The sequence below is a fragment of the Pistacia vera genome, unplaced genomic scaffold, assembly GCF_008641045.1.
Source record: "Pistacia vera cultivar Batoury unplaced genomic scaffold, PisVer_v2 Contig650, whole genome shotgun sequence".
NCBI classification, from domain to species: domain Eukaryota; kingdom Viridiplantae; phylum Streptophyta; class Magnoliopsida; order Sapindales; family Anacardiaceae; genus Pistacia; species Pistacia vera.
Genome location: NW_022196502.1, coordinates 491,184 through 563,105, shown reverse-complemented (window position 1 = coordinate 563,105; position 71,922 = coordinate 491,184). Strand labels below are relative to the sequence as shown.

The window sequence follows — 71,922 nt, the reverse complement described above, 5'->3', positions numbered from 1 at the left end:
TCACAAAATTCAATCCAAAGATGTGAACTAAATAGTATAACAAAGGTATTTCAACAAGAAGGTCTGACAAGTCCCCCTAAAGTCATCTACCAAGTATATAATATAAAACGAGTTACTTATGCGAACAGATTATGAAGCCATGTAGCCCCCATATCAATTGTGGTAAATGTAATAAGGGGGGAAGAAATTCCACACGATGATTTATTATGCATTTGACTAATTGGGCACTGAAAGAAAAATTATGAACAAACATATTTTACTTTATGTTTACAATGTAGTTACATGAACATTTTTTGACTGATAAAAGTTACAGTTCAATAAACTTAAAGTCCTCAATAATATTGCTTCAGCAAAGGAAAATGATAATGAAAAGTACAATAACAAAAACAAGAAAACAAGTTCAGTTTTAAAACTGATAAATGCATTTAAACCAAAGTGTGATTATTTTATTACCAAATTAATTATTATCATAACAGTAAATCCCAAATTCTATACGTTTTTTATTTGGAGAAAGAATGTGAATGATAAATAATGTTCTGATTTGAATTAATTACATTTATTTCTCTGTCTCAGTTTTCAATTAAATTTTAGAAATTAAAAATGAAGTTATTAATTTCTAAGTTATAACAATTTCAAACATAGATTAATGATGTTTATTATTTAATACAACCATTCCAAACATAAACTTGTCATTCTAAATTCACCTATTTTAAACATTTTGGGGTAATAGTAGGAATAGCTTATCATTTGGGCTATTAATATCTTTAGGCCGGTAGTGCTTTATGTGATTCGGGCATCCAACTATCTAGCTTATCATTTGGGCTTAAATCTTCTAATAATTTTTATATATATCTAAAATAAATCACAAGGTTCTTTAATTTACATAAGCATGCTCACAAGTAATCGGGAACATCCATCTAAATTTTATATATATAATGAAGACCGTAATGGACGTCAGCTCAATCCGAATGAAATTATGCAGAAGCTTTACAGAATTATTATGAAACTATGCAACTAGAAATTGATCCCTATGATCGCAGCTATATACTCTACAACATAGGCCTTATCCACACAAGTAAAGGAGAACATACAAAAGCTTTAGAATATTATTTTTGGGCACTAGAACGAAACCCGTTCTTACTACAAGCTTTTAATAATATGGTTGTGTTCTGTCATTACGTGGGACTATCTCGACAATAGAGAGGAAAAAAGGGGAAGAAAGAGCAAACACACTAATAAATGCTAGAAAAAGAAAAAAAAAGGCTTTATACATATGCATTGTGGAAAAAATGATTTTTATCAGCTGTAGCAAAGGAAGCAACTTCATAGAAGTCGAATTATAAAGAAACAAATATGCCTAGATACTTTATTCTATGGATAAAGGATCTAATTGATAGAGGAAGCACCGTAAAGACCAATTCACAAGGTTTTGGGCCAATGCCTATCCGATCTATGATGCTAGCAATGAGCTTCCTAAAGTACAAATCTATTAACAAACAAATCACAGCTAAACCCAAGCTCGAGGCCCATAACTCAAGTGTTAAGGCATTGTTAAGGTGTAGACGTAATGCTCTAGATCCCAAATCATAGCCAACTATAGTTCTCTATGGCAAGACTGGGATTTGAAACCAATTAATCTTGATATAGGCCATAAATTCCATAAAACAGTATAGCAAACATTAGTTAAATTATCTTAAATTTCAAGGTCATTTCAAATATTTGACATGTAAAAATATTCAGGTGAACACAGAAACCCTTTTTCTAATGGTAATTGTTTTATGCTGCTCCCAATAGCCCCCCATTTGCTCTCTCGGCGTCACCATTCAAGTAAAACATAATCAACAACCATGCTCTAAATTTCCTATTTTCTGTCTCTATCCAGTTTCTCTCTTTTCAGCTTGTTAAAAACCCCTTCCTGACAATTCCATTTAACCATCCAAAATCCTTCCACAAAAGCCCAAAATCATAAAACTTATCGCCCCCTAACACTTATCCATTTATCCACGTGTTCAACTATCCTAATTTGAAACGTCAAGTTACAAGTCATAATTCAAAAACCATTAATCCCAATAAGCACGTTAAGATTCTGTTTTATTATCAACATTTACAATTCAATATCTACTAAGCTACCAAACACCTTCTTCTAAGCTCACGATCACCAAACATTAACACAAAAAAAAAAAAAAAAAAGGCGGTCAGTAATTAAGAACTAATAATCCAAATACACTTAACACTACATAAACAAAACCAAAAATAAATAAATAAATCACCAACAATTATCATGCTGACGCCAGCATCACATCATCATATTTACATGAGTATGTTGGATGACATTATTTGTTTCATAAATCATAACTGTTTGAAGAAAGAAACCACTTTGAAGACTATATGCTATTTTGAAGAAATAAAGAATTTAGTTAGTGTTCAAAAATTACAATTAAAGGACAAGGACTAACGGAGCTAGGCTGATAAAAATGAATTTCTGTACAAAAGTAACGGAAGTGCAAAGTCTGTTTGGTCCGTTAATCCACTTAAGTTGGGTAACGGAAGTGCTAGGGCTGATAAAAATGAATTTCTGTTAGACGTTGAGTTGAAGTGCTAAGATAGAATCAAAGAAACGAAACTACAAATCTATTAGCTAGGAGTTTTAGAAAGACATACTTAGAGAAAGAAGAGAATGCATATGAAGAGAGTTTTGAGGCCTAAAACTCTGGTAAAAAAAAAATGTCCCCAACATCCAGCTGAAGGCCTCCTGAGATTTCGGCTACCAACTAATCCGTCAACTTGCAACGCGTGTTTGAGTATCATAATGATTGAACTGAGTTGCTTGGTCAACGGAGAAGTTGTAGGTGTATGAATGAGCTTTCCAACAAGCTAATGAAGACCATAATATGATGTATATCGAGTAAGATATGATTTACATACCGAGAGATGTTCCACAATGACAATTACTTTTGATAGTTACGAGAAACAAACCTAATTTTTATCAAGTGTTTAAGCAATAAACTACCATAATTAAGAAAAGTGCAATGAATAGGCTAAGAGAAAGAAACTAATTAATACTTACCAAGAAACTTCTCATCCAAGATTCTTGGTATTTTCTCTTCTATTTGTAGTTTTCTTTGTTGAAGATTTAAAAAGAAGACCTATCTTCTTACCAAAGATGAGCAAAATTGGTGATTTTGGGCCACTGGAGACCCAAACCCGATAAGTTTTCCTAAAGGGATGTAGACTCAAAGATTGTTAGTGTAACGAGACAACCAGCGGAAAAATTGGCATTCAAGAAGATAAAACCTCTAATAACCCATAAAAAACTTGTTTTTCACTTCAAGTTAACTTCTCATAACCTATACTTCAAGATATTAACTTTTCTACCAACTTCTTATATTTCAATCTTAACGTGACCATTAGCCATCATCTCAAGCACCATTATGTAACCAAATACCTTAAAAATATTTCTCACGTTCACGTTCAAGAGATTAATTATGTACCCTAGTTTACACAAGTTGGTGATGCATCTTGTTAATGATACTAAATGAACTTGCATTTGAAGGGATGCATATGCAATAATTAAACCCTCAACTGGTTATAATTTTGTACAAGTGATTTTCATTTTTTATAAACCGAAATTTTCAACATATTTATCATTTCTATTTACAGACTTCAAATTTCAGTAACTTATAATTAATGTATCAAATGATTTCAATGTCATGATATTAAAATGAAATAAAAAAGAGGTCCGTGTTGGGTAAATTGAGAATTGCTTCCATGGAACCATTGGCCTCGTTTTTTAGCCTGCTTTAGTAATTTCTCCAAAAATGAAACTCACTCTTAACTAAAACTTTCTTCAGATTCATGAATGTTGAAGCTGATGAACAACTTAATTTTCTTGTTACTGCATTAACAACAATGTTCAATAAATTCTGACTCATAACTGCAAATTTTATCATAAACCACAATAATTAAAACTGTTGATCAAATAATTATCACCAGATATTTTTTTACAAGCACGGAAGGGGGAAAAAAAAATGAAACTTAAGTACCTTTCCTGCAAATCTCTTCGAGAGATTAATCACTTCTATTCAAGCACCAAGGAGAAGAAGCATGGTTTCTTTCATGCTTAGCAAATGCTTTCTCAAAGTTACCCATCTGTTTTCTTTCCACCAATTGATCCACATCATAGAAAATTGGAACCACTTTTTGTCCCAATGTGTTCTTACATCCAATAATCTTAACAAGGTTATCCAAGCACCAAGGAGAGAAGCATAGTTTCTTGAGAAAACAACAATTAAAATTCTCTATTTTTCAATTGCATCAAGGGGTTTTGATGAAACGAGTTTTCCTATCTCAAGTTCTTTGACTCCTTTATGAGTCAAAACAGAATAGAGATGATCAGTGAAATTCTGCTTTGACTCGTAAATGAGTCAAAGCACTCTAGATAGGAAAACCCCTTTCATCAGAACTCCTTGATGCAATTGAAAAACGTGTCCATTCCCTGCTCCAAATCGCGTGAAATCAGCTTGGAAGGTGGACAATGTGACGTAAAGCCTGATTTAGTCCTGACATTCACACCAACCCATGGATTTAATGATGATTACTTGCACTCATCTCACTATAAAAAGAGGAAGACCCCTTCATTAAGGGGATTCGGCTATTTTACACTCTGAACTAGCTTTCTCTCTCTCTCTCTCTCTTTTGTAACTTTGTATTTACTTTTCCCTAATCATTTGTAAGTCAGTCCGCTGTTGCGATCTAACCCACAATACTAATACAAATCAGTGGACGTAGGACTTGCTACCTTAGCATCCGAACCACTTTAAAAAGCTCTCATTGCATTTACTCTACATTCTATCCATAATCACGTGTATCTCTTGACCAATCAACGTTACGCATGTGTCGATTAGTTGGCGTCAAAAATCACGCATCAACAGTTTGGCGCTAGAAGGAGGGCCAGATTTAGTGTTCATCCTTCATTAGGAGAATCTCTAACCTACTGGTCCTATAGCAACAAATGGCCCGCCAATCTGAACCTGAGCAAGCCAACCAGCGCGTTGAGGGAGTTCCCCTAACCCAAGGGGATATCTCTTCCAGAATACTTCCAGCCCCACAAATTGCTGCGGTGGATATCCCAGCAGCTTCGCAGCTTGACCCCAACATCAAAAGCTACCTGAAGAGGTTCGACAATACTCTCCAGACGGTCAACCAAAGGCTGGACCGTCTGGACTAAGGCGTGCCATCTAGAACAGTTGGGGCGGTGCAACTGCCAAAAACGCCTGTAGGTCACGAGAAAGAGCGGCAAAGGGAAATAGCCCATGCCGCGAGCACTGCAGCGCGTAGACGTAAGGGTAAGCAAGTGGTAAAAAGCAAGCCTACGAGCTCCAAAGGGCCAGCGAACACAAGCCGTGCCCCGAGCAGGGTGCCGAAAAAGCTGAGACTCGGCAAAAAAATAAATCCCGAGCTATCCCATGCCACGTCGCAGGTGAACCCAAGCAAAAGTGCTGGGCGGGGCGATTCTTATCACCGCCAACAGAATGATCCTGATCGCTATCATGAGGGTGGTCCTTACACCTCGCGGGGCAGTTCGTACGACCGCGAGGGTCGTGAAAATACTCCATACCGTCCATCGCCTTCACACGCCTCTAGCCACCGTGTGTCGAGAGCGGTCGGAAGTGCAGGCCGAGGCGAAGAGGAGTCTGACCTCCTGACTCTCCTGAACTGTAATCGCGAGGGCCGGACTCTCATGGGTGAAAGCAATCCCCAACTGGCTCCGTTACCACAAATTGAGGAGCTGCAACGAGCTCTGGATAGGCTGAGAGAGCAGCAAAACGAGCAGGCCTAGGTCGCCTCTGCATCTCCCTTCTCTCCCAAAAATGTTAGCTGCTCCACTCCCACCAGGGTTCAGAATGCCTGACATGCGGCCGTTCGATAGGAACCATGACCCGCAAGATCATTTGTATGAGTTCAACGACCTGATGGAGCTCCACCAGGTTTTGGATCTTGCAAAATGTCGTTGTTTGGCCGTGACCCTAACTTCTCATGCCAAGAGGTGGTTAAGGTCACTCCCAGCGGGATCGATCAGTTCGTGGCCTCAAATGAGCATGACGTTCCTACGGCATTTCCAAGCAAATCGGAAGTTCTCGATGCCTTTGAGCTATCTCAGCAACATAAGGCAAGAAAGAGATGAATCCCTACAATCCTATATCGATCGTTTCCACAGGGAACTCAATAAGGTGGCTCATGCCCCCGAAGAGTCTATCCGAACACTCATAATAGCTGGAGTTCGCCCGCAAACCGACCTGTGGAAAAAATTATAGGCTGAGGACGATGTTTCCCTCACCAGATTCTATAACCTCGCGGAAAAGTATCTCCGTATAAAAAATTCATTGGCTGCACTACGTCGTCGCGATCACGACTCTTCAGGCAGTATGTTTGGTCAGGGAGAAAATAGAAGAGCTGATCGCAAATGAGACATTGACGATCAGCGAAAAGGGAAGAAACCCCGCTACGAGCACAAAAAGTCCTATGCTCCCGTTCCTCGTTACAAACGCGACATGCCCCAATATACTCCACTGAACGCCTCTATGTCTGCCATTCTTGATAAATCCGAAGAAGCCAGTCTGCTCGGAGAACCCGAACCCATGAAAACCCCCGCGACAGCAAGAAATAATAAAAAGTACTTTCGCTATCATCGGGATAATAGGCACCATACTGATGAGTGCCGAGCTCTGAAACAAGCAATCGAAGAGCTTATCAAGAAGGGGCACTTCAAGGAATACGTCGATGACTCTACTCCCTCAAAAGAGAAAGATCGGGGGGAGCCAAGTAAGAAGCGTCGCGATCAGAAATAGGTGCTCGGTCTCAACTTGATTTTCAGGGGACCGCACTTCGCTGGAAATTCACGAGGTGCCCAAGAAAGGTATGCTCGTGAAGCACATCACGACCCCATTAGAGTGATGAGTGCGGATCGGCGACCACAAAAGGTTCACCGGGAGGAGGAGATTTCCTTCTCCGAGCAGGATGCAGCCAAGTTACACCATCCCCACGACGACGCCCTTGTAATCACTCCCCTGATAAGGCGCTATAACACCCAGAGAATGTTAGTGGATAACGGGAGTGCTGTGAACATCCTATTCACATCCACCTTTGAAAGGATGAATCTGGACGAGGCTGACCTGAAGCCTACCTCGTTCCCGCTATACGGATTCACAGGAGACCATCTACTCCCCAAGGGAACAATCTCACTCCCAGTCATGCTGGGCGATCTTGACGAAGTGACCAAGATAATTGAATTCTTAGTGGTAGACTGCCCGTCAGCTTTCAATGGGATCCTTGGGCGACCTCTACTAAGACAATTCAAGGCGGTCACTTCAATTTACCATCTGAAGATGAAATTCCCCACCCCGATGGGGATCGGGGAAGTCAACGGGTCTCAACGCATATCGCGTGACTGCTATGTAAAAGCAGTCTAGATGGCGCACAAAGGAAAAGGCGTTCTGCGAAGTGCACCCCGCCAGGCCATGGCGATCAGCAGGATCGATCCATGACCTGGCCTGGCCGAGGACAACCTAGACCCTCGCATTCAAGACTACCCCTCCAGTGGGCCAGTTGAGGACCTGACTAAAGTGTTGGTTGACCAAAAAGAGCCGAGCAGAGTGTTAAGAGTCAGTAAAAATCTCAATCCCCAGCTCGCTAACGAACTGACAGGTTTCCTCAGGGAAAACGTCGATGTGTTTGCCTGGTCGCATGTAGATATGGTCGGGATCAGTCCGGATGTTATTTGCCATGCGTTAAACGTCGACAGCGAGGCCAAGCCAGTTCACCAAAAAAGAAGAGTAATGGATCCGGAGCGGTATGCTGCATTAAAATTAGAAGTGGAAAACCTCCTCCGAAATGGGTTCATCCGAGAGGCACTCTACCCGACCTGGGTTGCCAACCTGGTCCTAGTAAAGAAGCCAAACGAAAAGTGGGGGACCTGCATTGATTTTAGCGACCTCAACAAGGCCTGCCTGAAAGACAGCTTCCCTCTGCCAAAAATCGACCAACTCATGGATGCAACCTCGAGGTACGAGCTACTAAGTTTCATGGATGCATACTCGGGATACAATCAGATCCCTATGTATGGCCCAGACGAGGAGCATACGTCCTTCATTATAGACCGGGGGCTGTATTGTTACAAAGTTATGTCTTTCGGCCTCAAGAATGCTGACGCAACCTACTAGTGGCTGGTTAACCGAATGTTCTCCGACCAGATCGGAAGAACAATAGAGGTCTATGTGGACGACATGCTGGTCAAATCCTAGGTCGCCTCAGAACACATTTAACATCTCGCTGAGATGTTTGACATCCTCCGGCTCTACAGAATGAAGTTGAATCCTCTCAAGTGTTTATTCGGGGTATCATCAGGAAAGTTCCTAGGGTACATGGTTAATCAGCAAGGGATAGAAATAAACACCGAGAAGATTCAAGCTCTGCTCGATATGGAGAGCCCGACCAGCAAAAAACAAGTCATGAGCCTAAATGGGCGAATAGCAGCACTAAGTCGCTTCATATCGAGGCTAACAGATCGCTGTTTGCCGTTTTTCAATGTTCTGAAGGCCAATAAGAAATTCGAATAGACTCCCGAATGCAAACAGGTGTTCCAAAGTATAAAAAAACACCTCGGGAAGCCACCTCTCCTCTCTAAGCCTCTTCCGCAAGAGATTTTGCCCCTGTACCTGTCTGTCTCGTAGTCCGTGGTCAGTGCAGCCCTAGTTCGAGAAGAGGAAAAAGTTCAATGGCCTGTCTACTATGCGAGCAAACGCCTGTCGGATGCCGAGATGCAGTATCCTGAAATGGAATGATTAGCCTATGCTCTGCTGATCGCTTCCAGAAAGATGCGACCTTACTTCCACGCCCATACGATCCATGTAATGACTAACTACCCCCTCAGGTAGGTCCTCCAGAAGCCGGAAGCCTTGGGTAAACTGCTCAAATGGGTAATGGAATTAAGCCAGTTTGACCTGAAGTACAAGCCCAGGTCGACCATCAAAAGGCAAGTTGTCGCTGACTTCATTTCAGAATTCTCCTATCTCCCGAACAAGTCAGAGCAATAGCCCAGTGAATTCATCCAAGAGACCATTCAGAACCTATCGACCTGGAACCTCTATGTCGATAGATCATCGACCAGAAAAATGGCAGGAGCAGGTCTCCTCCTTTTGAGTCCCGAAGGGGCTCGCATTCACGGCATCCTGCGGTTTGGATTCAAGGCGACCAATAACGAAGCTGAGTATGAAGCTCTGCTCGCCGGATTACAGTTGGCCAGAGAAATGGGTGCAACCGCGATCAGCGTCCACAGCGACTCTATGTTGGTCGTCAACCAAATCCTAGGAGAATACCAAGCCAAGGAAGAGAACATGATCCGTTATCTAAAAGAAGCCAAGGCCGCGTTTGAGCCGTTCAAGCATTTCACGATCACCCAGATCCCCAGAGATAGCAACTCTGTGGCAGGCGCCTTGGCAAAGATAGCTTCATTGTTGGACTCAGAGGCACTTGATAGCATTCCTGTTCGGTTCATCGAGACCCCGAGCATCAGTTCAACCGAACAGGCTATGAGTGTAACGCAATCAAACTCTTGGATGACGCCCATTTACAGGTATCTCAAGGATAGGATCTTGCCCGACAACAAGGTTGAGGCACAGGTCCTGCGAACAAGATCTGCTCGCTACACACTCATCGGGGACCAGTTGTACAAGAGGGGATTCAGTGCCCCTCTCCTCCGATGTGTAACCAGTGAAGAGGTAGATTATATCATGAGAGAAATCCATGAAGGGATATGCGGTAATCACACCGCTGCATGATCTCTCGCGAACAAATTGTTCGCCAAAGGTATTATTGGCCCAAAATCCAAGAAGATTCCCACAATTTTGTCAAGAGGTGTGATAAGTATCAGCGGTTCACGAACATTCTGCGAGCCCCCTCTCACGAGCTAGTAACGATGTCTAGCCCATGGCCATTTTCCATGTGGGGGATCGACCTTATCGGACCCATGCCAGTCGGAAAAAGGGGAGTTAAGTATGACGTGGTCGCGGTAGACTACTTCACAAAATGGGTAGAAGCTGAACCGCTGGCCGCGATCACGATCAGAAAGCTGAAAGACTTCATTTTCAAGAACATAGTGTGCCGCTATGGAATTCCTCACACCCTCATTTCGGATAATGGAAAGCAATTTGATAATGAGGAGTTCAAGCACTTTTGCGATGAGCTGGGCATTCATAAAAAAATTGCCTCAATCGTCAGACCGCAAGCAAATGGTCAAGTTGAAGCTGTCAACAAGACCATCAAGCACACTCTAAAGGCTAAACTTGGGGCAGCCAAGGGAAATTGGGCCGACGATCTCCCCAAAGTCTTGTGGGCATACAAGACAACTCCAAGAACCTCCACCTCAGAAACGCCCTTTTCGCTAGCCTATGGCTGCAAAGCAATGATTCCTGTGGAGGTGGGAACTGGTTCTCTTCGGAGAGACTTGTACGATGAGATTGAAAACGAAGCACTTATGAGGGCAAGTCTGGATCTTGTGGAAGAGCACCGCGGCAAGGCTTCGCCAAGGATAGCAACCTACTGGCAACGTGCGAAGAGGTTCTTCGATTCAAAGGTCAAGCGAAGAGACTTCCAGGTCAGAGACCTTGTACTAAAAGAAGTTCTCCTCGGAACCAGGAAGCCAAGTGCAGGGGTACTAGGACCGAACTGGGAAGGTCCGTACCGGGTCGACAAGGTGATCAGACCGGGGACTTACCATCTCAAAATGCTGAACGGTTTCTGATAATCCGTGAATTATACAGTTTTCATTAGACCTTTTTGTCGGATTTCAGGTACTTTCTAGTGCATTTTGACCTGAATTGTTGCTTAATTCTCTACTTTTCGTGTTTCAGGTTAAAATGGACATTTTGAGCAAATAAGGACAAAATTTGATATTTTTGACTTAGAAATTAGCGGATCTCAGAAGATAGGAGAGTTCCGGAGCAGGATAAAGCACGATGAAGCTTGTTTCCAAGGGAGAGCACCGAGAATCGAAGAATCAAACGAAGAAGCAAGCAGAGTGGCAGTTCTGTAATTACAGAACTTTTCAAAAAGCTTCACCTCGGCGAAGGAATTGTCTTCGCCGCGGCGAAGTAAGCCAGGGACGAGCGTGTCTACTTCATTCTTCGCCGCGGCGACAGTCATTATTTTCAGTTTTGTTAAACGCACAGTTTCGTTTTGTGCGTGTTTTAGCTGGGTTATTTGGACGAAGTATAAAAGAAAAACTTAGCCTTTTGCCCAAGGTCTTCGTCTGTTTAGGGTTAGCTACTTTTATTTTTTTTCTTAGAAAAACTTTGAGCGATTTGGGTTGTTAAAGGGAGAAGATTCGACTCTGACTAAAGGATTCATCTTTTGGGGAGATTTCTTATCTTTTACCTCAGTTTCATTATGCTGAACTTGATTATTTCCGTTTTTCGTTTTTGTATTACTGATTTAGCTATGAACTAATCTTTTTTTTTGGGTTAGGGTTTTGATTGTAGTTTGGATTTTTAATGGGTTAAGTGTTTGATTGTTTTATTTTCATATGAATATGCTTTGGTTGTGTGTTTACTCTGATTTTTAATGCTGTATGTGATGAACATGATGAGATTGAGAAATGAATCATGTTAGGCTTCTTGGGTAATCACCATTATAGTATTGGATGCTAGAGATAGATTCAAGAATTAATGAAATCATTGTAGGATTCTTTTGCTTAATGAGTTTGGAATTGTTAATCTTCAATTTGTTGGGTGCGGAAGGTTAATAAGGATGAATAGGAAAACATAGCCCGAGAGGGTATGTTTAACACCTTAGTGAGTTCGATTTACAACCATTGCGTATGAATGTGAATGTAGTGTAATTTTTAGGTTTAACCCATAAAATCCAAATGAAGTCAAAACCCTACCCGCTGTTTCCTGCTGATATCTGTGTTCATATTGCTTTCTTTAATTAAGTTTTATCTAGTTTTAAAATTCATTGTATTTTTAATTAGAATTCTCCCACCAATCCAAAGAATTCAATTGCTTCACTTGATAACGTTAGGAAACTCAGTGCTTTGCTAACAATCCTCGTGGGAACGATACTCTACTCATCATTTTATTACTTGTGCAACTAGTATACTTGCTACATTTTGCATGTTGTAAGAAACACGAATCAAGTTTTTGGAGCCGTTGCCGGGGACTGTTTTAAGTTAACATTGAGTTTTCTTTAAGTTTAGCTAGATTGAAGTTTTAATTTTTGTTTTAATTTTCTTTAGAATGGTGATCTCACTTTCCTTCACTTGTGTTCGTTCAGTTTATGGCAAGAGCAAGACGTCAACCAGTGGTTCCTGTTGACCTTGAGCTGAGAGGACCGTGAGAAGACGTAACAAGAGAGAAGAAGAGGAGAATCTTCGCTGAGAATCTGAAGAATAGTTGTTGAAATAGCTGAACAAGAAAACGGACACTGAGGGAATTTTCAGTTCCCACAGTGAATGGAAGTGAGTCAGTATTACTAGACCTTAGTATAAGCAAACAACTTCGAGATCAAGCCGACAATCATCCAGATGATCCAGCAGTCGGTTAGATTCAACGGTGATTTGAGGAAGATCCGAATCAGCACATTGCAAATTTCTTGGAAATTGGTGACACCTTCGAGTCAAATGGAGTGTCGGATGATGATTAGGCTACGGTTATTCCCATTCTCATTGGGAGATAAAGCAAAGGGGTGGTTAATGGCATTACCACCGGGAACAATAACAACGTGAAGATCTAGCACAGAAATTCCTAACCAAGTTCTTTCCTCCAGCTAAATCAGCGAAATTGAGAAATGATATCACATCATTTCTACAAGATGTGCCGAGTCATTGTACGAGGCTGGGAGAGATACAAGGAGTTAATGAGGAAGTGTCCACACCATGGTTTCCAGTTTGGCTTCAAGTCCAAACATTCTACAATGGTTTGATGGGTAATGTGCAAACCATGGTGGATGCAGCTTCAGAGGGGCCTTGCAGATAAGACACTAGAGGAGGCTTATGAGTTGTTTGAGGTTTTGGCAAGCAACAACTATCAAAGACCAAATGAGGAGTTACAACAAGGAAATCTTCGGGTTTTCATGAGTTGATGCCTTCACAGCCATCTCAGCTCAACTCACTGCATTTCAAAAATAGTTGGGAACTATGCAGGTAAACTCTATACAAGCACCTTAACTAACATGTGAATTTTGTGCAGGAAACCATGTGAGTAGTGAGTGTCAATTGGGAACACATTTGCTTCGACTCTTCATCAACAGCAAGTGATTACTTGGCAGGAATCAGAGACAACCGACAACCCGTACTCCAACACACAACCCAGGGTGGAGAAATCATCCAATCTAGCTTGGAGAATCAAAACCAGCAAAATAACCATGGAACCAGAGGCAAGTTCCAAATAACTAACCAGGGGTGACAAATCAACCGGGAGATCAAAGAGTGACGAAGTTGGAGGACATTTTGGTAAATTCATGTAAGAGACCACAGGTTTCATGATGAGCGAGGATAAATTTTAGAAACCAAGGGCGTCCATTCGAAATCTTGAGGTACAGATGGCCAATTGGCCGAGAAGCTTAATGATAGACCGCAAGGTTCCTTACCAAGCAATACAGTAACTAACCCACGTGAGCAAGTAAATGCAATTTCGTTGAGAAGTGAGAGAGTTTTAGAAGAGGTGAGACCCAAGGAAAGAGAACTTCATCAAAGAAAAATGAAGATTCTGATGAAATTGATGAAGAAAGTGAAGCTAAAGAGAAACCACCCAGCCTAAGAAAAGAAGAACAGGAGCAGGAAGAGGGAAAAAGAAAAGAAGAGAAATTGCCATTCCCCGAGATTCCACCAGAGTTGGCGCATCACACACCACCCATACCCTTTCCTCAAAGACTCAGAAAAGAGAACTCGATAAGCAGTTTATTAATTTCTTGATGTTTTAAAAAAACTGCATATTAACATCCCTTTTGCAGAGCATTGCAACAGATGCCGAGCTACGCAAAATTTCTTAAAGAAATTTATACGAACAAAGGAAGTTAGAAGATGAGGAATGGTGATGCTCACGGAAGAGTGCAGTGCCATCCTCCAGAAAAATACTACCCCGAAACTCAAAGATCCAGGGAGTTTTATCCCTTGCACTATAGGATATAACCTTTGATCGAGTTCTATATGATTTAGGTGCTAGCATTAACCTTATGCCTTTTTCTGTGTTTAGGAAACTAGGAATTGGTGAAGTTAAGTCGACAACCATAAGTTTGCAACTTGCAGATCGATACATAAAGCATCTGAGGGCATTGTTGAGGATGGTTGATTAAGGTGGACAAGTTTATTTTTCCTGCGATTTCTTGTTTTGGATATGGAAGAAGACAAAGAGATTCCTCTTATCCTGGGACGACCATTCCTAGCCACCGGAAGAGCGTTATCGAAATTCAAGAAGGGAAGTTGATCATGAGGATGCAAGATGAAGAAATAACATTTAATGTCCTTGGTCAATGAAACTCCACCTGAACAAGATTATGTTTAAAAATCGATGTGGTAAATCTCAAGAGTTGAGCCCTGCCAACTAATAATTTAAGGTGGAAGTTAAGAACTGCATTATAAAACCGAATAATTCGAAAGTGAGACCATGACGGAAGAGGGTGCACAAAATTCCAAGACAAGCCCAATCGAGTTTGAGTACACATAAGAACAGTCTCTGGATAAAAAAGGGTGAAGTAAGCAAAGAAAACGGAAGGCAGTCAGAGAGAAGAGTCGAGCTACCAAAGTTATGACCAAGGGATGGAAATGGGTTGAAACTTGCAAAAACCACTGTGTGACAAAGATCATCAACAAATGAAGCTCCGGTACAAGGGAAATTTCCGGGATGTGATGTATTTGGACAGTCCGGTTGATTGAGAATTGAGAGAGTCGAGCTTTTGACTATAAACAAGCGCTTCTTGGGAGGCAACCCAAGTGTTTTTACTTTTTGTTTGTCATTTTGGTTGTTAACTTTGTTTAGTTTCATTATGAGTTTTTATGAAGTCTTATGTAATTGTTTTGGGTGTTTCAGGTGAAGTCTTTAGCCAAAGGAAAGTATGAAAAAGTTCCAGACTTCGCCGGGTGAAGAAGAATTCTTCGTCGCGGCGAAGAGACTTGAAAATTGGGTAAGCTCCTGGCCATTTTCGCCTCGGCGAAGGAAGTGAATTTTTTTTTTGGAAAATTGCTAAGGCATTTCGCCGTGGCAAGTAAGCCTTTTCCCCCGGGATACAACTGCGGGTAAGCTCGTTTGGCCTGAAAGTCTTCGCCGCGGCGAAACCTGCATCAGATGTAAAAATAAAACGACGCGTTTTGCGTGCTAGGGCTTCGTCTTTAAGTGAGAGAGGTAAAAGTAGAGCGAAAAGGAAGAGAAAAGGGTCTTGGTTCGTCATTTGAGAGGCAGCTCAAGGAGGAGAAGATTATTGAAGATTTGGTCTCAAATTAGAGAAGATTTCTCCATCTTTTGCTTGTTTTTCAATGATGAATCTTGATTCAGTTTGTTTTTGTTCTTTTATTTCGTTTTTGATTATGAACTGAGTTGTTTAGCAGGGTTTTGATGTAATCTTGATACAATGATTCAAATTTATATGAATTGATTTACTTTGAGTTTTAATTTCATGATTGAGTGTTTATCTCTTTGTTTGATGACTTTTGGATGCTTGATCACCATTCAAATGTGTGTTGTTCATAATGAGACTGAGAAGTGATTTGTGATTGTGCCTCTTGGGATAAATACTGTAGATTAAGCAAACGCTAGAGATAGGTTTAGCGATCTATGAAATCTATATAAAGTTCCATAAAGCTTAAAATCCTTTGAACTATTAATTTTCAATTTGTTGGGTGTGGAAGCTTAATAAGGATAAGTAGGGAAATGTAGCATGAGAATGTATGTTTTACAACTTAGGGAATTCGATTTTCAATCAAGGAATTAGAACCTGGGTAATAGATTCTATAATTTGGGTTAGCGTATTTAGGTGAATTCAACACCCTAGCATTTGTTTTAGCATTGTTTAATTATTTAAGTTGTTGGGTTTTGCATGTGTTTTTAGTTGTTAATTTTCCATCAATCCAATTTATTGTTTCTTCAATTAGGACTTAAACTAGGGAAATCGGTACTTAGTAACACTATCCTCGTGGGAATGATACTTTACTCATCACTCTATTATTTATGCGACTAGTGCACTTGCTATTCATTGCATGTTGTAGTTACAATGCATCAGTTTCAAAGTACCCCGAGCTTGGAATGCCGAGCACCTCCGGCCATACTATCAGTAATCCCGAACTCAACTCTTTCGTTATAAATTAGTTTTTGATTTTGATAGTTCCCTTATTGTAAAGTATTATTCTGTTCGCTTGCAACAGTTCGCATTTATTCTGTTCGCTTGTAACAATTCGCGTGAATAGCCTATGTAAAACTGAATTGTAAACTTAACTCATGTATGATAAAGCGAACAGCAATTGAAAGCAAAATGTATTTTCATTTATTTACAACAAAAATTGTTAAGACCCTATTAACTCCAATGGAGTCGGTTTCATTGCACTATGCCTAGTCGGTGGGGGGATCCTTCGAAGCAAGACCCAAACCCTCTGCCTGGTCGGATCCTCGGGCGGCTACTGCTGCTTGATCGTCTTCTCTCGCCAAGATCTGCAAGGTCTCTTACCACCCCTTTGGGAGGTCGGACATATCCAAATCTGGGTTCTTTGGTCGCAGTGTATAAATGGACCCGATCGCCTAGTCGATGGCCTTATCCTCGATCTCCTCTGACTAGATCCGCATTTCTTCGGTTAGGGAAGCAATTTTTCCCTGACTCTCCTAGAGTTCGGCCTCGAGAGCTAGCCTTTCCTTTTCGGAGGCCTCCCTTTCTTGTTCTGTTCGCTGAGCCCGTGTTAAGGACGTCTGGAGCTCCTGGTCCTTCTGTCCGACCTCCTTAGAGAGCCTAGCTGTTGTCCTCTGAAGCTCTTTTACTTCCTCCGCACGCCGTTCAAGCTCCGCCTTTTGCAAGTTAAATGTCTGCATAGCAGCCTCCTTTTGGTTCAAGTATCTGTTCGCTGCCTCAAACGATTGTGTTCTTTCCGCTTTGACGGTCTCCAGGCTCTGTTTGAGCTTCGCGATCTCCTCTTTCAGATCATTTGCCCCCTTCGCGGCCCCTAGTCGAGCTTTCTCCATGAATATCCTCATGGCGAGCAGAGCCTGCGAACAAGAAGTGAGTTAGAATGAAAGTGGCGGACACTCTTTAAGAACAGTTCGTTTACCTTGCTTAGATGCTGGAACGACGTGGTCATCAGGTCATCGCTCGTATCGGCAAACTCATCATATGACTCCGATAGCCCACACTCAAGCAGAGAGTAGACTATCGGCTGCAAGTATTCGGGCAGGTTCCCCAACGAATCCAGCACTGGTGTGTCCTTCGCCTTGTCGGCAGCAACCGTCTTGTCCGCGGGTTCCTTGCCCCGACCTCCTTCTAACATCCCGCCTCGACCTTAGTGGTTCTTCCTCAGATTCGGTCTTTGACTCATCGGCCTGAATCAGCTTCCTCTTCTTCGACCGTTGGGCCAGAGTCTTCCGTCTCGGGCGAGCAGGTGGTGGCTAAGCGACCTGTTCTGTTCTGGTTGTTTCCTGCTCAGGATGGGACTGGGAAGGCGCGACAGTTCACACCGGTTGTACCGCTGTGGGGCGAGCAGCTTCGGTCGCCCTTTCTTTCCTCGATCGAGGGAAATTGCATGGTGCTCGTCGGGGCTGTTCAGACTCTTTCGGAGGCATGGTCACTGCATGCAAGTACATTAGTAACTAAACAAAAATTACTCTACGACCAGAAGGGAATCAGTGTAACTTACATTCTCGGGACTCTAGAGACGCGTTGTCACTAAAAAAATCGTACTTCCACAAGTTCGCGGTCGTCACGAGCTTCCTCGCGTCCCGACTTTCTTTTGGGAGGACCCCAAAAGACACGAACCTGTCCGGGTCGGTGAGCAGGTCTTGGCTGGTCGTCTTGTTAACTGTAAAGGAATGCAGGTCATTAGAAAAAGGAGGTGTACAGTTAATGAATCTAGCGAAAATGGACCTACTTGGTTTCTGAAAGCGGCAGCAGCCGTCGTAGCAGAAGAAGAAGAACTTCGTCTCGTAGGCCCTCGCATTGCTGGGATAGCTATGTATCCCTTTAGCGATGGTAGATCGCCGAGACAAGTAATAGGAGTCTTTGTCCTTACTCCTTTTGAGGTAATACACGACGCCGAGCTCCACCGCTGTTAGCTCGTTCAAGCCGCTCTCACGGCACTCGATGTATATCGCAACAGCGATGACATACGCGTTTGGCGTTAACTGCATTGGTGCGATCCCGAAGTGATCCAGGATCGACCTAATAAAAGGGTGGAAAGGAATCATCCCCCCACCCTTGAAGATCTCTTCGGAGATCGCAACTAGGTTATCAGAAGGATGCCACGACGATCGGGTGGCGTTAAGGAGCACTTCCGCACGGATGCCGAACTGTCTCTTTATCCTCTCCAATTCTTCTTGGGTGAGAACCGAGAAGACCTCAAGAGATTCATCCACAGGAACATCCCGCGAAGACGAACCATCACCTTCTTCGGATCTGGACACTGAGAGTTCCATTCCGCAGTCTGCAACGCCGATGGATAGAAGGTCATTTTAGCCATCGTACGTTGCCCCGTACGGCGGCATTGAACAAAGTCCCTAAACCCTAATAGTAACTCGAGCCGCATTCACGGCTTGAACCCAATTCCGGCATCGCGTCTTTGATGAAACACTAGGAGACCCAAAGCCATTGCACCCCCAAAATAAAGAGAAAAAGAGAGACTTTACCTTTTGGGGCGTGTGACCGAGGACGGTTCTTGTTTCGGATATCGGAGAGATGCCAATCGGAAAAGAAGAACTTCCGGTTTGCAAAGATTTTTCGCTCGAGGCAAAAGGGGTTTTAGTGGCATAATCTAAAAAATTTGGGCTTTTATATGAACTATGAATCGACGGTTACCACCCTTCGGAATCGAAACGACACACTTCTCTCTCTCTGCATTAAATGCGCCCCACGTCGCATTCAATGTTGTGATGAGGGTTGTCGTTTCAAGTGTGTCGTGCAATTAATGCTCTGTCAAAACAACGCCGGGTCAGCACACAACGCATTTAATGCGCCTGGTAGACGCCTGACACGCGCAGAGCGCCTGTCAGAGTAGAAACGACCTCATTAAATCCCCATCTCTAAAGCAGTAAGGAACGCCCGATGAAGCTAGGTCGCTTGGGTGATGGTTGTCAGGTCGTTTGGGCGAGGTTTGTGCGAGGTCGTGTTCGCAAAAGGCCCTGTCCCGAGCTTCTTCCATTCAAGTTGAAATTATCAGAACCTCCAATCGCGGCATGACTTAGTTTCCAAGGTTCGATCCTCAAACCTTAAAAACTAGGGGACTTCTGTTATGCTTGGGAAATCACGTGATGGGGGGTGACCTTCTCCCGTCAGAACGGTAAGCACACGTCAGGCCTGTCAGACGCTATGAAGCTTCCACGTGTCCATTTCCTGCTCCCAATCGCGTGAAATCAGCTTGTAAGGTGGACAATGTGACGTAAACCCGGATTTAGTCTTGACATTCACACCAGCCCATGGATTTAATGATAATTACTTGTACTCATCTCACTATAAAAAGAGGAAGACCCCTTCATTAAGGGAATTCGACTATTTTACACTCTGAACTAGCTTTCTCTCTCTCTCTCTTGTAACTTTGTATTTACTTTTCCCTAATCATTTGTAAGTCAGTCAACTGTTGCGACCTGACCTAAAATACTAATACAAATCAGTGGGCGTAGGACTTGCTACCTTAGCATCTGAACCACTTTAAAAAGCTCTCATTGCATTTACTCTATATTCTATCTATAATCACGTGTGTCTCTCGACCAATCAACGTTACGTATGTGTTGATTAGTTAGTATAAAAAATTACGCATCAACAATAATAAATGTTAATTGATTATTTTGCAGCCCTGAAGCAAAATTTATCGACAGCGTTGTGAAGGAAATATCAAGTAAATTAATTGGTTCAACTTCGAAATTTATGAATCTCAACAAATTAGTAGCTGGAGTAAATTATTGTTTAGAGAAATCGATGATGGTGGCGGAGACAATCAGAGTTGGGAGGGGCCATTCCATAGTTGCCCACCACTTTTTTTTGTTTTTTTAAATCAAACCTTTCCATCAGTGGGATTTATAGGCCCCACAGAAGACTCTGATTGTACCTTTCCACGCAGATAGATGTTCATTACTTTATCTTATTATTGTATGTGTCATTGTTTTTGGTTGTAATTTGTAATTTTAAAAGCATAAATAAAAATTGAGATTGAGACTGCCAAGTGGAGAGAACGCACCAGTGTTCGAAACTCCTGTAAGGCACTATTGAATATGGAGTTCTATTTATAAGATCAGAGTCAGACCATCTCATGCTTAACTCATTAATACTAGTTTATTTTGATTCAATGTTGTGCCTATGTGAAAAACCTACTTATGGGTTTTTGTTATTTACACCTTTCACACACTTTATACCTAAATATAATTATATTCTTAAACAAATAATAAATTTATATATAAAATTATTCATCAATCTTATTATTTTCATAGTTTTATTATTTAAAAGCTAAACCCAAAAATAATATTTAAAATAAAGTTATTGATCAATAACTTTTTTATATACAAAAATAATAATCATAATATTATTACTTCAAAAAATTATATATAAAGTTATTGATCAATCTTATAGATATATATAAGATAAAATAAATAAATGAAAGCAGTAATCCAGTGTTTAGTCCAATTGAGAGGTTTCTAAGATGAATAAACATGATGTATGTTGTCCTTGAGAGGATTGCCTTAGATTGAGTTTCCTCCTTGGTGTAGTAGGAGTCCTCTTATGGTAGGGATTGACTTGATAAGGTAGTGGGATAAGATATCTCTCATTTTAGGATGTAATCCAATATATATTTAATCACCATCTTTCGGTTGATCTTAATCCCTTTTATATGATATATCCTAATTATAATAGTATATAATAATGTTTAGGGAATATATATTAAATTAGGGATACGCTGAGAATATTCCCAGGTGTTATATGTCCGTTTTACCCTTGCTAAATTTCGGCACCATAGGTCATTTTCACAATTGTGTTAGACAGTTAGAGTGCATTTTGGATTGCTTTAGCTTACGAATTAAACAACAAAAGTGTTTGGTTAACAATTCTTAAAATTGATTAAGTTTGAAGTTGATTATAAAACAATCAGTTTTATAAAAGGATTTTGAAACCTAGTAAGGGTAGCTTTCAAAAATCAGATTATTTCTAAAGCTGATTTTACATTATAAAATGTCAAATATACCCACCCATACATAATTATTTAAATTACAAAATAAACTTAAATCAATATTTAGTTCCTTTAATAAATCAATATTAAAATAGAAGTGGTTACTGGCACCATTGGTAGTGTCAACCGCCATTGACTAGCTATCAACGCTGGCTAAACCATTGTCATTGAAGCCACAATTGTTCCCAGTCCATCGGATTCTGATGCTTATTTGGTATGCAAGAGGTGGTGAAAGATTCAACTGCCTTTTGTGATCTAAATATGCATCGGAATCTAATGAAATCACCAGATTCTTATAGATTAGGAGTTATCAGTCCCATCAGGACTAGCTGTGGCTTCAATGCGCCACTATTGATCGTTATTGACCACCAATCAACGGTGGTTTGACCGATGTTGACTGGCAGTTGACCACATCTAACCACATCCAATATTTTAAATTATAATTAATTAATAATTTTTTAATATAAATCATTTTAATACATTTTTAAATACAAATTTAAAATTATAAAAATATTTTAAAAAATAAAATATCTTTTTTGGTTGGAGAAAAAATCAGTTATCCACCATATACAATAGTTTTGAATCAACTTACCCACAGAATTTAGTTTTTGGGGTAATTGTGGACTTTTCAATCTTACCCATAGAATTTTCAAAAAAAAAAATCAATCGCCCCCTAAAACCCTAAACCCGTCCAAATTTATTAAAATACCATGGGTAAGATAGTTTTTTCATTTCATCCTTTTTTGGCCTTTCTCTCCTCATTTTTTTTTTTCACTTGTTCTCCTTTCCCCCACTTTTATTTTTCCCCTCATTCTTCCCATTTTTTTCTTTCTCCCCTCTTTTCATTTTTCCTTCCCTCCGTGAGCATCCATTGATCTTCAAACAAAAACAATTTTTTTCTTTTATCTCTTTCCTTTAATTATTTTTCCTTCTTCCTCTTTCATTCATTTCCATTTTGAAACAAAATTCCTCTTTCACTAATTTTCTCTCTTCCCTGTCCTACTATTGGAGCAAATGGAGGAGGGCGATTAGCGATTTTGTGTAATTGGTTTATTATTATTTTTTTTCTGGAGATTGGTGGTGGAGGAGACTCTCTATGATTCAAGCAAACGGGGTTTAAGAGGAAGAAGGTGGGCTACGTCACGTGGCCCGCCAATGGTGATGACGTGGCCAAAACAAAACAATAAAGAGAGTCGGCAGGTACACAGAAATTACAAAACAAAAACCGCTGCGATTTGTTTTAGGTACATTCCAGAAGCCAACACCAAGAACCGAAAACATAAACCAAATCTAAAATCTCTTCTGGGTTTTGAAGATTCAATCACATGGTGAGTTTTTCTTTCTTTTTTTTTAGACTTGATCATTTCTTCCTTCTTGCGATTTTCATTAGGGTTATAACGCCGCCACTTTCTGATCCAATTAGTTCATGGTCTTTATTTTCTGGGTTTTTTTTTCTTTATTTTTTTCATACGATGTTGGATTTGATATGGGAAGTTTGTGTTTATTTGGCAAGTCGATGGAGAAGAGATGAATTTGTTTTTATTTTTTTAATGTAATTTGGTTCAGGTTTTGTTTTTGATTGATTATGGAGTTCTTTGTATTATGGGTTAGCTGCTAAAATTTGCTTCTGTTGTAGGATACGGCGAAGAAGAGCGTTGTGCTTGTCTTTACAGACGATCAAGCTTTTTGTGTGAGTTCGATTTTTAATGCAACGAGAGAGCTCAGGGATGAAGCAGAGGAATACTGTGATCCTCACATTATCACTGAAGCATCTTCAATAAGTACTGTTTCCAATCTTCTTTTGGGTTTCATTTTCATATTTTCATAGTGTTTTTAATTTGTTTCAATCCTTTTTGTATGCAATGTTTATTGTTCAATTTGTTCTTCTGTTTTGACAGGTCAGTTGCCAATGGAGTCCAACTCTCTTGACCTTGTTATATCTATTAGTACTTCACTTGAATTTCCTGATGATAGGATGCTTGGCGAAAGCTCGAGAGTTCTGAAACCCAGTGGAACAATCTTGCTTTACAAGAAATTTAAGTCTGAGGAAGGGAATGCCGTTAAGGTATATTTTGTGTACTTTGTTATTTCTTTGTAATTTGATTGTACCAATGTATCTTATCAGGGCTTTCATTGCAGGCATTCTCGGCTCTTGAGCGCAAGTTATTGTTAGCCGGATTTGTAAATGCAGTTCATTTTGACCTAAAATCAGTTGTAGCAGCTGTAAATGTTCACTCGTTTGGGGTGAGTTTCTATTGTCACCTGGTAATTTTGGTATCATTTTCATTCCGCGTCCCCTTTTGTAAGTGTTTGGTTTATAATCGTATAGACTTGAATTGAGTCCTTGCTGGTTAAAGATTAGGTCCGCAAGAAATGATTAAATTACATTGTTCATTGATTTTCTTTTTATAATGAGGCCTATGTTCAGATGTGGTGTATGCAAATCTTGAGCCTTAACTTTGGGGTGAATGCAATTCATTTTTCAGGGGTATTTATTTATTGCTGAAGTTTATGGTGGGGTTCTGAATTTGAATACAAAATTTCAGTAGTTTGTTGTTGCATTTATTGCTTTTTCTTACTCATGCTTTTCAAGCAGCATTATATGAGGATTTCAACTTTCAATTATGCTCTGGAAGTTGAAAATTATGGCATATTGTTGCATTTTGAGAACTTAGATTATTTTTTCAATTGTTCATTTTACAATACATTAGTTGAATTTTTATTACTTTGCTACTTCTAGCTGAAGGGTAAGAAGCCTTCCTGGGAAGTTGGGTCTTCCTTTGCTCTGAAGAAGGCACCTAAAAGTTTATTGAAAGTTCAATTGGATGATGACTCTGATTTGATCGATGAAGATTCTCTCTTAACCGAAGAGGATTTGAAGAAACCACAGTTACCACCTGGTATGATGGCTAGATACTTAACTTTTTGTTTTTGTGAACTTTCTTAATTTTCTGTACCATCCTCTTAACAAAGAAATTGTGCAGTTGGTGACTGTGAAGTTGGAAGCACAAGGAAAGCTTGCAAAAACTGCACTTGCGGAAGGGCTGAGGCTGAGGAGAAAGTAGAGAAGTTAGGTCTGACTATGGATCAGCTGGACAATCCTCAGTCAGCATGTGGAAGTGTATGCCATCTAAACTCTGGTTTGATAACTGATTGTCCTGGTTTCCCTTAAGAGTTGAAGTGTATATATATGCTATCAATGCAAGTGTCTTAAACTTCTGGAAAAGAAGAAGGAAGAAACCATGATACTAAACGAATTTTTGAAGTAGCCCTTACTTCTATGATGGCCTCAACATAATGAGTCTTGTAAGATATCCTTTATAGCATAAAAATTGATTACATGTTCCCAAATAAAGCAAGGCATTAGGCTTGTATGCTTTTCAGGGTCTTGGTGATAGTTTGTGCAAAAGGAGTTAGAAACACTAGTTACAATGTTATTTTTATCTGTACTGTTTTGCACAAGTTTAGTTTTATCCTACGGATATTTGTTATTATCTGTGTAAGCGTACCAAATTTCTGTTCATCTATCATTGTTTAGTAGCTTGTGTTTGATCAATTGATGTTATTTGACTAATTATACACTTTTCAGTGTGGATTAGGGGATGCTTTTCGATGCAGCACTTGCCCTTACAAGGGTCTTCCGCCATTCAAACTGGGAGAGAAGGTATGGAAAATATTTAAGTGCTCTGTTTTCTTCTCTTTTTCTCCTGCTTGTTTTATGAAATTGGAGTCAATGTATCAATGCAGGTTTCGCTCTCTAGCAACTTTCTCGCTGCAGACTTTTAAATACAAATTTGTAGGTGGTTTTTTGCATCTTGTGCTTGTGGGCTATGGATACATTAACAATAGGCACTGCCAATGTAAGTTAATAATTTCAAGTTTTCTGATTGTAGTACGTTCATTTTGCGTTGTAGCTTTCAACCATAAGACAACTAATCGAAGTAGATGATATATATTTTTTTTCTGGTACGCATCTTGTACTTTCGAAAACTAGCCAGTGCATATGGCTGATGAAACTACTTAATTTCCTGATTCTTGGTGAAAATGGATAAGCAATTACACACTTGTTGAAATGCTATTGCTTGTGCTGAATGTGTTTAGTGACTAGCATAGATTAAGTTTAATCAAACTTAGTGCCATTCATTGTATGAATGACATGGCAGCTTCTTGTTGAATTACTATTCAAATTTGAAAAGAATTTACATCCCAGTATACATATATATATGTATATAGTGTAGACACTTGTACAGATGGCTATTCGCGACATTTAAAAAGCTTAGTCGGTGGTTTGGTCTGCACTTAATTAAGTTTGGATGGTCCAATCCTTCTCTACATTTTTACTATGTACAGCAGCATTTTTGCTGCTGGTGTTAGCATATAGATAGCTATTCGCTTTCTGGCCATCTCACCCACGCCAACGATGTTGCTACATTGCGGCTTTTTTGCTGCTGGTGTTAGCATCAGCGGCTAGTTTGCCTTCCGGTCATCTCACCCTCGTTTGACAGTCAAGAATACTCACCATTGTACTACAACTGACTTGATGTCTTTAACTTTTAATTAATTTAAATTAAATGTAATTAGGTATTGTGTATGTATTAATTGAATAATTTAAATTAATCCAAATTAGACATAATTACATCGTTTTCTTCTAATACATTAGTTGAATTACTCAATTCTAACTTATATGCGAAAACATTACAAAAAAACATGAAAAAAAATCATTTTAAATTAACCCATATTAGGCCGTAATTGGACATTGTTTTCTTCTCCATGTATTAATTGAATTACTAAAGTCTAAATCATTTGCGAAAACATTATACAGAACACAGAAAAATAATCGTCTAAGTTGTTTTAATTGTAATAGGAAGATAACTAAGTTTTAAAATCTATTACAATACCACTCGATAATCTCTAACGTCAAATTTAATATTGATATGTAAATTTTTATTGTATCCTCTCAGCATAAATTTTTAGTTCCATCACTGTTATTGGTATTATGAAATTGTAAAATCTTAACCTAATTAACTATGTAATATTAAAAAATGATTATTAATACACAGCAATATCACTTGTCTCTCCTGCAACATTTATCCTAAGATTAATTAACAATCATTAACATTATAAAATACATAACTTGAAAAAAATATGCTTCATTTATTTTATTTTATTTCTTCTATTATACGTTTTAAATACATGTTAACCGATTCCCTTAAAATAAAAAAGAATTTGTAGAAGTAAGAACTCGATGGTTCATGAAAGACATAGAATTGATTTTTCATAGGGCCCTGAGAGATAAGGAAGTATCATTGGTCCCCAATGTCTTAATGAGAATCTGGTTTCAAGGGGGTTTTCTATACTTTCCAAAAACTTGAGAGCGAATGAATTTTCTTTCTTTCTTTAAAGGAGTAGAGAATAGAAACCCATATGACCAAAATGTCCAAATGAAAAACTCTTAAAGGCTTACACCAAGAGTATAAAAATAACAATAATATAAAAAAAGAAAAATTTACGAAGTGTTTCAATGAATATGTATGCATCAAGATGAATGAAAAGTTCCATTTTTATGTCCAATTTGGGGAGCTTTGTTATTAGCCTATGTCTTCACAAGAAGTTTAGGAATGATCAAATAACTTTACTATTGCAATATAAACATAGTAGTAATACAAACAATCATCGATCCACAACTCTTGAAGAGAGGTGAGATTTTGATAATTCCTAATGAGATAGATATTTCAGGTTGTTAAATCTAAACCCAATGATTCCAAATTTTCAGGTTAACAGTTCATGTTATCATGGATTCTTGCAGGCATAGGAGTTTTGAAAAAGTTTTATCCTGCTGCATGGAATATTGCAGTTATGAGTATGGTACTAGGATTTTTGAAATTTTTTTTTTCTTTTTTTTTGTATTTTTGCATTTATGAGTTTGGCACTAGGAGTTTTGAAAAGTTTTTATCCTACTGCATGGAATATTGCAGTTATATTGAAACCGTGGTAAAGAAAATAAGAAGAGTTTGTGAATGAGTAAGTATTATCTCGGTAAACATCCGTTGGATGGTGGAATTGAGATCATCATTCCAAATATATTATCTAGTAATCTAAATTTTATTTTTTAAAATTTTTTTTGGTGTGCTTAAATTTCCTTGAGTAAAGATCTCCAATTTTGGGCATTGACTAACAGATACTTGTTCCAAGAATGGGAATTTGAAGGCAGAAGTTGTTGAGCAAAAGCATGTGAGGCTTGATAAATAATGAAGCTTCATAGTTTTCAACTGGCGAAAAACAATCTCTTCTATCTAGTCAAATTCACTTACTATTACTTCTCTCAATAACTTGCGTTCTCTTATTCTTATTTTTGAGAGTTGGAAAAGAGATTTGACGCATGTAAATATTTTACCAATCCATTGCAATTCCGAACATCCAGACTTTGTTAGATTTGTGATTAAAGATGATGAGGATAAATGTGTCAAATGATGGCATCCAAGTAATTTCTAATATTTGGAGGAATTGATTCCAGTTGAGAATCTTCTTTCCTAGCAGCTGTTTCATTGGAATAACTAGAGTAAGGATTTCCAGACTGCATAACCTTTCAAGGAAACGAAAGAGAAAAGCAACTGACTCAGACAGCAGAAGGCGTTTTAATCCCAAGGTGGAATATTAGTCTAACGCTATTGACATTTAAACCCAATGATTCCGAATTGGGCATGGCCTGTAATTCAAAATGAATGAACAAGCAAAGAAGGTTTTATCGACTACAGTCTCCAACGACTGAATTGTAACTGACTCTTGTCTTTACATTAGCTGAATTTAATCATGCAAAACTAACAAAAGTCGTAGGGAACTAATACATCCTTTTTTCCTTTTATGGTCATTGCAAGAATTTTGAATATTGCAGACATACATTTGTATAATTTACTAAATTATAATCATACTTTTCTTGTATCAAAAACGGATATTTGATCAGTGAAAATATTAAGCTCATTGAGAGTTTCCAAAGATATAAGATCGGTCTAGCCACACACAGATTACATACAATGTAAACCTCATGCAAATGTACAAAGGAACACTACACTTTCTTATCTGCCAATGCCCTTTCAAACGATCCACAGATTTATAAGGGAGAAAATGATTGATCGTGGTGCTCGTTGGAGGTTGAACGCTCTAATACCATAAAAGATATAATATGAGATGAATTTGATTGATTATTTATAAGGATGTTATGGCTTTACATTTGCTAACTTCAACTTTGCTCAGACTGGAAATAAAACCATCTGGAAATATATATCTCAAGACAATTCGATCTTTAAGGGAGTATATCATTGCCTTCTGAATAAAAATGGAGCTCCATGTCCTATTAGAAGAAGAGCACCTGTCCAACAAATACAAGCGACTGGATTTTTAGAAAACATTGATAACTGCTCAATGGATAATGAATTTATGCCACTGTTAGAAGTGAAAACAGTTAAATTTTAACATAGAAAGTGAAAATTAGCTGCAGAAACAAGACTTTCAAAGAAAAAATATACCTCTGAAATCACTTCCTTCCTTCTAGTCTCCACATCAATAGCATGAAATATTAGCAAAAAACTACAAACAATGCCTACAGGCCTGCAAATCATAGCCTTTGAAAAAGGCTTCAACACTACCACTCAGAAAAATTTCATAAAGCTGTGCTGAAATCTTTTGCACCTGTAGGAATCCAGCTAAAATCTTCAACCACGTAACTTTTGAAGTTCAATTCTGCAAAATAACTCCAGAATTTCATCATTCGAGATCAAAGCATAGTCTTTGTGGCATTTACCAGGGTTGGTCTAAATCTTCTAATTAAGGCTTCCCCAGGCAGAAAGTATCATTCCCTTTCACATCCAAATCCTGCTCCAGCTCTGACTTAGAAGAGAAACCAACCATCCGGCAAACACATAACACCAACTGGAATTTAAAAAAAAAAAAATTCAAATTATAAAAATTAAATGTTTAATTCAAGGAGTGTTTAATAAAATTTTGATATATCAACACTGAGAATTCAAATTGTATACATAGTTTAGACTGTTCAGTTGGCTCAGCCCAAGTTATTAACAATTGAACACTTAATTTATTTTGTAAAAATCTTAATAGCCCGTTAGAATGAAGCAAGGTACTATACTAATTCAACCTCTTCATTCAATTTTAAGATCTAATAGAGTTCATTCTTCCTCCTCTGTATTCTTACATTATAGACTATTGTCTTTCAACTTAAACATACAATCAATAATACTAAAGGAATTTACATACATGACTAAACAAAGAAAGCAACCAACTAACAAGTTAAATTCTGTGTCAGCGATTGCCAACATTCTTATTTTCTGTTGCACCTGACTGACTCTATTCTTAAATTGTTGCCATAAATTTATGTGAATAGTAACATCTTAATTTTCTCAAATCTTTTTTTGATTGAGCAACGAATGTCTTAACAAAATTCCTTCTGATTCTACCACATTTCTTCTTGCTTCAATTTTTCTTAGACACTAACCTAACAAATTAAAATTACCCTAAATGTTTACTAAACTCATAAAAGTTACTGCAAACATAATTCTTCTAAGAAAAATCTTGCTTCGTAAATCAAGATTCAAACCTGCCTTTGAGCAATTGCTCATTAAATGTAGGAAGCTTGAATACTTTATTTCATTTTACCAAGCAGAGACTAGCTAATGTTTAATATCTTCAACAAGAATAAATATTTTATTACATGAAAATAGACATGAAACTCAAAGCTGGTAGTGCAAATAACAGATTCACAAACAGCATACTGCAAAGTTGTTTGACAACATACTTGAGAAATCGCCAAATCAGAATGCAAAAACAAATCCAAACAGTAAAGCAACTGGATGAAGGTACAGTCAAGGGGGCTCCACTACTCATCAAATTTCAGGACAGCACCAATGAAGACAGCAGAAACAAAGTCCTTCATCTTCGGGAAACAATATAAAAAGCTAGTCTTACCCCAGCTTGCATACCAAGAATGACCTCAATCTTCCTTTGAACTCCGCACATTCTATAATATCATAAACATGGCATATTGAAGTCAACAGAATAGAAGATACACTAGAAATTAACATACAATTTTTGGTTCATTATTAGGTTATTTACCGAATTAATTTGACTTTAATAAAATTATAAAAATAATTTTAATATTTATTTAATGAAAATAAAGTTAATAATGTATTATCCTCTTTCAGCAAAAGACACAAGAAATATTGAAGAATACAAGTCTTCTCAATCATTAATGGAATGGTGTTTATATTAGATGAATTACTTAAGTGTGCATATAAGCTCGTAATCAATCAAAACTGGAATAAAACTCATTTTATCCTGCGAAAATGAAAAAGTGGATCAGAAATTAAATTTCTGTCTCAATCATTTTTTGAACCCAAAAAACCTGGTCAAGCACACATCAAAATCAAAATCAAAATCAATGAATAAGCAAGTAGTGTTTAATGTCCACTCATCAACAAGTTCCATATGGTTATAAATAGTTCCAATAAACTTTTCATCTTTGCATTATAGCCTTTGAGCCAATCAAGTAATACCCAGAGTAGAAACCTAAAAACTTTTATTCTCAAGAAATTGTTTTGAACATGATATTGAATCAGTTCTTGGTTTATGAAATGCAAAATCTCATTTTTCATTTTCATTCCACGAAATAATTTTTCAAAATGAACTGGGTAAAAAAAGAATCCAAAAAGTATCTTGCATTTCAAACTTACCAATATTTACCTTGCGTATGCCAATTTATTAGGACAGTGTCTAGAGATTGCTCCAATTAAATTAAAAAGCTGCAGTTAAATTAAAAACATGAAGTTAAAACCAAACAAATTTCATACCATGCCAGGAACAAAAAAATTGATCGCACCAATCTTGGATCTCAGTAAGTTGGAAATTAAATAGTGATCATCAAAATATGATATATACCTTTATCACTTTGGAAAATATCCAGAGTCGAATGGTTCATGAGTAAGTTAACTCGCCAGTAAAATGCTCTTGAGTAAAGTAACATATGAGCAAAGGTAACTCTTGCTCAAGGAGTAGAGTATGACTATAGGATCAGAGTGTAAGTCTAGGAGCACAATCAAGTTACTTAGTCATGTAATGACCACGATAGTCCCGAAGGGAAAGTCATGAGTCGGTAGAGTACAAGTGTGTGCTCAGCAAATAAAATCTAGTGCATTAAAGAGAAAATCCTCGTTAGATCATGAATCAAGAAAAAAGAGGATATTTCCTAAATGAGCCTATATACATAATAGGATTCTGAAATATTTTTGGGATTCCTTACCTAATGAATACCGTGTCAAAGGGTACTGGCAATCTCCTCTTAAGACCATACTCAAAGCACAGTAGAGATGATATTACCAAGCTCTAATTGGCGGTTTACGATGGAAGCACATGTTCTCACCCTACACTGAAAAACTATCATCAACAATATATGCGTAAAATGAAATTACACATCCAAATTTCATGAGATATCTATATAGTCAGAAATGCAGATATAAATCTCAGCTGCTAATGAGTAGTTGGTTAGTAGAATTTGTCAAATTAGGCAGTATAGTTGAATTTGTCAAAGAAAAATAGAACAGAAGGGCATACTTTGCATCAATAAAGCCCCAAAGCAGCACATGAAGCTTCATCCTTGATGGAGCCAACCCAAAACCTTAACAGTAGCACAATCAACAAAAGCAAAACCATGGACAACTGAATCATTAGTCAACCTATAGTTCCCATGAAAACAAAATACAATGCAACACACTTAAAATACAATGAATTTTCTGGATACTAAATAACTAGGGTCGTTATGAGATTGACCTTATAAATCCTAGTGATTTATGTTTAAAAAATTGGTGAAAGGGAGTCAGTTATTAATTGGAGAATGAGACAAAAGCGAGAAAATTAATATCATAGAATAAGGGCAACCAAGCCAGCTAAAATCTCAGTATCTAGGCAAGTAGATCTTAGCTCCATTAAGCATTCAAAGGATTTAACTCCATTAACATTATTAAAGCTAAAATTAGATTTCATCAATGAGCATTTATAATTAGCTAATATATATTACACTATGACCTTAATAGTTAATATCACAAAATAAAAGTATTATTGACAAAAGTGAAACTCAACCAAATACTCTTGCCACAAAATAAAAAAAATTTGCCAACTCCTCATAAGCATTGAAAGCTAAACTACTCAAAGCTCAGAAGAAAAACTCAAGAGCAGAATACCCTTGCCAACCCCAAAATTTCTGATCAGTAAAATTAATCATCATTTCTCATTTTCATGGACTGCCTTGCAATTTGATAGGTAATAGGATAAAATTAACCATTTAGTTATTTATTTTACTTCTGTTATTATCCTCACCAGATTAATGACCATAACATAACATGTACTAGCTATGGTATAACTGATAATTGTATATGTTAAGATCACCTTGAGTTTCTTTAGGAAGCAACACGACACTAATGGATCACTTCAAAATCAACTCCCGCTAATGCAAATATACCTTGGGGCTCAGATCTGCTTAAATAACTTCAAAGCATCCCTTGTGTTCGACCACTGCTCCTGATGTATCCTCTCCTGCATAAACAGATGCAACACAGTAATACAAGATTCATCATAAAGAATAGAGCAAGTAAGAATGCCTATAATTTAGTAAGGAAAAAAAAAAAAAAAAAATATATATATATATATAGTTAAAAAAAAAAACAACCAATCAGTGTATACCTTTGTGCAGACATCACAATAGCAGGCAAGCTTTTGATATAAAGAAGACATTTTAATGTGGTGTATCATGTGTCACCACCAAAAACCATATCTTGTACTAATGCCAATATTTCTCTCCTGGAATTTTTAAGCTGGCATTTCGTGCAACATAGGTTCAAAGCAACCCAATAATAATACTGCCCCAAGTTTACATAATGCTTTCCACAGGGTCAAAAATTGAAGGCAGGATAGGTCAAAGAGCTTAATGTGTCTTTGTACAACTATATTATGCATCCATAAAAAGAAAAGTGAGTTGCACAACTCACATGAGCAAATTTACAGAGCACATTCACAAATAAAGATGTGACACATGGAAGAACACTGAAAGACTAATTCCTTATGAATCATTGAATCTAAGAATTGCATTATTCAAGAACAAGCAGCCAATATTTTTTTAGGAGTTTTTACTGTAATTTCCAGAACAATTATCTAAAGAAGCTATATAATATATCTAAGAATTCTGATCAACTTTGGGAAAAGCTTGCAGAATGTGTCAAAGTTTAATTTTCGGATAAATTGAGAAAAAGCTATACATGGACAGTATAATATCTATTTTTCTCTAAGTGAACTAAGAAGGAAAATTAACCTAATCATAAATTCTTATTTACAACCTCTTGGTAGCAAATAAATTAGGAGAAAGTACAACTACAATTATGATCAAAATTACCTGTCTCCTTCACGTGTAACTTTTGTAGAAGAAAAGCCATTATCGAGTATTGGTGAACCACTCAAAAACTTTTCATGCTCAGAAATGGGATGACATGGTAAAGAGCTAGTTTGCCCTGAATTCCCTCTCTCACTCCTTCCAGTTTCTTGGTCTTAAAAGAAACTGACCTAGGACTACTTGAACCCTCATCATCCTCACCAATATCAAAACAACCTCTACATCAATAAAGGGAAAAAAGTATTACAGGACGAAATGCTATCTTTTTTTCTAATTTGCATTAATATTACACAAATGCATAAAAATTGTAATGATTACATGAACTTTCTTAAGAGAAAGCGCATTAATGAGTATTAGTGAACCACTCAAAAACTTTTTACCCTCAGAAATGGCATGACGTGGTAAAGAGATAGTTTTCCCTGAATTCTCACAGTCACTCCTTCCCTTTCTTGTCCAAGGCCCCTGGTAAGTCTTTGTAAAAAACTGATGCTCAATATTTAGTTGGGCAGTAACCTTCCAACTAGGACTAGTTGTACCCTCATCATCCTCAGCAATATCAAAACTACTCTGCATGAATAATGGGAAAAAATAATTACAGGTTTTTCTCATTTGCAATTTTAGTTCACAAATACATAACAATAGTAATGATAAGAAAATAAGAAAAATGAATAGGAGAATAAAAGTTTATTGAGTCAGCATTTGTTTTTCCATTCCACTCAATTCACAAACAATTTCATACTGAAAACTTCTGGAAAATACATTCCACTACCCTGCAAGACAGTTAATGATATTGATGAAGTTGTTAGCAACTGAAGATGAGAGGAAAATTATTAATCATTACTTCAACGCTTGCAAGTTGCAATGGTTTGATAGGAAATGAAGCAGGCGAACTCTCCAAATCGTGAATGTTGAAGCCATCCTTAAATAAACAAAAGTAAAAAGAGGAAATCTGAAGAAACTGAAAGCTTAAAAAAAAAAAAAAAAAAAAAAATCTAAAAAATACTTTAGCTCATACCTCCTGACTTGGAACAGCACTAGAATGGTTACCCCTCTCTGGGAATAGGCTTCCAGCTGGGACCCCAACACAATCATAGCTGTCTCGTTGCCTCCCTCTCCCATTAATCTTGTGCATTTGTTGTATACTGTCATCCTGAATATGCAGGCAACACAGTGCTTTTGATATAGTCCAAAGCAAGAATGCAAGTTTTAGACCAATGAAATAGTAAGGAAATAAATCAAACTGATAACATTAATTTGGTTATCAAACTTTATCAAGGAAAATAAAATAAAGTAAAAGTAGGCGCCCATGTCTTACACTAGAATTGAAAAATAACATAAACGCTGTATTCAGAGCCTTATTCTATACAAATAGATCTGCCTACTTTTGTTATAAATAAAATGAAATCGGAGATCCATTCTGTGTTGGAGTACAAAGAAATAATTTGTTTTATTAAATAAATTCAATTCATGTCTTGTTTATATGAATCTAAATATCTAATTAAGAAATCTTCCATGTAGCATTATTTTGACAAAAAAAAAAATGCATCTCTTTCAAACATTTTATCAAACAACTCTGCAGCATCACTTAACTTCATCAATCAAAAACATCTACAGGTCTTTTATACAAAAATATCAAACATCAAACTGAAGCTTCAGTTTAAAAATAATTATCAAAGTCACAACTAAGCGAAGCTTCAGTTCTAAAACACAAATATCAAATCACAATTATACAAAGCATTTACTCTTAAAATATAGTTTAAAAGTAGAGCAGAATGATTTTGCTTACCTGCCGCTCGTGACGGAGAGTGCTAGAATCAATGCCGCCGATGACGGTGGCTCTGTGGCTTGTGACATCATTTGCTAGAAACACCAGTGCCGCTTGAGCTGGCTTCCGTTGACTGTAACAATGGAGACTTGAACAAGATGAAAAGTGGCCGCTTTTAGAGTGACAAAGATACATGGTTGGTTTTATTTAATTTAACACATATTTATTAAAGGGAATTGGATTTAATTATAATAAATTTACTATCATACAGATAAATATTTATAAAATCTCTTAATTAATATATTTATATATTATTGTTCAAACTTTTTAGTCTATATATACAAACCTATTTAGTCTAATTATACACAAAATATGGAATAGTATTATAAATTATACAATCATATCTAATCTGCTTCAATTCAGTAGTAGTAAAGACATGTATATTGATATTAATAGCAAAGGTGGTAAAGAAGATAAAAGAAGATTTTGTAGTAAATACCATATCTGTAAACATTTGCTGAATGTTGGACTCGAGCCAAACATATTTTCTATTCATTTGCTGAATGGTGGAATTGAGATCCTCCGTCCAAACATGTTCTCCATTCATTTCCAGTGTTGGTTGCACCCTATTTAACTTTGGTGTGCTTAAATTTCCTTGAGTAAAGATCTTCAATTTTGGGCATGCAATCGCAATTACTTGTTCCAGGCATGAGAATTTAAAGGCATAATTTTCTGAGCAGAAGCATGTGAGGCTTGCTAAACAACGAAGCTCCAAAGTTTTCAACCGGCAAAAAATGATCTCTTCTTCTGTCTTGTCAATTTTATTTGCTATTATCTCTGTCAGTAATTCGCATTCTCTAATACTCATTTCTGTGAGTTCAACAAGACTTTTGACAGTTGAGCATATAAATATGTTTACTAATCCATTGCAATCGTATACATCCAGAGTTGTAAGATTTGTGAAAGATATTGAGGATGTCCATAAATGTGTCAAATCATGACATCTCCATATGATCAGGTCTCTAAGATATGGAAGAAATGGATCCACTTCAGAATCTTCTTTCGTTGTGTCACTTTCATATAGGAATAGCTCCTTGGACGTACTATCATAGAGACTAAGGATTTCCAAACTGTATAACCTTTTGAAGAAGCCATAGAAAAATGGAATTGATTCATCATCTAACTCAGCCAGCAAAAGTTCTTTTAGTTTGCAGAACCCCTTATATGGAACATGGTTGTGGCTTATTAGTCTAACGCAATCGACATTTAAACCCAATGATTCCAAATTGGGCATGACCTGTAATTCAAAATGGATAAACAAGCAAGAAGGTTTTAATGACCAAATGGTAAACATAGATAATAAGATTTTTACATATGGTATTAGTGTCATATTATTGACCAACAAGAAGTCAATTCCATTGATTAACTTTTTAAGAAAACGATAAGCAAGCAAAATCATGTGATCAAATTTTTTTGTTAAAAAAAAAAAAAAAAAAAAAAACTAATTGTATTATATTGATGTAAAACGGAAATGTAATAGGGAGAAGGAAGAAACAAATTTGGAAAAAGAAACTTGTAATCAGTATAAAATCAATAATATCTAACAGATGAAACAAGACCAACCAATTAGTTTACTGCCATTCGGTTTCAGAAGGAAAAAAACTTCACTCGATGACTTATATATATCACCTCAATTGTAAGATGTCTATTAAAGGAATATGGAAATAATTATCAGCAAGGCCACAGAATTTGTATCGTGAACATGTCATATTAATCTAAGTGATTGTGTTACATTTTATAAAAATAGTATAGATAAATTCGTACCTTTTCAGACAAAGCAAGGGAAGGTTGAGTCTCTTCATCTGTATTTTGAACCGTAAGATATTCTGAAGCAAATTTTTCAATCTTTTCACAATCATTCACCACCAACTGTTTTAGCATTGGCCACTCTATTGTATGCAAACCCAAGTAGAAATGTTTTGAGTTCTAGTAACTGATTAAGTATGAGGAAGGTTAATTGGGGAAACAAAAATCTAGGGGTCCCATCTACTTCCTCCATGGTAACAATTTCCTCCAGCCCACATAACTCTATCTGAAACTCTTTAAGTTGCATGAGATCGGTAGCTATGGAAACTAGAAACAAACTTTTCATCTTCCAACAGTTTTCAACAGTTAATGTTTCTAGATTGTGAAAAGTAAGAAGTCCTTGACAATTATTAGCTGGAACAATAGTCATTATTTTTTCGCAAAATTTGACTGTCACGTGTTTTAGTTTGCAAAATGAATTTGCATGGGGTTGGTTGTGCCATATCAGCTGCAAATTATCCAAATGTAACAATAGTATCGCCTCCAAATTTGGAAAAGCAACCTGCAACAAGCATTTGGGGGTAAGCTTCCGAAATTATATTGATAATAATAATAATTTTAATGAGGTGACTAGGCAAACCAAAATATAACTAAAGTATTTTGTCTTCTTAGAAACCACGTAGCTAAATTAAAAGTGTATTACCGTCAGCCATGCAAAACAAGCAAATTTTTAATAATTGTAGATAATGATAATAACATAGATAGCTACAAAGGATAATAAAATTAAAAAGGAAATATAATCTAGAAGAAAAAAAATGCATGCATTGAAGTTTCAAACATACAAACCTTTTCACTGAAAAGGGGCGCAACATGGTCAGATTGGTGCTTCGTATAAGTGAAAACAAATGTCTCAATCTGTAGACACTCGACTACTATAATAGCTTTCAAGGCAGGACATTCCAAAGTCTTCATTCCTGAATAGAAGCTTGTTAAGTTAGGCAATGACTCAAGAATAATGGAGTTCAATTGGGGTATCATAATTTTCTCAATGTCTGCTTCCTTTTCTTCTTCTTTCAAGATGATTTCTTCCATTAAAGCACAGTTTTTAACTTCTATTTCTTGAAGTTGAACAAGACCCAAAATGATAGACGGAGTAAATATACGTCTCAAGTTACAACAATTGTGAACTTTACAGGATTTCAGGTTCTTGAAGTCCAAAACTTCTTGATGACTTTCCTTCAATGTATGTCCATCAGCATTTAGTTGTCCTTGCGTATCAATCACCTCTTTTAGTGAATCACAACTTCTTATTTCCAATGTTTCAAGATTTTTAAGTTGCACAACACATTGAATGGAATAGCAATTGATGTGTCCAAAGCACATGTCCAAAACCAAAAACTTTAAACTGTAGAATGAGCTGGCAGGAACTTTTGTGTTCCAAAATCTTTCTTCTAATGTAGGGAATTCAGAGAGTTTTAGATGTTCAAAGTTGCGGAAACCAACCTATAAAACACAAAATATTTGGTTAAAATCTGTTACAAGTGGCCAAAACAATTAAAAAAAAAAAAGGAATTTCAAGCATAGCAATATTAATTCACATCCATGGGGAGTTGCTGATCATTAATACAAATTTCATATTCTTAACAAAAGGTTTCATCCTTGTACTATTGTTCTTTGTTATAAAACACTGCCTATGGGTAATTCTAAGATGAGTTTTAAGGACAAATAATGCCAAGGACAAGAGAAGACAATTCTTTTGTCATATTAATGTCTTTTTTTAACAAAACAAAAAAAGATAACACACTTTCCAATATAAAATAATGATGTTAATGTACCGAATAATTAAAATCGCCAAAAACTTGTACACAAAACATGTGGAACAATTTATCAATAATTTTCTACTCTTTAAAAGACATGAAAAATTATATCCACTTCTATATACACAATATGTTCAATTAGAATTATATAACAATAACAAATGCAAAAGGAACTTCACGGACAGGAAGAAAAGAAAAGATGCACTATTTATTTATATATAATATGCTGAAAATAATAACCGCATAAGGTAGAATGGTACAGAATTAAAAAAAAAAAAAAAAAAAAATCTTATCTTCACAATTTTTCGCGAGAAAAAAACAACATATATGGTTTTGTTTCTTAGTTTTTATTTTCTAATTTGGTTAGGTTTTATATATATTGTTTAGCTATAAGTAGTCTAATACTTTTAACCTTACATTACAACCTTTGGACCCAATCAAGTAAGATCTAGAATAGAAAACTAGAAATTTTTATTCTCAAGAAATTGTGTTCTGAATACAATATTGAATCAGTTGTTGGATTATGAAATATGAAATCTCATTCGTTAAAAATAATTTTTCGATATCAACTTGGTATATATATGATTTGAGATATATGGAGTCCTACAGTTAAATTTTTTTTTATTACAGTAGTTGTGGAGGCTTGGATCATGGATTGTTACAAGAACAGGAGTTTGAGAAATTAACAGCCTTGTTATCTAAGTAATAACTCTCGCACTCATGATTTTGGCACTGTCGTTGCATTCTTACTCATTTTTAAATTAAAAAAGTGACAATAAAAAATATTAGTGATGATTGGCATATATATACTCATATTAGTAGCAACAATGCAAAAGAAAATAAAAAGATTTGGAATGAGTAAGTACCATATTTGTAAACATCTTATGGATAGTGGAATTAAGGTCATTGTTCCACAAATATTCTTCGTCAATCTTCTTTGTTAGTTGTATCCTATTTAGTTTTGGTGTGTTTAAGCTTCCTTGAGAAAAGATCTTCAAATTCGGGCATTGACTCACAATTACTTGTTCTAAGCATGGGAATTCGAAAGCATAATTGGCCGAGTAGAAGCTTGTGCAGCTTCAGTAAACAATGAAGCTCCAGAATTTTCAATTGGCTGAAAACAATCTCCTTTTCCGTCGTCTCTACCTCGGTCACTATTACCTCTGCCATTAACTTGCATTCTCCTATTCTGATTGTTGTGAGATGGACAAGAGAGAGGGAGAGTGCTGGCGTTTGGAGGAGGGCTGGCGTTGGTATAAATAAAATAGAGAGGGAGAGTGCATGGGAAGAGAGAGGGGGAGGGAGAATTTATAGGTGAAGAAGAAGAAGGGTGGAGAGAGTTGTATAAGTAGTGCCGAAGAAGTTGCCAATGAGCCAGATAAAGAAGACCCAGCCTTTGAGTAGCAGATTTGTTGTGATGATAGCTGTGCAAGATGTCTGAAATTCTACCTCAATTTCCTTGAGCTTAATCGCGAACTTCCTACGAATTTGAGTGACAACCTCTTCAATCTCTCGCTCATAATCAGAATTCAACCAAAGCTTAGTTTCTTCATGGATCTTCATGGTTTTGTCTTTATCTCTGCATATTCTTTCCAATTTCTTCTGAAGAGGTTCATGATACAAGTGCTGAGTCAACTGGGATGTTACTGGGCTTCACTTGGTAAAGTACGATTACTATGTCCAAGAGGAACTGGTGCTGTGTTTGTGTCACGTTCATTAGTTCCCATTCCATCAGTAGGAGTTTGGTGTTGGTCAAATAAGCCATGAAACGTTTGTAAAAAATGCTTACAGACTCTAAACCCCGAAGGCAAGGACATCAGTAATAGTTGGAATGCAATTCATCTCAAATGGTACTACTTTTAGCCAGACTCTATGATATGTCTATTTACTCTCCAGGATACTCAACCTCCTCACTCAAGTGGGTAGAGCGAACATCCATATTTCTCCCAACTCAAGTTGGTCGAGCATTCACTAAACAGATAATTATAATGATATAAACAGAGCACGTCCAACCTCCAATTTTGACCCAAAATTTTAAAAAAAGAATTAGAGAGATATAATTCCACAAACTTGTTGAAAACTAAGGAAGTGAAGGCGTACATAGTTTTATATATATATATATATATATATTTATTTATTTTTGGGTTAAGCTATTATCACACAAATTTTTGACATAGATTTGTGATACAAATTCATGTTATTGATTCATGATGATCTAGTGGTTTAAAAATTGTTAGTTGGGATTAAAAAATAATTAACTCTAACTTTTCATTTAAATCGGTTGGATTATATTGAATCAAAGGTTATATATTTTGGCTCCAAATCTACGTCAAAATTTTGTGTTATTGCAATTATAACTTAAGGTCAAAGTGACATTTAGTGGTCAAAACAAGTCAACTTACTCATAGAGGGTGAAACGTTTATAGTCAAAACCAAGGGCACTAATTTTAGGGTGAGAAAATATATTTCGACCTTTGTTAAACGATTGAAACCGTTTTGGTAACCTATAAGCCCATGTCATATATGTTTTACACAATTATAAAAAGGGTTCCTCTGGTTTAATTATATATATTGCAAACATTTAGGGTGCATATTAAAAGCACACCCATGCCATATTTGGAGCCATACATTTAATTTTTCAAACATTCAGGGTGTATATTGAAGCAATAAATCGTAATTAAGTTATCTAATAATTAATGTAAATATAATTAGGGGCCATTAATAATCATAATTAACATTATTTATTATTAATTACTGTTGCTTATAATTCGTATACTGATCCTATTGATACAAATCAATCTAACGATCCGAGGTTCAAGTCAATTAAACTCCATTTTCCACATTCTAATTAAGTAAGAACTTACGTACTAATTGAATATAAATTTTAAAAAAAATTGCAATAATGTATTTTATCCAGAAGAAGTAATTTCCGGGGAGCCGATTTTGACTAATTCAATTGTTCATTATCAGTCAAATTTCCACACTGATTAGGAGATAAAAGTCTGGTCAATATTAGTCATGATGTTAGTCCAAACTCCAAACCAAGTCTTTATTTTCCAGAAATTGTCAATATTTTCCTGAAATTGTCTTTATTTTTGCGGAATCTCCGGTGATCCCTGTTTAATAAAATTGGAGAATGGGCTGAGGATAGGGTGGCCTAATTTTTTTGGGGATGGCCCTCAGCCTGTTGCCATCCCTATAAATTAGTGAAAATGTCAGCAGTGAATATAAATATTGCTATATTATGTTTGGTATAACAGTTAACTGAATAAAAGTACTTTACATAAATAACAAATTCAAATTTTACTAATGGCCAACTTTAAATAATGTTGTTGTATACATAATCCTAAATTGTTAAATATATAAATAATCTATTTCATTAAATTAATTTATATATATATTTATATTATTCATTTATGATAATAATTGATTTTATATTTTTTTGTTATTTTTATTTATAATAAAAATAGATAAATAATTCGATAATTATGCCTATTATTTTGTTAATTAATTAAAAATTAATAAAAATAAGTATAAAATAACATATTTTAGTGGTACTAAAATAGAGTGGGGCAGGTCTATATAGTGCCTCCTCCAAGGTTTGTATAATTTATTTTTAAGACAAATTATACACACTTATATTGGATATTTTATTAGTTGCAGATGCTCACTTTCCTTTAATTAGTTGTAGCATGCTGAAAATTACTGCAAAACAAATGTCTCAATCTGTGGACAGTTGGCTACGATAATAGCTTTCAAGGCAGGACATTCCAAAGTCTTCATTCCTGAATAGAAGCTTGTTAAGTTGGCAATGACTCAAGAATAATGGAGTTCAATTGGGGTATCATAATTTTCTCAATGTCTGCTTCATTTTCTTCTTCTTTCAAGATTTCTTCTATTAAAGCACAGTTTTTTAACTTCTATTTCTCGAAATTGAACAAGACCCAAATATAGACGGAGTGAGATACGTCTCAAGTTACAAAACATGAACTTTAAAGGATTCAGTTCTTGAAGTCCCAAACTTCTTGATGACTTTTCTTCAATGTATGTCCATCAGCATTAGTTGTCCTTGCGTATCAATCACCTCTTTTAGTGAATCACAACTTCTTATTTCCAATGTTTCAAGATTTTTAAGTTGCACAACACATTGAATGAATAGCAATTGATGTGTCCAAGCACATGTCCAAAACCAAAAATTAAAATGGAGAATGAGCTGGCAGGAACTTTTGTGTTCCAAAATCTTTCTTCTAATGTAGGGAATCAGAGAGTTTAGATGTTCAAAGTTGCGGAAACCAACCTATAAAACACAAAATATTGGTTAAAATCTGTTACAAGTGGCCAAAACAATTAAAAAAAAAAAGGAATTTCAAGCATAGCAATATTAATTCACACCATGGGGAGTTGCTGATCATTATACAATTTCATATCTTAACAAAAGGTTTCATCCTTGTACTATTGTTCTTTGTTATAAAACACTGCTATGGGTAATTCTAAGATGAGTTTTAAGGACAAATAATGCCAAGGACAAGAGAAGACAATTCTTTTGTCATATTAATGTCTTTTTTTAACAAAACAAAAAAGATAACACACTTTCCAATATAAAATAATGATGTTAATGTACCGAATAATTAAAATCGCCAAAAAATTGTACACAAAACACGTGAACAATTTATCAATAATTTTCTACTCTTAAAAACATGAAAAATTATATCCACTTCTATATCACAATATGTTCAATTAGAATTATATAACAATAACAAAGCAAAAGGAACTTCACGGACAGGAAGAAAAGAAAAGATGCACTATTTATTTATATATAATATGCTGAAATAATAACCGCATAAGTAGAATGGCACAGAATTAAAAAAAAAAAAAAAAATCTTATCTTCACAATTTTTCACAGAAAAAAACAACATATATGGTTTTGTTTCTTAGTTTTTATTTTCTAATTAGTAGGTTTTATATATATTGTTTAGCTATAAGTAGTCTAATACTTTTAACTTACATTACAACCTTTGGACCCAATCAAGTAAGATAGAATAGAAAACTAGAAATTTATTCTCAGAAATTGTGTTCTGAATACAATATTGAATCAGTTGTTGGATTATGAAAATGAAATCTCATTCGTTAAAAATAATTTTTCGATATCAACTTGGTTATATAATGATTTGAGATATATGGAGTTACAGTTAAATTTTTTTTTTATACAGTAGTTGTGGAGGCTTGGATCCTGGATTGTTACAAGAACAGGAGTTTGAGAAATTAACAGCCTTGTTATCTAATAAATAACTCTCGACTCATGATTTGGCACTGTCGTTGCATTCTTACTCATTTTTAAATAAAAAAGTGACAATAAAAAATATTAGGATGATTGGCATATATATATCTATATAGTAGCAACAATGCAAAAGAAATAAAAAGATTTGGAATGAGTAAGTACCAATTTGTAAACATCTTATGGATAGTGGAATTAAGGTCATTGTTCCACAAATATTCTTCGTCAATCTTCTTTGTTAGTTGTATCCTATTTAGTTTGGTGTGTTTAAGCTTCCTTGAGAAAAGATCTTCAATCGGGCATTGACTCACAATTACTTGTTCTAAGCATGGGAATTCGAAAGCATAATTGGCCGAGTAGAAGCTTGTGCGCTTCAGTAAACAATGAAGCTCCAGAATTTTCAATTGGCTGAAAACAATCTCCTTTCCGTCGTCTCTACCTCGGTCACTATTAACTCTGCCATTAACTTGCATTATCCTATTCTGATTGTGTGAGATGGACACGCTTTTGTTATAAATAAAATGAAATCGAAGATCAATTCTGTGTTGGAGTACAAAGAAATAATCTGTTTTATTAAATAAATTCAATTCATGTCTTGTTTATATGAATCTAATTAAGAAATCTTCCATGTAGCATTATTTTGAAAAAAAAAAAATGCATCTCTTTCAAACATTTTATCAAACAACTCTGCAACATCACTTAACTTCATCAATCAAAAAATCTACAGGTCTTTTATACAAAAATATCAAACATCAAACTGAAGCTTCAGTTTAAAAATAATTATCAAAGTCACAACTAAGCGAAGCTTCAGTTATAAAACACAAATATCAAATCACAATTATACAAAGCATTTACTCTTAAAATATAGTTTAAAAGTCGAGCAGAATGATTTTGATTACCTGCCGCTTGTGACGGAGAGTGCTAGAATCAGTGCCGCCGCCGACGGTGGCTCTGTGGCTTGTGACATCATTTGCTAGAAACACCAGTGCCGCTTGAGCTGGCTTCCGTTGACTGTAACAGGGGAGACTTGAACAAGATGAAAGTGGCGGCTTTTAGCGTATAAAGATACAGGGTTGATTTTATTTAATTTAACACATATTTATTAAAGGGAATTGGATTTAATTATAATAAATTTACTATCATAGAGATAAATATTTATAAAATCTCTTAATTAATATATTTATATATTATTATCCATATCAATTTAACAGTGTTCAAACTTTTTAGTCTAAGAAAATAATGCAGTTACCAAAAAGAGCACACCGAATTCGTGTATCGAATAATATGGCACAATCATAATCGTCGATTAATTATAAATTAATATTAATCAATGATCAGAATTGTGTCACATTATTCGATGATGAATTCAGTGCGTTTCTTTTGCTAACTGTAACATTACTATTTAGTCTATATATACAAACCTATTTAGTCTAATTAAACACAAAATATGGAATATTATTATAAATTATACTATCATATCTAATCTGCTCCAATTCAGTAGTAGTAAAGATAGCATATATTGATATTATATGGTACATGGTCGTGGCTTGTTAGTCTAACGCAATCGACATTTAAACCCAATGATTCCAAATTGGGCATGACCTATAATTCAAAATGAATGAACAAACAAGAAGGTTTTAATGACCAAATGGTAAACACAGATAATAAGATTTTTACATATGGTATCAGTGTCATATTATTGACCAACAAGAAGTCAGTTCCATTGATTAATTTTTAAGAAAACGATAAGCAAGCAAAATCATGTGATCAAATTTTTTTGTTAAAAAAAAAACTAATTGTATTATATTGATGTAAAACGGAGACGTAATAAGGCGAAGGAAGAAACAAATTTGGAAAAAGAAACTTGTAATCAGTACAAAATCAATAATATCTAACAGATGAAACAAGACCAACCAATTAGTTTACTGCCATTCGGTTTCAGAAGGAAAAAAACTTCACTCGATGACTTATATATATCACCTCAATTGTAAGATGTCTATTAAAGGAATATGGAAATAATTATCAGCAAGGCCACAGAATTTGTATCGTGAACATGTCATATTAATCTAAGTGATTGTGTTACATTTTATAAAAATAGTATAGATAAATTCGTACCTTTTCAGACAAATCAAGGGAAGGTTGAGTCTCTTCATCTGTATTTTGAACCTTAAGATATTTTGAAGCAAATATTTCAATCTTTTCACAATCATTCACCACCAACTGTTTTAGCATTGGCCACTCTATTGTTTGTAAACCCAAGTAGAAATGTTTGAGTTCTGGTAACTGATTAAGAAGGTTAATTGGGGAAACAAAAATCTAGGGTTCCCATCCACTTCCTCCATGGTAACAATTTCCTCCAGCCCACATAACCCTATCTTAAGCTCTTTAAGTTGCATGAGATCAGTAGCTATGGAAATTGGAAACAGACTTTTCATCTTCCAACAGCTTTCAACAGTTAATGTTTCTAGATTGTGAAAAGTAAGAAGTCCTTGACTATTATTAGCTGGAACAATAGTCATTAATTTTTCACAAAATTTGACTGTCATGTGTTTTAGTTTGCAAAAGGAATTTGCATGGAGTTGGTTGTGCCACATCAACTTCAAATTATCCAAATGTAACAATAGTATCGCCTCCAAATTTGGAAAAGCAACCTGCAACAAGCATTTGGGGGTAAGCTTCCAAAATTATATTGATAATAATAATAATTTTAATGAGGTGACTAGGCAAACCAAAATATAACTAAAGTATTTTGTCTTCTTAGAAACCACGTAGCTAAATTAAAAGTGTATTACCGTCAGCCATGCAAAACAAGCAAATTTTTAATAATTGTAGATAATGATAATAACATAGATAGCTACAAAGGATAATAAAATTAAAAAGGTAATATAATCTAGAAAAAAAAAAATGCATGCATTGAAGTTTCAAACATACAAACCTTTTCACTGAAAAGGGGCGCAACATGGTCAGATTGGTGCTTCGTATAAGTGAAAACAAATGTCTCAATCTGTAGACACTCGACTACTATAATAGCTTTCAAGGCAGGACATTCCAAAGTCTTCATTCCTGAATAGAAGCTTGTTAAGTTAGGCAATGACTCAAGAATAATGGAGTTCAATTGGGGTATCATAATTTTCTCAATGTCTGCTTCCTTTTCTTCTTCTTTCAAGATGATTTCTTCCATTAAAGCACAGTTTTTAACTTCTATTTCTTGAAGTTGAACAAGACCCAAAATGATAGACGGAGTAAATATACGTCTCAAGTTACAACAATTGTGAACTTTACAGGATTTCAGGTTCTTGAAGTCCAAAACTTCTTGATGACTTTCCTTCAATGTATGTCCATCAGCATTTAGTTGTCCTTGCGTATCAAACACCTCTTTTAGTGAATCACAACTTCTTATTTCCAATGTTTCAAGATTTTTTAAGTTGCACAACACATTGAATGGAATAGCAATTGATGTGTCCAAGCACATGTCCAAAACCAAAAACTTTAAACTGTAGAATGAGCTGGCAGGAACTTTTGTGTTCCAAAATCTTTCTTCTAATGTAGGGAATTCAGAGAGTTTTAGATGTTCAAAGTTGCGGAAACCAACCTATAAAACACAAAATATTTGGTTAAAATCTGTTACAAGTGGCGAAAACAATTAAAAAAAAAAAGGAATTTCAAGCATAGCAATATTAGTTCACATCCATGGGGAGTTGCTGATCATTAATACAAATTTCATATTCTTAACAAAAGGTTTCATCCTTGTACTATTGTTCTTTGTTATAAAACACTGACTATGGGGTAATGCAGATGAGTTTTAAGGACAAATAATGCCAAGGACAAGAGAAGACAATTTTTTGTCATATTAATGGCTTTTTTAACAAAACAAAAAAAGATAACACACTTTCCAATATAAAATAATGATGTTAATGTACCGAATAATTAAAATCGCCAAAAACTTGTACACAAAACACGTGGACAATTTATCAATAATTTTCACTCTTTAAAAGACATGAAAAATTATATCCACTTCTATATACACATATGTTCAATTAGAATTATATAACAATAACAAATGCAAAAGGAACTTCACGGACAGGAAGAAAAGAAAAGATGCACTATTTATTTATATATAATATGCTGAAAATAATAACCGCATAAGGTAGAAATGGCACAGAATAAAAAAAAAAAAAAAATCTTTATATTCACAATTTTTCGCGAGAAAAAAACAACATATATGGTTTTGTTTCTTAGTTTTTATTTTCTAATTTGGTTAGGTTTTATATATATTGTTTAGCTATAAGTAGTCTAATACTTTTAACCTTACATTACAACCTTTGGACCCAATCAAGTAAGATCTAGAATAGAAAACTAGAATTTTTTATTCTCAAGAAATTGTGTTCTGAATACAATATTGAATCAGTTGTTGGATTATGAAATATGAAAACTCATTCGTTAAAAATAATTTTTCGATATCAACTTAGTATATATATGATTTGAGATATATGGAGTCCTACAGTTACAAATTTTTTTATTACAGTAGTTGTGGAGGCTTGGATCATGGATAGTTACAAGAACAGGAGTTTGAGAAATTAACAGCCTTGTTATCTAAGTAATAACTCTCGCACTCATGATTTTGGTACTATCGTTGCATTCTTACTCATTTTTAAATTAAAAAAGTGACAATAAAAAATATTAGTGATGATTGGCATAAATATAATCATATTAGTAGCAACAATGCAAAAGAAAATAAAAAGATTTGGAATGAGAAAGTACCATATTTGTAAACATCTTATGGATAGTGGAATTAAGGTCATTGTTCCACAAATATTCTTCGTCCATCTTCTTTGTTAGTTGTACCCTATTTAGTTTTGGTGTGTTTAAGCTTCCTTGAGAAAAGATCTTCAAATTCGGGCATTGACTCACAATTACTTGTTCTAAGCATGGGAATTCGAAAGCATAATTGGCCGAGTAGAAGCTTGTGCGGCTTCAGTAAACAATGAAGCTCCAGAATTTTCAATTGGCTGAAAACAATCTCCTTTTCCGTCGTCTCTACCTCGGTCACTATTACCTCTGCCATTAACTTGCATTCTCCTATTCTGATTGTTGTGAGATGGACAAGAGAGAGGGAGAGTGCTGGCGTTTGGAGGAGGGCTGGCGTTGGTATAAATAAAATAGAGAGGGAGAGTGCATGGGAAGAGAGAGGGGGAGGGAGAATTTATAGGTGAAGAAGAAGAAGGGTGGAGAGAGTTGTATAAGTAGATGTCGAAGAAGTTGCCAATGAGCCAGATAAAGAAGACCCACCCAAAACAGGCAGCCTTTGAGCAGCAGATTGTTGTGATGATAGCTGTGCAAGATGTCTGAAATTCTGCCTCAATTTCCTTGAGCTTAATCTCGAACTTCCTACGAATTTGAGTGACAGCCTCTTCAATCTCTCGCTCATAATCAGATATCAACCGAAGCTTAGTTTCTTCATGGATCTTCATGGTTTTGTCTTTATCTCTGCATATTCTTTCCAATTTCTTTTGAAGAGTGTCATGATACAAGTGCTGAGTCAACTGGGATGTTACTGGGCTGCACTTGGTAAAGTACGATTACTATGCCCAAGAGGAACTAGTGCTGTGCTTGTGTCACGTTCATTAGTTCCCATTCCATCAGTAGGAGTTTGGTGTTGGTCAAATAAGCCACGAAACGTATGCAAAAAATGATTACAAGATATTGATTTTAAGCCAAAACTCCACTTGAGTGGAGAGCTTCCCTACAAGATCACCAAGGAAGTAGGAAATGGAGCCTACAGACTCCAAACCCCAAAGACAAGAACATCAACAACAGTTGAAATACAATCCATCTCAAATGGTACTACTTTTAGCCAGACTTTATGACATGTCTGTTTACTCTCCAGGATACTCAACCTCCCCACTCAAGTGGGTCGAGCGAACATCCATATTTCTCTCAACTCAGGTTGGTCGAGTAAACTTCTCCCAACTCAGGTTGGTTAAGCAAACTTCTCTCAACTCAAGTTGGTTAGCATTCACTAAGCGGATAATTATAATGGTATAAACAGAACACGTCCAACCTCCAATTTTGACCCAAAATTTAAAAAAATAAAAAAATAGAGAGAAAAAATAGATAATTTCGAAATATAATTCCACAAACTTGTTGAAAACTAAGGAAGTGAAGGTGTACATAGTTTTATATATATTTATTTTTGGGTTAAGCTATTATCACACAAATTTTTGACGCAGATTTGTGATACAAATTCATGATTATTGATTCATGACAATCTAGTGGTTTAAAATTTGTTAGTTGGGATTAAAAAATAATTAACTCTAACTTTTCATCTAAATCCGTTGGATTATATTGAATCAAAGGCTATATATTTTGGCTCCAAATCTACATCAAAATTTTGTGTTATTGCAATTATAACTTAAGGTAAAAGTGACATTTTAATGGTCAAAACAAGTCAACTTACTCGTAGAGGGTGAAACATTGATAGTTTTCAAAACCAAGGGTACTAATTTTGATTCGTTGAACTTAGGGTGAGAAAATATATTTCGACCTTTGTTAAATGATTGAAACCGTTTTGGGTAAGCTATAAGCCCATGTCATATATGTTTAGCACAATTACAAAAAGGGTTCCTCTGGTTTAATTATAATGCAAATATTTAGGGTGCATATTAAAGCACACCCATGCCATATTTGGAGCCATACATTTAATTTTTCAAACATTCAAGGTGTATATTGAAGCAATAAATCGTAATTAAGTTATCTAATAATTAATGTAAATATAATTAGGGGCCATTAATAATCATAATTAACATTATTTATTATTAATTACTGTTGCTTATAATTCGTATACTGATCCTATTGATACAAATCAATCTAACGATCCGAGGTTCAAGTCAATTAAACTCCATTTTCCACATTCTAATTAAGTAAGAACTTACGTACTAATTGAATATAAATTTTAAAAAAAATTGCAATAATGTATTTTATCCAGAAGAAGTAATTTCCGGGGAGCCGATTTTGACTAATTCAATTGTTCATTATCAGTCAAATTTCCACACTGATTAGGAGATAAAAGTCTGGTCAATATTAGTCATGATGTTAGTCCAAACTCCAAACCAAGTCTTTATTTTCCAGAAATTGTCAATATTTTCCTGAAATTGTCTTTATTTTTGCGGAATCTCCGGTGATCCCTGTTTAATAAAATTGGAGAATGGGCTGAGGATAGGGTTGCCTAATTTTTTTGGGGATGGCCCTCAGCCTGTTGCCATCCCTATAAATTAGTGAAAATGTCAGCAGTGAATAAAAATATTGCTATATTATGTTTGGTATAACAGTTAACTGAATAAAAGTACTTTACATAATTAACAAATTCAAATTTTACTAATAGCCAACTTTAAATAACGTTGTTGTATACATAATTCTAAATTGTTAAATATATAAATAATCTATTACATTAAATTAATTAATATATATATGTATATTATTCATTTATGATAATAATTGATTTTATATTTTTTTGTTATTTTTATTTATAATAAAAATAGATAAATAATCCGATAATTATGCCTATTACATTGTTAATTAATTAAAAATTAATAAAAATAAGTATAAAATAACATATTTTAGTGGTACTAAACTAGAGAGGGGCAGGTCTATATAGTGCCTCCTCCAAGGTTTGTATAATTTCTTTTTAAGACAAATTATACATACTTATATTGGATATTTTATTAGTTGCAGATGTTCACTTTCCTTTAATTAGTTGTAGCATGCTGAAAATTACTGCAAAGTTGTGGTAAATTAATTCCTTTCTGTGACACCATATATCCTATTGTAAGAGACCTTTTCTTTCTAGTGCCTTATAAAATCGTTTAATTTGAAGGCAGTCAAGTTTTTTTCAAGAAATTATCAAAATTTATGTTATAATTATTTAAAAAAAAAAAACTTATAACCTTCATTTGTACTCGGATGACAAACCCTTTAGTCACTGAGATTATTTATACTCAGAAGATCTTATGTTTGAGTTGTAGGAAAATTACCTATTACATTTGTGCATTGTTATCTGAAAAAACCCTATCACCCATGAGAACCAAAGCCAGGCTGATTCGGCTACAGCCCGAGTCAAATTTTTCTTAAAAAATTAGGAATAGGATGATTTTTGGGAAAACAAATATACTAAATTATAATAGTTTATACTATAAAACTTGGTTTGAATATTGGGATTTGTATTTGTGCTAATTCTTTCAACAAAACTCAATATGAAAGGTGAATTCTACTGGTTGCGTGATTGTCTATATTGAAAGAAAATTTGCTTAGAATATTGATCTGGATTCAGTAATTGATTATTTTTACTCTTTAAAGCATTGTAAAACACAACTTCAATTTACCTTGGATTTTCCTTTACTTTATTATCATATAATTAGAGATTTTTTAGATGATAAAACAAATTTCAAAGGATTAAAGCTCATTATGTCCCCCTTGGTTAGTGTATAGTTTGTTCCTATTAATAATTTTTTTTCATATGTTATTAAGTATTATTTTGAAAAAAATTTCAACCCTCCCCGAAGTAAATTCCTGGTTTCGCCCTTGTTCTAGCATACGCATGACTCAAGAAACTCAGCTATTTATTTTTTCGAATATAATTAATAAACGGATGGGCATTGTTTTATGTAAATTGTAATGACTGCAAGGATTTTTGTTCTGTTCATAAAAAATATTGCTACATCAATATTTCGTCTTATTTAAATATATATTTTCTCTAATGTAACAATACAACACAACGTTCTGCATAAATGGTGAATGAAACTGATACAGCTTTGTTTACTCTAAAAAAGTGCTGAAGTAGAAGACAAATATTGCAAATCAACAATGGAACTGCAATGTGGACAACTGTTCGAGACAGGCTGCTCTCCCTTCCTGCGAATACCACTAGTACAATTTGATTAGCAAGTAAAGCAATATTAGTTCAAACTACTTTCTATTAGATAGATGAATGCATAAAAAATTATTTATGGCTTCCTCAAATCTCTATTTGCAATTAAACAAGATCTTGGTTGTCATTCTGTAAAGAATATTTTTTCGCAAGGCGTATTGATGCAAAACAAGTTAACACTTATAAAGATCGATTTTAAATATAGAACAAGGTAGATCTCATTTTTGTGATGCATCAAGCATGAAATATACCTCTGTGTGTTGCAGAATTAGTCGGCGATGATGGTGAGGGTGTTGCCACATAAACTGTAGAGTCATAGAAAATACCTTTCTCGTACCTAAAATTACAACTAGGTGCAATAACTCTCCCTCCTTGTCTTCCATCACAACATTTCGGAATCAATGAAGTCACATTATTTAGGCATTCAACACATTCCTGCTCGGACAAGTCAGGAGTACACTGCATAAGTGCATATATGGACTGAGAGCTTGGCGTAGTTGAATTTCCTGTTGCAAACTTACGAAGAGGACCACCAGAGGCTGCTTTTTTTGTCAAGTTATTTAACAACTTTCCCAAGACTTCGCGGAATTGACTGACTTCCGACACATTATTTAGATTATACGCCCAAGCATAAGGCCCGGATTCCATATTACCAAAGAAGGAACGATTTGAGTACCTTAACATACAATCGTCGTACCATACAACGGCTTCTTTCTGGGTGGGACAACTTTTTGTGAGCTGAAGAGATGAATTTTGGATGCAACTACGGCAGGTATCCGGCTTAACATCTCCTCTACAGAGTGCCATTGCGTTAACTTTGTCAGTGTTTCGGCCATACGAGGCGTTGTAGAAACCATAGTCGATTTCATTGTTAGAAGTGAGAGAGGAGAGGAGGTGATTGAGGTTTGCCTGGTAATTACTATTTGCGGTGAAGTTTCCCTTCTCATATAAACAGATGTTCTTCAGCAGTTCATCCTGGGCACTGGTGAGAGAAAAAAGGTATATAACAATGGAACACGAGATGAAAAGCAATTTTGGAGAAGCCATTGCTGTAGATAGTATCACTCACCTTACTTTTGTGGCCGTTAAATACAAAGCTTAACGACTGATTGTCGTTTGAAATGGTCAATTACTCGTGTACCAGAAGCAATTTAAGTGGTCAGTGCAATGTACAAATGCAAAGTTCGATTTCATGTCATGTGAGCTGTGTTCTTTCAAATCTTCGATGTTTGGGCCCATTTTACTGAGACTCCTACAGCTTAAGATGATTTTACACGTCAATTTGATTCAATGAGCGATTGTAACAAGGAACTTTAGTTGTTTAAGACACACTTCAAGACTACACCAAGATCTTTGGAAACCTTTCAATCTAACATTTGGATTTTGTCTCTGAATTTAAATTTGTTAGGAGCGACCAGAAATCTGTTAGGAAAACGACCAGAAATCTATTAGAATCGACCAGAAATCTGTTAGGAGCGACCAGAAATCTGTTAAGAGCTCGAACTGAAATCTGTTAGGAGCGACCAGAAATTTGTTAGGAGCTCGACCTGAAATCTGTTAGGAAAACGACCTGAAATCTGGTAGGAGAACAACCTGAAAGGTCATAACGAGCTCAATCTAAGCAAAACTAGCTCAACTTGAGAGCAAAAGCGACCTCGACCTGAGAGGTCAAAACGAGCTCAAAAAGCAAAACGACCTCAATTCTAGAGATCAAAACGAGCTCAACTTGAGAACAAAACGACCTCGACCTGAGAGGTCAAAACGAGCTCAATGAGCAAAACGACCTTAATTTTAGAGGTCAAAACGACCTGAATGAGCAAAACGACCTCAACTTGAGAGGTCAAAACGAGCTCAATGAGCAAAACAACCTCGACCTGAGAGGTCAAAACGAGCTCAAAAAGCAAAACGACCTCAATTTTAGAGGTCAAAACGACCTCTCCTCGACCTGAGAGGTCAAAACAACATGAATGAGCAAAACGACCTCAACTTGAGAGGTCAAAACGAGCTCAATAAGCAAAACGACCTCAATTTTAGAGGTCAAAACGAGCTCAATGAGCAAAATGACCTCGACTTGCGAGGTTAGAACGAGCTCAAAAAGCAAAACGACCTCAATTTTAGAGGTCAAAACGACCTCTCCTCGACCTGAGAGGTCAAAACGACCTGAATGAGCAAAACGACCTCAACTTGAGAGGTCAAAACGAGCTTAATGAGCAAAGACCTCAATTTTAGAGGTCAAAACGAGCTCAATGAGCAAAACGACCTCGACCTAAGAGGTCAAAACGAGCTCAAAAAGCAAACGACCTCAATTTTAGAGGTCAAAATGACCTAAATGAGCAAAACGACCTCAACTTGAGGTCAAAACGAGCTCAAAAAGCAAAACGACCTCAATTTTAGAGGTCAAAACGACTCTCCTCGACCTGAGAGGTCAAAACGACCTGAATGAGCAAAACGACCTCAACTTGAGAGGTCAAAATGAGCTCAATGAGCAAAACGACCTCGACCTGAGAGATCATACGAGCTACCTAAGAGCACAGAGATCAGCGATCTGACAACGCGATTTAAGCTAAAGATCTACGATCTGAAGCTGAGGATCAGGATGGCATGGCGTGGCGATCTGTGATCTGGCCAGCAATCGGAGAACTCTGATGCGTGCGATCTGCGATCTGGCCACGCGATTGAAGAATTCTGATGCGCGATCGAAGAATTCTAACGCGTGCGATCTACGATCTGGCCATGCGATCAGAGAACTCTGACGCGGGTTTGAGATCTGAGCACGCCATCTACGATCTCACAACTTTCTTTCAAACACTGACATGCAACTTGCAATTGGTTAGACGGAACCCATTGTGAGCTGACAATTACAGCTGACACATCGCATTTGTGAAAGAAAGTTAGTAAGAAGAGTTTATGAGTGTAACCCAAACCACTCTTCTTTACTTGAAAATCATTTTATAGCAGCTTCTACTCTTCCGGTCTTGGCTTGAGCTTTTGCCATAACTTAATTGATAGTTTTTTTTTTTTTTTTTTTTTTTTGGTATCTTCTGAGTCTATAGCAACAATCCCCACATGTTATACAATAATTGAATATTGTTCAAAAATAAAGATAATAAAGCAGTTCAATTAAGAAGCACGACATTTTTAATCCTTTGTAATAAAGCCTATCGTTGAGTGTTGATTAATGACGGTCAACCAATGTTGACTGATGGTCAACGCTAGTCAATGGTGGCATGTTGACACCACCGCTGGTTCTATCAGGACTAGAATGTCTCGATCCACAGAACCTGGTTGAAAAAATAATTGCAAGCTGATTAGAGTTGCAGAAGGCTGTGAAAGATTCTTTCGTCTTCTTTAACGAATTTAGCCTTACATTGGTTATTTCATTAGATTTCGATAGATCATCTAATTCAGTCCAATGGGCTTTTTCACCTATCAAATCATCTTTTGGATTAAACTGTCGCTTGGCTTGAGTTCTAACATTATTATTATTTATTAAATTAATTTAACTTTAATAAAATTATAAAAATAATTTTAATATTTATTAATGAAAATAAAGTTAATAATGCATTATCCTCTTTCAACAAAAGACACAAGAAATATTGTAAAATACAAGTCTTCTCAATCATTGGTGGAATGGTGTAACCAACCATAATCAATCAAAACTTGAATAAAACTCATTTTATCCTGTGAAAATGAAAAGGTGGACCAGAAATTGAATTTCTGTCTCAACCATTTTTATTTTTAACTTAAAAAACCAGCTCAAGCACACATCAAAATCAATGAATAAGCAAGTAGTTTTTAATGTCCACTCATCAACAAGTTCCATATGGTTATAAATAGTTCCAATAAACTTTCGATCATCTTTGCATTATAACCTTTGGAGCCAATCAAAATCAATGAATAGGTGCTGGTCGTGCCTAAGGGTTGTTCGATATAGCAACAATGCCTACATGTTATACAATAGCTGAATATTGTTAGAAAAAATAAAGATAATAAAGTAGTTAAATTATGAAGCACGATATTTTTAAGCCTTTGTAATAAATGCCTATCATTGAGTGCCAATTAATGACAGTCAACCACTGTTGACTGATGGTCAACGCTAGTCAATGGTGGCACGTTGGCACCACCATTGGTTCTACTAGGACTAGAATGTCCCGTTCCACAGGAACCCGATTGAGTGACTAGATTCTAAAGTTGATTGGAGCTGCAAAAGGTGGTGAAAGATTCTACCATCTTCTCTAGCTGAATTTAGCGTATTTCTATAGATCAACTACTTTCAATCCTATGGGACTGGATGTGGTGCTAATTTGCCACCATTGATTGACGTTGATCGTCAGTTGATTGCCGGTCAACGGTGGTGCCAAAAACCATTGACATTTCAATTTTTTTTAATTTATAATTAATTTATGAATTAAATGTTTATTTAAATTAATTTTGTAATTTGAGGTATTATATATAATGTAAAATCAGCTTTAGAAATAATCAGATTTTTAAAAGCTACCCATCCTAGCTTTTGGAATCTTTTTATAAATTTGATTATTGTATAATCAGTTTCAAACTTAATCGGTTTTAACTTTTAAAAGAAGCTTTACGAACATTAGATTCTTGTGACACTACCTATTTTTTTTTTTTATTTAATTTCTTTAAAGATAGATAATTATGTCTTTTAATCAATTTGTAAAAGATAGTATTTTTCTGTGTTTTTTCAATCTTGTGTGTCACTTTATCAGATTGGCATAATCTATATCATCTATTATTAGTAAGAACCAAAAATTAAAGCACAGTCGGTCTATGAACTACATTTAAGTTCAGGCCCTTGCCCATAGTATATGCATGACGTTTAGAGTTTATACTAAAGAGTGAAGGTTTCAATTATTCAGATTAATAATGTTTTTAAGTAATATTTGCTACTATTTAATGAACAAAAATGCTATATCCACCGAAAATTTGGTACCGAACAATTGCACCAAAATACGTGGACGTTGCCACATTGGACCATAGAACACTGACGTAAATGGATGGCCATCCAACAGTTTCGGACGACCGTCCATACTTCTTGAATGGTCGTTCATAGTGGAATGGACGAGAGTCCATAAAAGTATTTAAAAAAAAAAATAAAAAACAATGGACTCCCATCCAAATTCTATGAACTGACGTCTAGTTAATATGGACGGCCATCCAAATTATATGGACGGCCTTCCAAAAAGCACATCTTCTTCTTTCTTTCTTTTTTAAGTTTTAACACACAGCAAACGGTTGTTTGTTATCAGTTAAAGAGAGAGCATTTAACTGGCTAAAAATCACATAGGTTCTAAAAAAGCATACCGGTGTACTGTTGTTATTTTCTCTAAACCTCCCTTCCCATTCTCTTTGAGCCTTTTCCATTTCTTCATATTTTCCAATCATTTACACTTCTTGCTTTGCAGCTTCTCTCAATTCTTCTACAATACTTTCTGCTTTTGTTAGCTACTCTTCAACCTCCTTCCTTTTATGTTCCTCTTCCTCCAATATCTTATCCTTCGACACCACCAAAATCTCAGTTTCCTTCAATCTTTCATTCAAACCCCGAAACAGCTTCATCTTTCTTTTCCTCAAACACCCTCAATTCATTAATAAGAGCTCCAATATGTTGCTGGAGCTTCTTCCTCTCATTAAACCACGTCTGCTCTTGCGTTGCAAAGATGCTAACAACCTTCTCATTAGCTTTAGCGTCTTCGCTTCTCAACTTCCTCAACTCTGCAATCTCTTTCTCAGCCATCTCAAGCTTATGCGGAACCTCACATTTGTCCCCAACAGCCCCTTCTTTCTAGACTCTCCACATAAGCAAATCCAACAGTTGAGCACTTCCTTGGAGCATTTTATCATGCAACTCAGACCATTTGTCATCTTCCTTATCAGAACTTGACAGAAGCCTTAAAGCAAAGAAAGCAAAAGAAACACCAAAATACATTAATAATGGACAGACGTCCATTAACATATGAACACCTGTCAATTAATTTTTTTTTTATAAAAAAATTATTATTTAAAGATTGGACGGACATCCATTATATGTGGACGCCCGTCCTTTATTTAGGGATGGTTGTCCATAACCTATGAATGGTAGTCCATTATTTTTGTTTATATTGTTTTTTTCATTTACTGATGAATGGGCGTCCCCGTCTATAGTAAATGGATCCCGTCCATATAATATGGACGGGAGTCCATCGTAAGTGAACGGTCGTTCATAGTTGATGAATAACTGTTCACTAGCAAAATATTTGTGAACGATGCAACGTGGCTAGTGTGAGTCACGAGACAGGTAATTCGGTGTAAGAATTCAGTGTGGAGTCCTGGTGTCTGCAGCATTTTTGTTTAATGAAATATAATCAAAAGATTGAGGATGATGCAAATATGATTAGTTCTATTGGCCAATTTTTTATCGGGGAAAAAATTTAGTAATTAAACAATAGATAATTGTTTGGCTAATTACTAAAGAAAAAGATAGAATAAAATGAAATTGGCTAATTATTATAGAATTAGACGTAATTAGACATCATTTTCGTATTAATTGAAAAATTTTAATTAAGCCAAATTAGATCGTAATTAGACATCATTTTCTTCTAATGTATTAATTGAATTACTCAATTCTAAATTATATAGAAAAACATTATAAAAAAAAAATGAAAGAATTTTTTATTAATCCATATTAGACCCTAATTGGACATCGTTTTCTTCTCCATGTATTAATTGAATTACTTAAATCTAAATTATTTGTGAAAACATTATATAAAACATGAAATATAATTATCTAAGTTGTTTTAAAGTAACACAAAGATGATTAAGATTTAAAACATATTACAATAGCACTCAACAATCTCTAATGTCGAATTTACGATTGATATGTAATGCATATTCACATTTAATGTAAAATAGATCCAATTTAATGGAACCCATAGTGAACTTGTGTTATAATTGGGAATTGATTTTTGAATGCTATACCTTATATAGTTTGTGTATTGATCATTTAGTTGTATACCTTATAATTGGGAAAATTGTTTATTTTGATAGCATTAATAAACAAATAACTATATTATATGCAATGTTATTTAAATATTAAAATTGTTACTGTATCTTCTCAGCATAAATTTTTAGGTTCATCACTGTTATTGGTATTATGAAATTGTAAAATCTTAACCCAGTTAACTGTATAATATTAAAAAAAAAAAATGATTATTAATACATAAGAATTTCACTTGTCTCCCACGATATTTATCCTAAAATTAACCAACAATAATTAACATTATAAAATACATAACTTGAAAAAAATATGCTTCATTTTTTTTTATTTCTTGTGCTGTACGTTCTAAAATTTAAATACATGTTACCCAATTCCTTTAAAAAAAAAAAAAAAAATTGTAAAGGCAGAACTTGATGGTTTATGAAAGACAAAGAATTGATTTTTGCGAAGAGGTTTTATCTCACCCCCTAAGAGATAATGAAGTCTCATTCGGCCCCAATGTCTTACCCAGAATTGGGTTTCAGGGGGTTTTTCCTATACTTTCTCAAAACTTGGGGGTGAATGAACTTTCTCATCTCTCAAGGGGCAACGAAAAAAAACCCATATGATAAAATGTCCAAATGTAAAAACTCTTAAAAGGTTTACACCAATAGTATAATAATAACAACAATATAAAAAAGACAAATTTATGAAGTGTTTCGACGGATATGTATGCATCAAGATGAATGAAAAGTTACATTTTTATGTCCAATGAGGCGGGCTTTGTCATTAGCCTGTGTTTTCACAAGAAGTTTAGGGATGATTAATAACTTACAATTGCAATATAAACATAATAGTAATATAGACAACTCTTCAAGAGAGGTGAGATTTTGATAAACCCTAATGAGATAGATGTTTCAGGTTCTGAAATCTAAAAATTATTGATTTAATTAAAGAGGCAGGCAGCTTCATTCTCCTCTTATCCCAAATACGCATAAAATTTTAACACTTTTCTACCAAGAGGGTCTTAGAGATGAAGGAAATTCGCCTTTGACAATGAACATCAGATTAAGTACTGATTGCGTGAAATTTTGTGTTTCAACACCTCATGTAAGGATGTCAGGCATTACATTTGCTACTTTCATCTTTGTTGAGGATGGAGAGAAAACCATCTGAAAGAGAAATAAGATTTGGAAGCTCTGCCATTTATAGCTCTTTAAGGGTGGTGAAGCTATGGAAATCCTGTTGTGGCCTCATATGACAATTCTGTACGGGAGAAGTAGAGCAACAATCCACCAAACACAACCTACCGGATTATAAGAATACTATGATAGCTGCTCAGTGGCTAAAGAATTTAGGCGATTGTTAGAATGGAAAACAGTTAAAAATTCTAACGTAGTAAATGAAAAATTCGCTGCAGAAAAAGGCACAAAAGAAACAAGACTTTCAAAGAACAAAATATTATGAGCAACATCAGTAACATGAAATATTAGCTCATCTTCTGCACAAAACTACAAACAATGCTAATAGGTTTGCGAATAGGTTTGTGAATCATAACCTTTGAAAGGCTTCAACAGAATTTCACAACATTCCCATGACTCTGCAGCAGCCAAAATCTCAACATTTGAAATTTTCGATAACCACTCAAAAAGTTTCTGAAAGCAACAGCAGAAACCTTCAATATATTGCAACTGTAGGAGGCCAACAATAAATCACAACATTTGGTGAGACAAATCCAACAAATCTTCAATAACGACACAACAATTATATATGCTGATTTCTCTTACCAAAATAACTTTTAAAGTCCAACTCTGCAAAATAACTCCAGGAATTCATCATTCAAATCGTGATCTATTTCAGATTAGAAGAACAGCTACCTGTCCATCATAAACAAAAAACCAACTGGAATATTTAATAAAAAGTAGATAGCTGCTCGGTTTCCAAAGAGTTAAACTTGATAAAATTGAAATAGACTTTTTCTGCAGTATGGTGGGCCCTGTTATGAAACAGAGGCCAACACCAGAATAACTTTAAAACTGCAATATGCAAATCCATAAGATATTATCAAAATAAATGTTTAGTTTCAAGGAGTGTTTAACAACATTTTGATATATCAACACTGAGAATTTGATGAGAACACCAGTCCAAACACAACAGTATATTGTAATAAAAACTCAGAAACACACTCTGTCACTGCAACCACTGATTTATATATATAGAGAATTAAAATAAATGAACTCTGCAAGCAGCAGGTGATAGCAACAATGGCAAAAATGATAACAAAGCGATAACAAAGATAAAAAGATTGCTAGCACTTCGAGGGTCTAGCACCTCCCAACATTTCCCTGGTTTTTCCTCCCCTTTTTACAGCTAGCTACTGCTCTCTTTATATATAACTGAATTCACACTTTCTGCACTCCCTTACGTGGAGATACCCCTTAACTAATTCTAATCTGAATTCCCCTTGCTGCCCTTGTCCACTGAAATGACCAGGTTGCCCTTTTTCTTCTTCTTTTTGTACACTTTGGTTATAGGAGGCGTATCAGAATTCATATTACATACATAGTTTAGACTGTTCAGTTGGCTCAGCCCAAGTTATTAACAATTTAACACTAAATTTATTTTGTAAAAATCTAACTAGCCCATTAGAATGAAGTGAGGTACCAGACTAATTCAACCTTTATTCATTTCTAAGATCTAAGAGAGTTCATTCTTCCTCCTCTGTATTCTTCATTATAGACTACTGTCTTTCACCTTAAACATATAATCAACAATACTCAAGGAATTTACATACATTACAAAACAAAGAAAGCAACCAACTTACAAGTTAAATTCTGTGTTCAGTGTTTGCCAACATTCTCATATTTTGTTGCACCTGATCGACTCTATTCTTAAATTCTTGCCATAATTTTATGTGAATAGTAATATCCTAACTTTCTTAAATCTTTTTTTCATTAAGCAACGAAAGTCAAATAAAATTCCTTCTGATTCTACCACATTTCTTGCTTCAATTTATCTTAGACACTAAACTAAAAAATTAAAATTACCCAGAGTAGAAACCTAAAAACTTTTCATCTGTGCATTATAGCCTTTGGAGTCAATCATGTAATACCTAGAGTAGAAACCTAAAATCTATTATTCTTAAAATATTGTTTTGAACACGATATTGAATCAGTTCTTGGTTTAAGAAATGCAAAATCTCATTTTTCATTTTCATTTCAAGAAATAATTTTTCAAAATGAACTGGATGAAAAGAAAAAAATCATGAAAGTACCTTGCATTTCAAACTTACCAATTGTTACTTTGCTTATGCCCCAATTTATTAGGACATTGTCTGGAGATTGCTGCAGTTAAATTAAAAACACGATGTTAAAACCAAACAAATTTCATACCATGCCAGAAACAAAAAAATTGATGGAACCAATCTTGGATTCCCACGTGCTAGAAATTAAATTGTGATTGTCAAAATATGATATATGTTATACCTTAAATTATATCTTTATCACTTTGAAAAAAATCCAGAATCAAATGGTTCATGAGTAAGGTTAACTCACCAGTAAAATGCTCTAGAGTAAAGTAACCTATGAGCAAAGGTAACTCTTGCTCATGGAGGAGAGTATTACTATACGAGTAGAGTGTAACTCTAGGAGCACAATCAAGTTACTTAGATATGTCATGGCCATGATAGTCCAAGGGAAAGTCATGAGTCGATAGAGTACAAGCGTGTCCTCAGCAAATAAAATCTAGTGCATTAAAGAGAAAATCCTCATTAGATCATGAATCAAGAAAAAAGAGTACATAATAGGATTCTGAATGATATTTTGGATTCCTTACCTAATGGATACCATATCAAAGGTGACTAGCAATCTCCTCTGAAGACCACACTCAAAGGACAACAGAGATTTCTCTACGATGAGATTACCAAGCTCTATGTGATGGTTTACAATGGAAGCATATGTTCTCACACTACATTGAAAAACTACCATCAACAATATATTTGTACAGTTGTGTAAAACGAAATTACACATCAAAATTTCACGAGATATCTAAATAGTCAGAAATGTAGATATAAATCTCAACCGCTAATGAGTAGTTGAACAATAGAATTTCTCAAATTAGGTAGTATAATTGAATTTGCCAAAAGAACGATAGAACATAAGAGCATACTTACATCAATAAAGCCCCAAAGCAGCACATGAAGCATCATGCTTGATGGAGCCAACCCAAAACCTTAAGAGTAGCACAATCAACAAAAGCAAAACCATGGAGAGCCAAATCATTAGTCAGCCTATAGTTCCCATGAAAAAAACAATATAATGCAACAAACTTAAAATACAATGAATTTTCTAGATTCTAAATAGCTAGGATCGTTATGAGATCGACCTTGAAAATTCCAGTGATTTATGTTTAAGAAACTGGTTTATGGGAGTCAGATATTAATTGGAGAATGAGACAAAAGAGAGAAAATTAATATTATAGAATAAGGACAACCAAGGCCAGCTAAAATCGCATTATCTAGGCAAGTAGGTCTTAGCTTCATTAAGCATTCAAAGGATTTAACTCCATTAACATTAATAAAGCTAAAATTAGATTTCACCAATAAACATTTATAATATTATTGACAAAAGTGAAACTCAGCCAAATGCTCTTGCCAGAAAAAAAAAAAAAAAAAAAAATTTGCCAACTCTTCATAAGCATCAGAAGCTAGACTACACAAGCTCAAAAGAAAAACTCAAGCTCAGTAAAATTCATCATCATTTCTCATTTTCACGGACTGCCTTGCAATTTGATAGGTAATAGGATTAAATTAACCATTTATTTATTTATCTATTTTACTTCTGTTATTATCCTCATCAGATTAATGACCATAAAATAGCATGTACTAGCTATGATAAAACTGATAATTGTATATGTTAAGATCACCTTGAATTTCTTTAGGAAGCAACATGACACTTAAAAGATCACTTCAAAATCAACTCCCGCTAATGCAAAAATACCTTGGGGCTCAGATCTGCTTAAGTAACTTTAAAGCGTCCCTTGTGTTGGACACTGCTCCTGATGTATCCTCTGCTGCATAAACGGATGCAACAAAGTAATACAAGATTCATCATAAAGTATGAAGCAAGTAAAAATGCCTTTAATTTAGATAGTAAGAAATTATAAAGCAAATAAATCACAACAGAAATACCTGAAAGTTACTTGCATCTGTCCTGTTGTGATACAAGAATGAGCCATTATAGTTCCCCTCGGAGTATTTTTTGGCTGTAGAGAATCCCCTCAAAATAATTTCAATAGACCAAACTTATTTAGTAAACATAGTCAAAGCTTTTCACTCGTGTATGGAAAGAAAAAAAAGGTATAATGTAAAAAAAAAAAAAAAAAAAAAAAAAAAAAAACCCAACTAATCAGTGTATACTTTTGTTTAGACATCACAATAGCAGGTAGGCTTTTGATATAAAGAAGACATTTTGATGTGGTGTATCATGTGTCACCACCAAAAACCATATCTTGTTCTAATGTTAATATTTCTGTCCTGGAATTTTTAAGCTGGCATTTCGTGCAACATAGGTTCAAAGCAACCCAATAATATTTTGTCCCAAGTTTACATCATGCTTTCCACTGGGTCAAAAATTGAAGGCGGCATGGGTCAAAGAGCTTAAAGTGTCTCAGTAAAACTATATTATGTATCCATAAAAAGAAGAGTGAGTTGCACAACTCACATGAGCAAATTTACAGAGCACATTCACAAATAAAGATGTGACACATGGAAAAACACTGAAAGACTAATTCCTTATGAATCATTGAATCTAAGAATTGCATTATTCAAGAACAAGCAGCCAATATTTTTTAGGAGGTTTTACTCTAATTTTCGAGAACAATTATCTAAAGAAGCTAAATAATATATCTAAGAATTCTGATCAATTTGGAAAAAACTTGCAGAATGTGATGACATGGTAAAAAGCTAGTTTTCCCGGAATTCCCACTCTCACTCCTTCCACTTTCTTGGTTTTAAAAGAAAATGACCAAGGATTGCTTGAACCCTCATCATCCTCACCAATATCAAAATAACCTCTACATCAATAAAGGGAAAAAATAATTACAGGGAAGAAAATGCTTTCTTTTTTTCTAATTTGCATTTGTATTACACAAATGCATAAGAATAGTAATGATTAGAAAAGAACAAGAATGAAGTGGGGAAAAAAAGTTTCTTAAGTCAGCATCTGTTTTTCCATTCAACTCAATTTTACAAACAAATTCAAACTGAAAATTTCTGGAAAATAAATTCCGCTACCCTGGAAGACACTTATGATATTGATGAAGCTGTTAGCAATGAAGATGAGACAGAAATTATCCTTACTTAAGTGCTTGCAATGATTTGATAGGAAATGAAGCAAATGAACTCTCCAAATCATGAAGATTGTTGAAGCCATCCTAAAACAAGCAAAAGGAAAATGAGGAAATCTGATGACAATTTAAGGCAAAAAAAACAATCTAGAAATTACTACCTCCTGACTTGGAGACACTTGAATGGTTAGACCTCTGTGGGGATAGACTTCCTGCTGGAACCCCAAACCCAAAACAATCTTAGCTGTCTCTTTGCCTTCCGCTTCCATTTGGATCTTGTCCATTTGCTGTATATCATCATCCTGAATATCTAGGCAACACAGTGCTTTTAATATTGTCAAAACAAGAACGCAAGTTTTACATCAATGAAACAGTAAGGAAATAAAATAAAAAGAAATTATACGAACAAAACAGAATATTATGATTATTAAGAACTCAACGGGGCCCTACCCCTCGAATCAGACAAAGAAATAAGTGATAGGCCCCGTCAAGTTCTTACGCTTTCATGTCTATAACGAAATTCATCCGATTACTACAAGGACGAACCCAATCCGGAATATGAACCATAAAAGAAAATGCCTATTAAACCGATCACAAGAATTGACAACTGAAACTACTTACTCAAGGCTGGAATTGCAGGCACTTATTCTTCTTAGGCACTCTTGCTGCAAGGTAAACAGATTTCGAGATCAAGATAACATAATTTTTTCCAAATAATTTTTCAACAATTGAACTTAATAAAGAATATCCAAAAAGGATCTTGCATTTCAAAGTTGCTTAGCAATAGTTAGTTTGCATATGCCCTTTATTAGGAGTGTTCGAGATGCTGCAATACATTAAAAACATGAAATCCAAACCAAAAATTTCATACCATGTATGTCAGGAAAAAAAAAAATTGATCGCACCAATCTAGATTTAGTGAGTAAAAATTAAATTGTGATCGTCAAATATAAATATATAGATATATATATATATATAGTTGTGTAAAATGAAATTACAGATCAAAATTTCAAGAGATATATATCTAAATAGTCAAAAATATAGATATAAATCTCACCTGCTAATGCGTAAATGAATGGTAGAATTTGTCAAATTTAACAGTAAAGTTGAATTTGTTAAAAGAATAATAGAACAGAAAAGCATACTTTGCATCAATAAAGCCCCTAGGCAGCAAATGAAGCATCATCCTTGATGGACCTAACCCAGAACATTAGAGCAGCATAGTCAACAAAAGCAAAACCATGGGCAACACACTTAAAATGCAATGAATTTTCTGACCACTAAATGCCTAGTTTATTCGGAGATCAACCATGACAATTCCAGTGATTTATGTTTAAGAAAATGGTTCATGGGAGTAAGTTATTAATTCGAGAATGAGACAAGAGAGAAAATTAACATTATAGAAGAAGAACAACCAAGGCCAAGTTGGTGACTTTATTTTAGCTTATTCTTAAGAGATGATTCAATTAAAATTAATACAGCTAAAATTAGATTTTATCAATAACATTTATAGTTTGCTAAAATATATATCACACTATGATCTTAATAGATAATATCACAAAATAAAGATATTTTAGCCAAAAGTGAAACTCAACCAAATGCTCTTGCCACAAAATAAAAAAAAATAATAATAATAAATTTGCCAACTCCTCAAAAGCATCAGAAGGATAACTAAAGAGTAGAATACTCTTGCGAACCCCATAATATCCATTCAGTAAAATTAACCATCATTCTTATTGTCATGGACTGCCTTGCGATTTTATAGGTGATAGGGTAAAATTAGCCATTTATTGCTTCTTCTTTTTTTCTTCTGTTATTATCCTAATTAAAGACCATTAAAATAACATGTACATAACTAATAATCATATGTATTAAGACCTTGAATTTCTTTAGAAAGCAACACGACACTAATGGATCACTTCAATATCAACTAACGTATAAGTCGTCTTGAACTTAGATTACAGCCCGCTACTGCAAATATACCTCGGGGCTCAGATCGGCTTAAGGAACTTTAACATGTCCCTTGTGTTGGACCATTGCTCCTGATGTATCCTCTGCTGCTTAACCAGATGCAACACAGTAATAGAAGATTAATTATAAAGTATAAAGCAAGTAATAATGCCTCTAATTTAGATAGAAAGAAATTATAAAGCAAATAAATCACAACAGAAATACCTGAAAATTATTTGCCTTTCTCCTCCGGCAATATAACAATGGGCCACTATAGTTCCACTTGGATTATTTTTTTGGCTGTAGAGAATCAGAACATGTCAAAATTTAATATTCAGGTAAATTGAGAAAAAAGCTATATAGCATATATTGAACAGTATTATAGCTAATTTTTTATAATTCATATTTACAACCTATTGGATTTAAAAAAAAAAAAAAAAAAAAAAAAAGCACGATAAGAGAAAATATAACTACAATTACAATCAAGATTACCTGTACCCTTCACATGTAACTTTCTTAAGAGAAAAAGCATTAATGAGCATTAATGAGCATTAGTGAACCACTCAAAAACCTTTTATCCTCAGAAATGGCATGACATGGAGAGATAGTTTTCCCTGAATTCTCACCATCACTCCTTCCAGTTTCTTGGTCCAAGGCCCCTGCTAAGTCTTTGTAAGAAACTGTTGCTCAAGATTTAATTGAGCAGTAACCTTCTAACTAGGACTAGTTGTACCCTCATCATCCTCAGCAATATCAAAACTATCTGCATCAATAAAGGGAAAAAATAATTACAGGTTTTCTCATTTGCACTATATTTCACAAATGCATAACAATATTAATGATTAGAAAATATCAAAAATGAATAGCGGAATAAAAGTTTCTTTAGTCAGCATTTGTTTTTCCATTCCACTCAATTCACAAACAATTTCAAACGGAAAACTTCTCGAAAATACATTTCACGACCCTGGAAGACAGTTAATGATATTGATGAAGTCGTTAGCAACTGAAGAAGGGAAAGAAATATTTAATCATTACTTAAGTGCTTGCAAATGGTTTGACAGGAAATGAAGCAAGTGAACTCTCCAAATCATGAAGCTTGTTGAAGCCATCCTGAAATAAACAAAAGGACAATGAGGAAATTTGAAGAAACTTAAGGCAAAAAAAAAAAATCTAAAAAATACTTTAGCTCATACCTGAGCAGCACTAGAATGGTTAGCCCTCCCTGGGGATAGCCTTCCTGCTGGAACCCCAACACAACCATAGCTGTCTTGTTGCCTCCCACTCCCATTTGGATCTTGTTCCTTTGTTGATTATCATCATCCTGAATATGCAGGCAACAAAGTGCTTTTGATATAGTCAAAAGAAATAAATCAAACTGATAACATTAATTTGGTTATCACACTTTATCAAGGAAAATAAAATAAAGTAAAAGTAGGCGTCCATGTCTTACACTAGAATTGAAAAATAAAATAAAAGCCATATTCCTTACCTGTGATGGCTGCTATTTATCCCCATTCAAAGCCTTATTCTATACAACTAGATCTGCCTCCTTTTGTTATAAATAAAATGAAATTGATGATCGATTCTGTATTGGAGTACAAAGAAATAATTTTGTTTTATTAAATAATTTCAATTCATGTCTTAATTATATGAATTTAATTAAAAAATCTTCCATGTAACATTATGTTGAACAAAATGCATCTCTTTCAAACATTTTATCAAACAACTCTGCAACATCACTTAACTTGATCAATCAAAAACATTTACAGGTCTTATATACAAAAATATCAAACATCAAACTGAAGCTTCAGATAATATAATTATCAAAATCACAACTAAACGAAGTTTGAGTCCTAAAACAAAAATACCAAATCACGATTATAGCCTTCACTCTTAAAATCTAGTTCAAAAGTCGAGCAGAATGATTTTGCTTACCTGCCGCTTGTGACGGAGAGTGCTAGAATCAGTGACGCCGGTGAAGGTGGTTCTGTGGCTTGTGACATCGTTAGCTAGAAAGACCAGTGCCGCTTGAGCTGGCTTCTTGTGACTGTAGCAGTGAAGAGTTGAAGAAGATGAAATGTGGCGGCTTTTAGCGTGATAAAGATAAAGGATTGGTTTTATTTAATTTAACCCATATTTATTAAGGGGGATTGGAATTTAATTATAATATATTATACAGATAAATATTTATAAAATAAGTTTTTAATTAATATATATTTATACTATTATCAATATCAATTCAACAGTGTTTATAATTTAGTCTAATTATACATCAAATATGAAATAGTATTATAAATTATACAATCATATCTTATCTGCTCCACTTTAATAGTAGTAAAGACATGTATACTAATATTAATAGCACAGGTGGTAAAGAAAATAAGAAGATTTTGTGAGTAAGTACGTACCATCTCTCTAAATATTTGTTGGATGGTGGAATTCAGATCATCCTTCCAAACATATTTCTTAGGCATTTGTTCTCTTTGCACCTTGTTTAAATTTGGTGTGCTTAAACTTCCTTGAGTAAAGATCTTCAATTTTGGACATTCACTCACAGTTACTTGTTCCAAGCATGGGAATTTGAAGGCACAAGTTGTTGAGCAAAAGCATGCGAGGCTTGATAAATCAAGAAGCTGCAAAGTTTTCAATTGGCAAAAAACAATCCCTTCTTCTATCTCGTCAAATTCACCCACTATTACTTCTCTCAATAACTCGCATTTATTTATTGTCATTTTTGTAAGTTGGAAAAGAGATTTGACAGTTGAGCATGTAAGTATGTTTACCAATCCATTGCAATCCCATACATCTAGAGTTGTAAGATTTGTAAAAGATACTGAGGACGTCCATAAATGTGTCAAATCATGACATCTCCATATTCTCAAGTCTCTAAGATGCGGAAGAAATGGATGCACTTGAGAATCTTCTTTTGTTGCGTCTCTTTCATGTAGGCATAGCTTTTTGGACCTACTATCACATAGAGCAAGGATTTCCAAACTGTATAACCTTTTGAGGAAGCCATAGAAAAAGGGAATTGATTCATCATTTAATTCACCCAGCTGAAGTTCTTTTAGTCTGCAGAATCCCTCCAATGGTCTTTTAGTTTGCAGTCTAAAGGCATCGACATTTAAATACAATGATTCCAAATTGGGCATGACCTGTAAGTCAAAATGGATGAACAAGCAAGAAGGTTTTAATGAGCATATGGTAAACACATATAATAAGATTTTTA

General features: G+C 35.2%; 5 protein-coding genes, 1 long non-coding RNA gene and 1 other non-coding gene across 26 annotated transcripts in view; 1 reads left to right on the top strand and 6 right to left on the bottom strand.

Annotated features, from left to right (window-relative positions):
• Positions 1-12,830: 12,830 nt before the first annotated feature.
• On the bottom strand, positions 12,831-12,935 carry LOC116111859. The gene has a single exon (XR_004125132.1). It is a non-coding gene; the product is annotated as a small nucleolar RNA R71 (small nucleolar RNA).
• Positions 12,936-22,274: 9,339 nt separating this feature from the next.
• Positions 22,275-25,467, top strand: LOC116111829 (anamorsin homolog). Its single transcript, XM_031397979.1, has 8 exons — positions 22,275-22,722; positions 23,031-23,175; positions 23,293-23,459; positions 23,534-23,638; positions 24,135-24,294; positions 24,379-24,515; positions 24,984-25,058; positions 25,142-25,467. Exons 1-8 carry the CDS (start codon positions 22,720-22,722, stop codon positions 25,178-25,180), a joined length of 831 nt encoding a protein of 276 aa, XP_031253839.1. The 5' UTR covers positions 22,275-22,719; the 3' UTR covers positions 25,181-25,467.
• Positions 25,468-31,143: 5,676 nt separating this feature from the next.
• LOC116111849 lies at positions 31,144-31,781 on the bottom strand. Its single transcript, XR_004125129.1, has 3 exons — positions 31,701-31,781; positions 31,340-31,586; positions 31,144-31,203 (listed from the first exon to the last, which is right to left on the bottom strand). It is a non-coding gene; the product is annotated as an uncharacterized LOC116111849 (long non-coding RNA).
• Positions 31,782-33,903: 2,122 nt separating this feature from the next.
• Positions 33,904-45,552, bottom strand: LOC116111819. Its single transcript, XM_031397968.1, has 5 exons — positions 45,402-45,552; positions 34,855-35,012; positions 34,681-34,758; positions 34,353-34,406; positions 33,904-34,057 (listed from the first exon to the last, which is right to left on the bottom strand). Exons 2-5 carry the CDS (start codon positions 34,986-34,988, stop codon positions 33,904-33,906), a joined length of 420 nt encoding a protein of 139 aa, XP_031253828.1. The 5' UTR covers positions 34,989-35,012; positions 45,402-45,552.
• A 931-nt stretch (positions 45,553-46,483) lies between these two features.
• On the bottom strand, positions 46,484-47,974 carry LOC116111818. Its single transcript, XM_031397967.1, has 3 exons — positions 47,438-47,974; positions 46,618-46,785; positions 46,484-46,498 (listed from the first exon to the last, which is right to left on the bottom strand). The coding sequence occupies exons 1-3, from the start codon at positions 47,972-47,974 to the stop codon at positions 46,484-46,486; spliced, it is 720 nt and encodes a 239-aa protein (XP_031253827.1).
• A 5,535-nt stretch (positions 47,975-53,509) lies between these two features.
• On the bottom strand, positions 53,510-54,472 carry LOC116111817 (cysteine-rich repeat secretory protein 38-like). Its single transcript, XM_031397966.1, has one exon. The coding sequence runs from the start codon at positions 54,470-54,472 to the stop codon at positions 53,660-53,662; it is 813 nt and encodes a 270-aa protein (XP_031253826.1). The 3' UTR covers positions 53,510-53,659.
• A 6,697-nt stretch (positions 54,473-61,169) lies between these two features.
• LOC116111844 (probable disease resistance protein At4g27220) overlaps positions 61,170-71,922 on the bottom strand; it is a 16,197-nt gene continuing 5,444 nt past the window's right edge. For 2 of the 20 annotated variants that reach the window (XM_031398012.1, XM_031397992.1), the window contains 19 exons: positions 71,102-71,848; positions 70,629-70,740; positions 69,887-70,014; positions 69,729-69,803; positions 69,186-69,456; positions 68,919-68,993; positions 68,727-68,800; positions 67,889-67,940; positions 67,365-67,408; positions 66,905-67,053; positions 66,757-66,830; positions 65,587-65,660; positions 65,322-65,468; positions 64,570-64,628; positions 64,233-64,364; positions 63,953-64,141; positions 63,691-63,742; positions 62,186-62,275; positions 61,170-62,089 (listed from right to left, as the gene is read on the bottom strand). The gene's annotated coding sequence lies outside the window, so the exon portion shown is untranslated. Of the gene's footprint in view, positions 62,090-62,185; positions 62,276-63,672; positions 63,743-63,952; positions 64,142-64,232; positions 64,365-64,569; positions 64,629-65,321; positions 65,469-65,586; positions 65,675-66,756; positions 66,831-66,904; positions 67,069-67,364; positions 67,409-67,888; positions 67,941-68,726; positions 68,801-68,918; positions 68,994-69,185; positions 69,457-69,728; positions 69,804-69,886; positions 70,015-70,182; positions 70,279-70,628; positions 70,741-71,101; positions 71,849-71,922 lie in introns of all 20 variants that reach the window. The other 18 variants (XM_031397995.1, XM_031397994.1, XM_031398002.1 and 15 more) reach the window with 18 other exon arrangements.

Excerpts from the sequence above, each read along its gene's own strand:
- LOC116111829 (XM_031397979.1), top strand. Across the intron at positions 23,460-23,533 it reads AGGAAGGGAATGCCGTTAAG|GCATTCTCGGCTCTTGAGCG; the intron begins GTATATTTTGTG and ends CTTTCATTGCAG. Across the intron at positions 24,295-24,378 it reads GAAACCACAGTTACCACCTG|TTGGTGACTGTGAAGTTGGA; the intron begins GTATGATGGCTA and ends GAAATTGTGCAG.
- LOC116111819 (XM_031397968.1), bottom strand. The coding sequence starts at position 34,988 with ATGACAGTATACAACAAATGCACAAGATTAATGGGAGAGGGAGGCAAC. Across the intron at positions 34,407-34,680 it reads TGCAACTTGCAAGCGTTGAA|AGTAGTTTTGATATTGCTGA; the intron begins GTAATGATTAAT and ends TTATTCATGCAG. Across the intron at positions 34,058-34,352 it reads CAACTAGTCCTAGTTGGAAG|AGGTTGTTTTGATATTGGTG; the intron begins GTTACTGCCCAA and ends TTATTGATGTAG.
- LOC116111818 (XM_031397967.1), bottom strand. The coding sequence starts at position 47,974 with ATGTGCTTGGACACATCAATTGCTATTCCATTCAATGTGTTGTGCAAC. Across the intron at positions 46,786-47,437 it reads CGCCCCTTTTCAGTGAAAAG|TTACCAGAACTCAAACATTT; the intron begins GTTTGTATGTTT and ends CTTCTTAATCAG.
- LOC116111817 (XM_031397966.1), bottom strand. The coding sequence starts at position 54,472 with ATGGCTTCTCCAAAATTGCTTTTCATCTCGTGTTCCATTGTTATATAC.